This window comes from Lissotriton vulgaris, chromosome 11 (genome assembly GCF_964263255.1).
Source record: "Lissotriton vulgaris chromosome 11, aLisVul1.2, whole genome shotgun sequence".
Lineage (NCBI taxonomy): Eukaryota > Metazoa > Chordata > Amphibia > Caudata > Salamandridae > Lissotriton > Lissotriton vulgaris.
In genome coordinates, this window is record NC_141699.1 from 64,484,200 (window position 1) to 64,556,288 (window position 72,089).

Sequence of the window (72,089 nt, forward strand, 5' to 3'; positions counted from 1 at the left end):
CTTCAAAATGAAATGTCGGACTTCTAGGGCTTTAATGCTACAGAATACTTCAAATGTTTCCAGACACGTAATATTACTAAGGACAAAGCAATGCCAATACAAGGAGTCAATACAACAGCTGGGTATTGGGTCCACGGAACAGGGAAAGTACAAGTAGTGTGGAGAAATTGCAATTATAAGTAAATGATAAGTACAAACAGTAGTCAGCCTTTGCTCCCACCGCATGATATCTATTTTCTCTGTGTGTCTCAAGCTTATGTTTGGATTTCTAAGGGATGGTCAGGTACTTGTTAGCTCTCTTTCCTTCTTCCCCCATCCACTTACCATAGGGATTACCGATTATAACATAGGAGTGCATACATGCACTTCTAGAAGGGTAATAAACACAGAAGATATAGAGCAGACAGATACTACTTTGCAGATGCAATGAAGGGTATCGTACCCATTTGGGGTCCTATGTCTAACAGTCGGAATATCCTTCACCTCACACGAGTGGTAGAGGGGGTCACTAATACCGCAGCTGGTATTTTGATGAATACTACAGCTGAGCGCCAGGCTATGAGACTTGTTGCTTTGCAAACTGGATGGTGTTAGATGTCATCCTTGCTGATCGGGGAGGGGCCTGTCACGTCATTGGCAGTAGTTGCTGCATCTATATACCAGACCGCGCCCCTAATGTATAATCTGCCATTCAGAAGTTGCACAAACTTGCATCCAACATTCACCAAGAGAGATGGTACTTGGTCCCCCTCTGGAAGATTCTGGGGTCTGTTCGCATACTGGGGTTAAAAGATTTTAATTTTCTTAGCTGTAGTTGCTGGTCTACTCTTCACCTTTTGCCTGTGCATACATTGTGTCCCTGCTTGTTGTGCTCATTGTGCCAAGACTCTAATGCCCATACCGAAGGGTTTAATATCTGATCCTAACATAACCTCCGTAATGATGCAAAATATACAAGATATCATGTCAATGAATGAAGGTATTTTTGAATATTGATAATGCATATATTAGCTTGCACTTGGTAGATGTATGGTTCTGTAGGGAGTCGTTTGCTGCAAATAGTAGCAAAATATATTAGCGAATCCTAAAAGGAGGGTCTGTTGAAAATTGCTTTTCCCGAATTTCCCATACACTGTATGACTTAAGTTAGCATTCGCTGCACTATTTTGTATTTAGCCGCCATTTTGAGCCGTGATCGAAAACTAACTTCTGCCTCACTTTGTGTTTGACTCGCCGAAAAGCAGCTGCCAACGCGTCGTCTGTACTTATATTTCTCCAAGGCTGAGTTTGCTGTGCTAATGAGTAGAATGGTTTATTTTGCATACCTTTCTGACTAGATAGGCTTGCTTCCACTGCTCAGAGCAGTGAGGGCAGGCAAAGTGACTTTGAATACAAGATAAAGTGTGCCCGGTCCCAGGATTGTAACTCATCCTTCTGTACCTCCTTTGTTCATTAGCTCCCAACTGGACAAAATCCAGTCCGGGCGGGTATTTAGGGGTGCTGGAAATGTACTTTACACTTACCATGTTATCTGAAGTTTTCTGAAGTCAGTCCCCTCTGCAGCAATCCAAGGAGGCTGGTCAGACTGGACTCCGCTTAAGTGTATGACTAATAAATCACTTTGGTTTGTATTCTCATTTTTGTGCAAGGCTGAGAGGTGGTCACTAGTGACCGGGGTAACCCTAATCGGGTCACTTCCTTCAAGCCAGAGCATCCTCTCGCAAACGTGAGCCCCCAATGACAGGCCACCTTCCGTGGCACCGTAGTTACAACTCAGTGGGTAAATGCAATCAGCACAGCCAGAACACCCCCTACTGCCTGTGCTTTAAGTAGGATGAAAAAGGTGGAGATTCTCAAGAAGGGCGTGGCTAAGGCAGCGTAACTAGTGATCCTTTCCAGGAGGAGTGGCGTATTTAATGATGGGTGTGGCTTTAAATATTTTATCTAAAATCCTGTGCTTCACACACTGTGGCATCCGACCAGTATTTTGGTGCCCCTCTGTGAAGTTTCTGTTATTGCGTCCAGATGTATCACAAAACTATGAACATACGCCGGACCAATTGGCTTTGCCAGTGCTTGTAAGCAGTATCAGATAAATGAGTAACTATGATTTTGTTGTGAATACATATGAACTAAAATGTTTCAATTTTGAAAATATGAAAGTGTGAGTCAAACAATACTTTGGTCTGTGCAATGAGTGCTGACCTCAGTCACTGCGGCCCTCCCTCCCACACTAGTCTCCTCTCCATCAGTTAGACACTCTGTGACAGAATCGGCCTCCCAGGCGGCCAGGTGTTGCTCAGGCCTATGAGCCATTTTCATCACGGCCCCCCTGGGGCCCACGCAGAAACAGTGTTTGCATTAGTCCTTGCCCACAGCCCTTCTCATTCAGGGCATAGTGGGAGAGAAAGAATGGGTCTCACTATAGGGGCCAGGTGAAGTGGGAAACTCGCCACATCTTCACCTTAGCCCCCCCCACCCCCATGGATGGCCCAGAAGCTGTGTTTTTGCTTTAGACCCTCTCCTGCCACGCCATTGCCATGGGGAACTGAAGGGCTGGGGAGGGCGGAGTAATTTACAAATAGATGGGCCTGCGCTGGAGGGCCGGGGAATAATTTTTTAATAGAAAGGGGCCTCGCTGTTTTCAGGTGCTCCTGAGCTCAAGGGATGGGGAATAATGTTTTATTAGAAAGGGGCCTTGCTGGTTTGAGGTGCTCCTGCGCTGGAGGGCTGGGAATAATTTGGTAATGGAAAGGGGCCTGGCTGTTTTTCAGGTGCTCAGCTTTTAGGACTTTGTCACCTAGGCCCATTTGTCCTTCCCAAGAACAATATCCTTCCACTTACATTCCTTGTGTGTTTCATGAAAAGGCACGCTTGTGAATGTGGGCCACGCTCGTGAATGTGGGCCATGCCCCCCGAATGTGGGCCACGCCTCGCGAATGTGGGCCACGCCCCGGAAATATGGGCCGCTTTTTTCGTCAGTGACAGGGCCAAATAGTGATCCCAATCCGACTCTGCTCACAATACCCACTGTGGACGAATCACATATTGCATGACCAAAGCTACAGAAACAGGACAGTTTGAAAAAGTAAATAGCCTTAGGCAGTGCAGGATGAAATAAAATATGTGAGGTGTAAACTGGGACTGCGTTGGTAACGGATTCCCCAGGTGGTTTTCAAGGTCCTTGTTGAAAAATGGTTCAGTGTTTTTGCCTATAAGGTTAAGGATGTGAACATAGGGCCCGGTAGGAACCCTTATCACTACCGGATCCGAGACCCAGCAGGACTTGGTCCAATTAAAGCCCTGTCCACTACCCCCAACCGAGAACCACCTCCCCTCTCAAGGATAGACCCCTGCAGAGGCCCTGTAGCCCCAGCCCAGCGACTGGCAGTGTTCCCTGCAGTCAGAGCTCCGCCCCAAAAGCAGGTGTCTGCTGATGCACCGTTGTCACACAGACAGCTCAGCGGGTTAATGTGCTCGATGCAGTCACAGCAAGTGGCCCAAAGGCAGATTGAAGTACCTGCAGGACAGACATGAGCAGTGCGCTACTACAGTCACTTTGGCCAGCACAACCTCCCTTCTGACATGTTTTAATCGAAGCTAGAGAAACATCAGAGGGTTAATGAGCCTGCTGCAGAGTCCTGTGTGCTGCATTAAAGTCTCAATCCAAGTTAGAAACAACGCCACCACACCCCGACTCGCTGGGTTAATGTACCCACGGCTTCGACCATTGTGCTCCATGAAGTTCCCTCGTTCCAGTCACAGTATAAAGTATATAACTTTTCATTTAAATTTTTGTAATGCAGCCCATTTTCGTTTATTTAAAAAGCAATCACAGACATGGACGTCTGCTGACCCCCCCCCCAGGCCACCACCCCTGTGATTGTAGCCATTTGGGTCGCAAATTGAGACCTGCCTCATGAATATTGATGTGGCAGGTCAATTTACCACCCTTTGGAAAATGGCAAGTGTCTGAGACACGGTTATGCATAGCCGTTTGTGATTTCCTAATTGCGAATCGCAAAAATCGCAATTAGGAAATCGCAAATTGACTTTTTATATACATCTGGCCCCAGCTCTTCGGGAACAGATAAGTCTTTACAGCTATTCCTAAATCAAGGCGGTCAAAGGGTGAGTATCTCTTGATGGGAGAGTGTTCCGGAACATGCCGCGTGTGACATAGAAGTTGTACTGCTCCTTATAGGACAAGGCCAAGTCTGATTTGCACGTGGTGAACCCCTTTCTGGGCAGTGAATGTTTCGTCAACCCAGCGCAGAGATACTCTGAACGCAACTGACTCCAGGTCCAGGAAGACAATAATCACTGAACCAATGTCTTGTCAGTCACAATCTTCATGGCGCTCTGTTCCTTCACTGGGCGGCAGATTCATCAAACTTTCACACAGTGCAACGCAGCAAGCCACCTTTCTGGGTAAAAGGAAAAGGGCAAGAATGTGCCGTATTTAACATTATACAAAGCATTTCTCCTCATTACACCTCTCCTGGGGGTGGGTAGCATTTTGACAAATTCCCAGTTCTTCCTATACTGGTCAGTCTGGGAATACACCCAAATCTATGGATGGATGCATGGGGCCACCCAAGGTCCACCCATGGAACACGTCCTTGGGGCAGCATAATGCAACGCTGTGATTTAGCTGTGTTGCGTTACTCTAGATTTATCAAGCCCTGAGGTTCTGTGAAATCCTGTCTGGTCTTGTGAGGTCATGGTTCCGTCATGATTTTGGTGATGCCGAACCGTATTTAGTGAGTGCGGCTAATATGGAGTGAATTCGTCACGTTAACTAGCAAGTTCATTACGTATTCAGAGACTTCGTTTTTGAACATGGGTTCCATTTTGTTTGTGACTCCATTTTGTGTTGCCATCATGTAGGCCCGTGGGCCCGTGGAGGTGACCGAACGAACGAAGTTGCATGAGCTTCGCTGTTCATACACTTATTAACTAGGCCTTTTCTTGACTTTAAGGTGCATTGTAAGAAATTGCCCCCTCCATTAGAAACTGACCTCGCTGAGCCAATTTCCTTGGTTGATTGTTGTCTGAGATTGCGAACCAAGGTTCAGGACATCGTTAACTTTTAGGTTCCTAACACATGCTTTATCTTGCTAGTTATCTGTCATTGTTTCCTTTTCTATGTTCTTTATTACATGCATTGTGCTTTCAATTATGGGTTTGTCCGGCTTGTGAAGATTGGATTTGGGACATTCCTAATAATTAACTTGTGGGTTGGGGCAATGTAAACTGAGAGTTTTTGCTATGTGATACTTTGTTTGAGAATGTACCTTATTGGTTAGAATTTTGCGCAATGGGTGTGTACTCGTATTGTGAATTTTGGGATAAAAAGGGATGTCTTGCCTTACACAAATTGAACAGTTTCTTGAGTTGTACACCGTGTTGTATTGCTGAGATTACTGTTACTAGCTACAGCTAATAAATTTGGCCTCTGACGCCATCCATTAGTATTCTGTGTCTCTGTATACCAAGACAGGGGAATCCGAAGTCTTTGGGCGTGTCCCTGGCGTCGCTGGGTTTAGAAACCCGGTTCTTCAGCCCCTCATGGCCATGCAAAGTGGCATTGTGTGTCCTGATATATCTTACTGAGTAATTGCGTCACCCGTGCTCCCCCAGGCAAGGTGTAAGGGCAACCAACTCAATCATAAATACGCCCCTCGCTGTCCTCCCCTCTGATCTGTTATGTTATGTTATGTTAGTATGAATTTGTAGAGCGCACGTTCACCCCAGGGTTTCTTGGCACTGTGTACCGCTGGGAAACCCGTCCTGGCTTTCCCTGTGAGATGGTCCCTATTGGGCATCCCCAAGGTGAAACCAGGCATCCCCGGCAGCGAGGGGGCCGTTGTGGAGATTAAGCAAGCTATTGCCCAGAGTTGCAGCGTGGGACCCATGGTTAGAGAGGAACCGAGGCGAGATTTATCGAGCCCGCTGACATTGGTTCCGTACCCTGCTGCGTCGGGAATTGAACCCTGGTCCCGGGCCGACCTCTGCTTCTGGGTCTGCCGCCTCTAACCGGTGAGCCACACTTCTCCATCAATGAAGCAACAGCATCCATGTGAGATCGCTTCCAAATCTTCTGCTCCGAATGGCAATCTAGGGACCTGACTAAAAATGCGATTGTTTTTCATTGGTGCTCTGGAAAGAGAACTACAGTTCACAAAATGCATTATACTGGCAAAGGACAGCTTATTTATAGATATGGAGCCATCTGATGATCTTAACCTCAATTCAAATGGAGACTGAGATCTTGGGACTGACAGTCAGTGCTAACTCCCTGGATAGCCACCCTGGCTGATAGGGGTGGGTCTCGGCCTGTGCCTAAATTGCTAAATAAATAATCCAATTAAAATTTTAGGTGTCAGGCCTAAAGTTTTGGTCCGAAGCCTGAGGCCTGCGCCACCGAATGTTAGGATGCCAATACCAAGGCTGTGTTGTCTCAATTACACCTCATGCCTCTTTCATCCACCAGCAGACCCTCTCTTTCCCTTTTTTCTCACTCTTTCAGGTCCTTTTTTTTGCCCACGCTTCCTCCCTTTGCCAGTGTTTTACTGGTTTTCCCTTCCTTCTTCTCGACCTTTTTTGTGTTTTTCTCTTCCTTTTCTATGGGCAAAATACTGATGAGGAAAAATAAGTGCCAGCCCCCAAAATGTGAGTGCTGTCATTCGCAGCCACCGGCTCAAATTAAGCACTGGTGATGGCCAGATAAAAGCCCAGTCTGTGGGGTTGAAACCCGACCTGGTGGCTGCATGAACAGACACCTCACCACACAGGGTAAGCTCTTCTATGTGAGTCCCAGAACTGTCGTAGTGTATCTCATGGCCACGCGTGAACCCCGACAAGAAAGTACTGTGTCCACATTTAGGACCAGACATCTGGTTGGCACTGGTAACTGATTATAGAATCACAAAAGGCCAGATAAGCTGTAAAAAAAACTCAGGTGCCCCATAACTCAACAGGGAATTAGCCAATCCTTTCTGACCAGATTTTAAGAAGGACTTGATGGTCAACAGTTGGCAGGGGGCTGAGTGACCAGAGGGATTCTCCAGTGAGGGATTTCAAGATGGCCGCCAAGACTGTCTTGTCGCCAAAGGTGGTTGTATTGATAGCAAAAAGTTGGGCTGCTTGGGCATGTCTCACTGTGCAACTGGTGGTGGCTTGGTGTTGCAGTGATATCTGGTCTTGTTAATCTTCCTACAAAGAACTTGTTGATAGTGCAGCATTCAGAATATTGAATGGGGTATTGGTGAATCTGTCAGCCCAGCATGGTCATAACATAAGAGGCCTTTGCTTCTACACAAGACTTCTTTGATTGTAGATATTTAATTGAAGGTTGTGTTCAGTTCTGGATTACCAAATAGGCAAAGTAGGCACCAGCCTGTGGGTCCCACTCCTTTTAGGGCACCAGCGACAACGGATCAAAATAACATGGAATTGATCTTGGAGGAAATTACATTTTTGTTTAATAATATTAATAATTGTCAACGTTTAGTTGTCTGTCATAAAATTAGTTTATTAACATTTTTGGTTAGTAAAATTAAAAACGTATTAGGAGATAATTTGCAAGGGGGGCCCGAAACTTCGACTGCCTATGGGCCTCCATAGGGTTTAATGCGGCACTGGTTGTGTTTGCCATGATGGGGGTCCACTGTGTTGAGTTGAGTTTTTCATTTCTTTTAGACCATCCCAGTATTTTGCTTTTCATCATTTATTTTCTTTATGTGGATGGTTCATTTGTGGTTGGTGAGATCTTGCATGTTATAAACAGTGGTGGGTTAGATTATGTGCATCACATTTTCATTGGGGCACAGAATTTGATGTCCTGTTTCATGGTGTTCTTGAGCATACCCAGGAGTAGATTGACAATGGCTGTGGGTTGAGCAGATTTGCAGACATATCACTGCGGGGCAGACAGTACTCACTCTGAATGCCTGTGTATGCCCAGAGGTGATTGATGTTTTTTAATTTTATTTTTACCAGGAATGCCCCCCCGTTTCCCTGCTCACCTTCCCAGCTTGCCTACAGGGTAAGGATGACGCGTCCCAAAGTCTGCATACTGGTTGAGAAGCGGTTGGCAGGTTGAGTAGCTATTGCTTGTGTCGATGGACAGATCTTTGCTGGTTGCTTGGCTGGGTGAAATGGACCATGGTTGCTGGTCAGTTTGTGGTGGATGGCAAATAGTAAAGTGGAGTGGTCAGTGAAGTCCATTCAGGTTGGAAGGTGGTCTTCAAGGGATAGCCCTGGAGATGATGATGAAGTTGTGATAGTTGCCGAGGATGGCTTTTGGTTCCTTGGTGTGCTGTCTTGTGGTGAGGGTGTTATGAGAATTAAGAATTGCAGTGTTCATTTTCTTGACAGATGCCATCTCTTGGCAGGCTAGCGTCTGCCTGGTTTATATTCTTGAAGTGATTTATGGAAGTGCTAGTGATGGGATTGGTAATTTCCTGGTGGTCTTCAGATCAGGGGATAAAGGTGATCATCGGTGAGCTGGACAATAGGAAGTGCATTTGAGGAGTGCAATGGATGTGAGAAGTTTGGGGGGTGCCAGGTAAAAGGTTTCCGGAGAGTGCAAGACCATGAAGGACAAGCAAATGTCAGAAAGTCCTTCCCTATGTTGGTCTCTTCCATTGGTGTGTTGCATGGTGTTGCATCTGGCGTTGCTATGTCCACGGTGTAAATGGAGCTGTGGCTTTGTCATGGTTCATTGATGAAAGTGTGTGACTAGGTTAGCTATGGTCAAGGTATCTGCTTTTTTAGCTGTATTTCAGAGAGTAATTTTCTGTTGGAGTGTGTAATATATTAATCTCTGGGTGCAGTCGTAAGCCGGAGATCCTGAGATGAGGGGTGGAAGTGTGAGAGGTCAGTGGTCATCAGTGGGACGCATATGAACAATAGAGTGAGTAAGAAGTAAAGGAGGAGTAAGAAAGGAAAAAGGCCTGGACCAGATCATGTTTTTGTGGGTGTGTTCTGCTGCACTGAAGCATCCAATCAGCTGACCCGGCACACTAGGCACCTAGGTAGGACTTGAAATCTGTGGACTTGTAGCAGAGTCCACAGACTTTTCAATGGATGGAAGTAATTATATCCTTCCACCACATTCAAAAAGGCCTGTTCCTTAGCAAGAGTGGGCACAGCCACCATTTTGTGAAGAGGAGCACACCTGTAGAGATCACAAATTGAGTCACTGCGGCTATGAAACTTCAAGAATGACTGACGCAGCTGACTAGGAACTTCCTGGAGCATCATCTGAAGCTGAGGAATGGGAAGCTTCCTGCACAGGAGGGAGAATATAAAAAAAAATACATTGTGTGGGAGCTTTTCACTCCGCTACCTGGTGAGAAAACACCTAAAGCTAGGGTACAAGCAGGAGGCAGAGAAGTTTCCACTCTTTCGGCACTTCTGCAATGACTTTGCCGTCTCAAGTGAAAGCATTAAAGATAGTATCAGGAAGACCCGTAGAGAATAAAGGAAAAAACACAGCAAGCCAGGATACAGAGAGAGACCCCAAAATAGACGGGAAAAGGTGCTGCGGGAAGTATGTAAAACAATCCTCACCTAATAATCTTTGTTCTCTATTCTCTATTGCACTGGGTGCAAACAATGTTAAAGTGTTATAAGTGGCAATTTGCCATGACTGTTGGAAAAAAAAACAGTAAAAACACACAAAAAATGCCCAAAAACAAAAACTCACAAACTAAAAAAAATAGTTGTTTTCAGAACCACCAACAAAACTGATTGCATACTGAGCTTGGCAGAAGACTTGACTCATTGGCCAGCCCCACGGAACACAGACAAAGACCAGGCATAAGATCCGCCACCGCATAGGGCTAAAGGGCGTGTGTATGGGGTGTTGGTGAGCAGAGGCGGGTTGGGTGCAGGGCTGACCAGAAGCTAGACTGGCCAAAGAACTGCTGCTGTGCACAGCCGAAGGCCATGAACCTCCAAGGTGGCCTGCCAGCAGTGGGTTGGGGGAAAGGGCCTGACAAAAGTCCAGCCCCAGCAATCAACTACCGCTGCACACCGCCAAAGACCATGCTCAGAAGGTTTTTGTTGCCCACAGTAAGCTGTCTGCAGAGGATGGGCACAGGGCCTGGCCAAAGTCTAGAACGCCAATGTAACTCTTTTTTGGGACAGATAGACAGATGGATATATCGACCGACAGACAGACAGACAGACAGACAGACAGACAGACAGACAGACAGACAGACAGACAGACAGACAGACAGACAGACAGACAGACAGACAGACAGACAGACAGACAGACAGACAGACAGACAGACAGACAGACAGACAGACAGACAGACAGAGTGAGTCCAGGCTTACAGAATTATGTCTGATACCAAGGGCCATATTAACAATGAAGTATAGCTGGTCGGGTGCCACAAGCCATTTTGCTGCGCCACGCTGCGTTACTTCAGAAGCAAAGGGATGCGCCATATCTACAACGATATGACGTATCCCTGAGCTCTCCCCTGCAATGGAGCACATTTGGCTGCCATGCACCAACATAGGCACCCTTGCACCATGGTGCGAGGGTGCCTGCATTGCAGGGATGATTGTTTTTGTGCAGGAAGGGACATCTTCCTGCACAAAAACAATCACGAGAGGTGTTTTCCTCTTTCTATGTGTGCTGCAGAATGGAGCATGCATAGAAAGAGGAAAAAACGAGGAGAAATGGAAGTATTTCTAAAAGTATTTCTCCTTGTTGCGCCTCATTACGCCTCCCGTGAGGATACGTAGGGTTCTAACACATTCCCAAGTTCATGAAATGTTGTAAATCTGGGAATTCAGCAGAATCCATGGTGGTTACGTGGGAACACCCACAGGAACACCCATGGAACGCCCGTTTCACACAAAGTGCTGCGTGAAAAGGGGCAGTATTTACAGGGACAGGAAAAGCCATTCAGGGTGGCTTTACGTGTCCTTGGAAATATGGGGCAGCAAATTCTGCCACCGATGCATCATGATGCACCGGCGGCGCGAGGGGCATGTAAATATGCCCCCAAGAGTTTTTCTTTAGTTTTTGAATCTCCCTTCAATGTCATTATCACTGGCCCAGGGGTAGTCGTGCTGTTCATGACGCATGCTTGAACCACTAACCCCACCAGGCCGTCTCCAGCGAAGGGGCCCACTCATTAATTCCAGGGACCCCACCCAGCAGGCAGTGTCTCCTTCCAGAGAATAGTCCCTTTGCACCTCGATGTCTCATGCAGAGCTGCCGCTGGTATCCGAAATGAAACCTGAGCTCCCTGCCGGTGAATTAAAACCTCAGTGAACACAGCCACCTGCGGTTGAAGTTGAATTCTTTAGTCCTCGAGACTAAAATATTATGGGCTAGATGTAGGTAAACTACATTTACCGAATCTAAAATACCGAATTTTACCTATTCTGTATTTTAGAATCGGTAAATGCTATGTAGGTAATTACTCGGTAAGTATTACCGAATCTGTAGGATTCGGTAATTTCCATTCATTCCTATGGGCCTGTAGGCCAATAGGAATGAATGGGAATTACTGAATCGGTATTTACCGATTTGGTAATAGGGGGGAAACATTCAAGGGTGGCAGGGTGTCACTTTGACACCCTGTTGCACCCCTGAATTGTGCATGGGGGCACATGTGGCACACATAGACGTCCTAAGGGCATGTATGTCTGCCCCATGGCACTGTTATTTAATGCAAAAAATTGCTTTTTTTACGGTTTTCGTAATTTACTTGTAGATGGTGGTAAATAACAAAACCTTACAGATGAAAAGCACTCACGTGAGCGCTTCCTACATTTCAGATTCAGTAATTTACCGCATCGGTATTTAAGAATTCAGTAATTTATCGAATACTTAAATACCGATTCGGTAAATTACCGAATCTGAAATGTAACCTCCTACATCCCAAATGCCTAATACCGGTCGTTAACGGCCAAAATTCAGTAATTTCGGCCGTTACCGACCGGTATAAGGGTTCCTACATCTGGCCCTATGTCAGGTCTCTTGCTCTGACGAGCCTGCTGGGACCTTGCGCTGCACGTCTCTTGGGATTTGAAAACGACATTTGATATAGACAAGGAGAGTGGTCGGATACTGGAACCTGGAGATATCACACACCCTGTATCACTGAGGTAAGCAGCTTTAAAATTAAAAATCTATTTGTGACGACAAATGATGTACCACAGAATCATAGGACTATGGAAGTCCATTAGATTTCTGTGGGTGGTCCTGAAGAAGGCCCACACACCATAATATGACAGACCCCATTTTCCAGGCAGGAATCTCAGGGTATTTTTCATTATTGCGCCTCCCTTACGCCTCCCCTGGGGAGGCGTATGTTTTCGGCACTGTCTCAGAGTTATGATTCCTCATAAATCTGGGACAGAATCAAAAAGACATTGATGTTTCTGGGAACGCCTACAGCAACAACCATTGCACGCCCCTTTAATGCAGAAAATTGCGTTAAATGGAACAATATTTACAAGGCCGCATTAAGCAACGCAAAATGGCTTAGTGCTGGTAAATATGGAGCAAGACCCTGCGCCACAGAGCGTCGCAAACAGTGACTCTCCAGTGGTGCGGCCTCATTGTAAATGAGGCCCTGTGTTTGGAACCCTCCCACTCCTCACACCGTAAGAGGGATTTACACATGGTCTACATTACCCCAACCTGGAGTGCTATTGTGCAAGGCTAAAAGGATTTACTGATGCAAGGACACATTTTATTAATACAGTGCACTCATGAATTGGGTCATTTGTACGGGCTTGTCGGACTTACAAGCCTCAAGGTGGTGACTCAAGAAAAGGTGGGGCTTACATTGAGTGCAACAAGCCATAAGCGACCATGGCCCCACAACTCACATCCTTACATCCACCTCCATGTGTAACCTGCAGATGACTGGTGTGAATCCTGCAAGGGCCCACTCAGTCTTTCATCCTTCCGAGATTGAGAAAATCAGCATCATTGGAGAGCTGTGGCACAGTGGCCAGAGCGGCTGACTCTGGAGTGCAGGGGGTCATAGTTCCTTCGCTGGCAGCAGCTCAGCTCAGACACATGTGACTCTAGGTAATAGCTCACGTAATCTCGCTGACGGGCCCTAGCGCCTTGAAACCCTTAATGCTGATATGTTCGCCCTGTACAAATAGGAATTATTATTATTATCACTGAGCTGATTGAAAGCGCTGCCAAGCTGCGGGACTCTTGTACCACGTGATGCGTAAATAAATAAGTTACCTGCATTCATTCTAGATCAAAGAGGGGGGGGGGTCACAGAGAGCATTGATTCCTGCACAGGGCTGGGGCTGCTGGGCCTGTCCCAAAACCAAGATTCCACAATCACTAGCCTTGCTGCCCTCTGCTGGCGGACAGCAGAATAGCAGGCGTTGTCCATGGTGCTGTAACAAGGGCTGAAGCACGCATTTTAGAGGCGGGGGCACAATGAAGGGTTGCGTGAGGTGGGGCCCCCCAGAACGGGCGGGGCCTGTACACGATAAGTAGCGATGTGCTGCTCTGGGCGGGGTGCACACCACCTGCAGATGAGACGCTGCCTCATTCCAGGTAAAGACACAGACGTCTGCATGCGGTGCGAAGCCACGGGCGCCTTTCCCATGCGCATAGTGAAGCAGTATCCATGGAAGGGGTCCCACCCTGTTCTGTGATTTCGAGAAATGTAATTACCGGTCTGAAAAGACCACTCGGAAATACTACGTGTGTCCAGAAATGCAATTGCCAATATGAAAATATCACTGCAATACTAACCTTTCCAGACTGGCAATCACCAATTTGAAAATCCCAAATCCAGGTTTTACTAGCTGCTGGTTCACATGCAGTGGGCCGCGGCTGGAAAGGGGCTAACTCTTGTGGCAGAGAATACTTTGGGGGAAAATGCGGATTTTCACCCGGCGCTCCTGGCTCCGCGGAGTTAATCCTCATTTTGGGGACTACGAGTCACAATGGCATTGTTAGGCGCAGGGATACAGGCTGGATTCGGGGAGACCTGACCCCGACACCTCTGCACCCAAACCAGTGATGTATGCCAGAGAGCTGTGTGTGCCAAGCTCTCCTGAGCAGTGTGGAGTACATATCCGGCGCCGAGCTCTGCGCCCACACTACAGAAGGTATACTGAACGCCTCTGAGTCCAGCAAATCCCAGCTCCCACGCTTAACCAAACTGCGTGCCCGTGTGCAAGACAAATCACTTTATTTCACAGGGGATGAGACGCTTCGTCTCCACCATCAAACATCACATAAAACGTACGAGGTCCCGGGAAGGGTGTCAAAAAAGCAGTCTTGACATTATATTCTAGCGACTATGAGTATATGGCTCAATGTTAAAGAACCACGACAAGTCCTTGAGGGGTCCCTCGTTGAACGGTGCGAGGTTTTCCAGGTTAAAACCCATTCAGCAGCGCAGTTTGTCACATAAAGCTGCAGTCAACAGACATTGGCCGCTGAGTGGGCCCCGGAGCCTGATAAACCCGAGTTGCTGCATGCTGGTGTGAGGGATGGGCGAATTTTACACATTTTCTAGAAAAGCAATACCAAATGGACTAGACACAACACCGTATCATTGAGTTTTACACATTTTCTTGAAAAGTAATCCCAAGTGGACTAGACACAGCACCGTATCATTAAGTTTTACACATTTTCTTGAAAAGTAATCCCAAGTGGGCTAGACACAACACCGCATCATTGAGTTTTACACATTTTCTAGAAAAGTAATCCCAAGTGGGCTAGACACAACACCGTATCATTGAGTTTTACACATTTTCTAGAAAAGTAATCCCAAGTGTGCTAGAAACAACACCGTATCATTGAGTTTTACACATTTTCTAGAAAAGTAATCCCAAGTGTGCTAGAAACAACACCGTATCATTGAGTTTTACACATTTTCTAGAAAAGTAATCACAAGTGGGCTAGACACAACACCGTATCATTGAGTTTTACGCATTTTCTTGAAAAGTAATCCCAAGTGGACTAGACACAACACCGTATCAATAAGTTTTACACATTTTCTTGAAAAGTAATCCCAAGTGGGCTAGACACAACACCGCATCATTGAGTTTTACACATTTTCTAGAAAAGTAATCCCAAGTGGGCTAGACACAACACCGTATCATTGAGTTTTACACATTTTCTAGAAAAGTAATCACAAGTGTGCTAGAAACAACACCGTATCATTGAGTTTTACACATTTTCTAGAAAAGTAATCCCAAGTGTGCTAGAAACAACACCGTATCATTGAGTTTTACACATTTTCTAGAAAAGTAATCACAAGTGTGCTAGACACAACACCGTATCATTGAGTTTTACACATTTTCTTGAAAAGTAATCCCAAGTGGACTAGACAAAACACCGTATCATTAGGTTTTACACATTTTCTTGAAAAGTAATCCCAAGTGGGCTAGACACAACACCGCATCATTGAGTTTTACACATTTTCATCATTGAGTTTTACATATTTTCTAGAAAAGTAATCCCAAGTGGGCTAGACACAACACCGTATCATTGAGTTTTACACATTTTCTAGAAAAGTAATCACAAGTGTGCTAGAAACAACACCGTATCATAGAGTTTTACACATTTTCTAGAAAAGTAATCACAAGTGTGCTAGAAACAAAACCGTATCATTGAGTTTTACACATTTTCTAGAAAAGTAATCACAAGTGGGCTAGACACAACACCGTATCATTGAGTGTTACACATTTTCTTGAAACGTAATCCCAAGTGGACTAGACACAACACCGTATCATTAAGTTTTACACATTTTCTTGAAAAGTAATCCCAAGTGGGCTAGACATAACACCGCATCATTGAGTTTTACACATTTTCTAGAAAAGTAATCCCAAGTGGGCTAGACACAACACCGTATCATTGAGTTTTACACATTTTCTAGAAAAGTAATCACAAGTGTGCTAGAAACAACACCGTATCATTGAGTTTTACACATTTTCTAGAAAAGTAATCCCAAGTGTGCTAGAAACAACACCGTATCATTGAGTTTTACACATTTTCTAGAAAAGTAATCACAAGTGTGCTAGAAACAACACTGTATCATTGAGTTTTACACATTTTCTAGAAAAGTAATCCCAAGTGTGCTAGAAACAACACCGTATCATTGAGTTTTACACATTTTCTAGAAAAGTAATCCCAAGTGGGCTAGACACAACACCGCATCATTGAGTTTTACACATTTTCTAGAAAAGTAATCCCAAGTGGGCTAGCCACAACACCGCATCATTGAGTTTTACACATTTTCTAGAAAAGTAATCCCAAGTTGGCTAGACAACACCGTATCATTGAGTTTTACACATTTTCTAGAAAAGTAATCACAAGTGTGCTAGACACAACACCGTATTATTGAGTTTTACACATTTTCTAGAAAAGTAATCACAAGTGGGCTAGACACAACACCGTATCATTGAGTTTTACATATTTTCATCATGAACAGTTACTGTTTCAATACTCGTATATAGAGATTACAATAAACAATGGGGCATATTATCAAGAACCGAGTTTAGATTATCGCCGCTTTAGCGGCAGGAAACTGCAGCTAAAGCGGCGATAATGGGCTTGATAATATGCCCTGTGAATTCCCATAGAAGCCCAGGTTCTAGTGTTAACCTGGGCTTCTATGGGAATTCACAAGAGCATATTATCAAGCCCATTATCGCCGCTTTCCTGGCGATAATTTAAACTCCGTTTCTTGATAATATGCCCCAATGTTCGTCGACACAATGTGTGGATTTTGACATATTCAAAGATTAATGACCATTGTAACTCATGAGCAATACTCTGAGAACTCCTGAAAACAGTAAAGCACTCAGGAGGACAAATCCAGGAAGGTGTAAAAGTGCAGCAGAGGCCAAGGGAGCTTGTGAGAAGAGGGCGGCAGAGCCCAGGCGCACTTTGCTGCGTCAGTTGTCTCTACGTTGGATACAGTGTTGAACGGATACCTTGTTGCATACTTGTGATGGAAGGAATGAACCTGGGATCACAGGAAATTCTTTGGCACTGTAAGTATCAGTACATCAGACACTTTTTATCTTCCCTTGTCTGGTTCAGTTCAGTCTAAAGTTGCTTTCCCCCCCGGCTCCTGTCAGGGGGTGCAGTAGACTAACCCACAGCACGGATATCTGGGGAGGGGCAGGAAAGCAAGTTCTATCATGTAGCTACCCCAAGAATACAGGAAAGGCAGAACAGAGGTCGTTCTTCCTCATTCCTAGCTTCAAACCTCTGTACCGAGATGCACTCTCCCTGAAAATGGCCTCAGATGAGTTAGCGTTCAGAAAAAGGACTTAAAATATGGCTTTTTTGTTGAATCTCTTGACAGTATTTTGGAGCTTTTTGGGTTCAATGTTTCTTTGTGGTTGGTCATGAGCTTTATTAACCTGCCAAATAGACATAGAAAGCAGACTGCAAGACTGCAGGAAACCAGTTAAGACACACTTTAGATAAATATAAACATACATTGAATCCCACGCCAGATTTTAATCCAATAGAAGCTAAATTGACTTTGGTGAAAAATCATCAGGGATAAGGTCATAGCCGACCTGTATTGGGTTTAGTAGTGAATACATCTGATCTTTTAATGGTTCTCAGATACAAATGGACGAAAGATCTCAGCCAGATCGATGATCGCGAAGATAGCTGCTAGAGAAACAAATCTCAGCGAAGCAGAGATTAATTTATTTAAAATAGTTTCATTGGGTCTACTAACCCGCGGAGAGATTCCACCGTATGAAGAGGATCCTGTCACCTGAACGTACTCAGTTTGTTGGGGCAGCAGGTATTCCTATACAGAGGAAACAAACGGAGACAGGCAGGTAAGGATGAAGATGATTTATTCTTAACATAACATGTGTATTTGTAAAGCGCTCGTTCACCCGGGGGTATCTTGATACTGAATAACAGATGTTTATTGTTATCCAACTCAATGGTACTCATTTTATCGACCTCAGGTGGCTGAAAGGCTGAGTGAACCTGTGACCATGAGGTCAAACACAGGCCCCTGGAGTGGATGCATTAGGCCACTGAGCCACCAGACCTGGCTTGTGCTGGCTTGTGCTGGGCAGAGTTGGTACATGACTTGCGTCCTGCCCTCATTCATCCCTGCATATCCCCATCCCCTAGAGCGTCCTCTCTACATCCTGCCTCGTCTCTGCTGTCTAGAAGCGGCGTCTGGTGGTGATGGAATGAGTGCAGGAGCTTGCCAGCCCCAGGAATGACATCTTGCGCAGTGTTTTGGACTTGGCTCGGATCCAGCTGCATTCCTTTCTGGGAACAAATGTGGCCAAAGAAGATGGGCTCCTCGTTCTGCAGCTCACATTTGTCTTCTTTCAGTGTCAGTCCAGCTTTTTCCAGCTGACTGCGCTCTTCTTTTGTGCGGTTGAATACCAGAATGTAATCACTGTAATTCAGAGAGTACTTTATGACCACCTCCTGAAATATTTCAGCTGTGGATAACACACCAAAGCTTAGATGTTTGTTGCAAACCAGTCCCAGGTGTGTTGAGAACGTGGTGATGCAGCATGTCTTAGGATCAAATTCCAACTGGTGGGAGCCTTTGAAGAGGTCTAATTTGGAAAGCACACAAGCTCTGTTTAGGCAGCTGATCATCTTGTTCAAGTGGGGACCTGGGTGTCTTTCCCTTTCTATAGCAGTGTTTGGTAGATGTTTGTCTACCCAGATACGTATTTTTTGTGTGTTTGTCTTCGGCACGGTAACAATGAGACATGGGTGCCCATGTGGTTGCAGGACCAGAGACTACAGGATAGGCAGCAGTGCCTGGTGCTGTTGCAGGAGCATGGGCTCATCCCTGAGAAATGTGTGCCCATGTAGTTGCAGGACCAGAGATGAAAGGATGGGCAGCAGTGCCTCGTATTGGTGCAGCAGCCTGGGCCGCAGCCCTGAGACACGGGTGCCCATGCTGTTGCAGGACCAGAGATGAAAGTATGTGCAGCGGTGCCTGGTATGGGTGCAGCAGCCAGGGCCCAGGTCTGAGATACATGGATGCCCATGCGGTTGCAGGGCCAGCGATGAAATGATGGGCAGCGGTGCCTGGTGCTGGGGTGAAAGATTGGGCCCCAACCCTGAAAGACATAGGTGCCCATGCGGTTGCAGGACCAGAGCTGAGAGGATAGGCAGTGGCACCTGGAATGGATGCAGCAGCTTGGGCCCCAGCCCTGAGACATGGGTGCCCATGTGGTTGCAGGGCCAGAGATGAAAGGACGAGCAGCCAGGGGACTGCACGAGGTAATTAAAAGAACCCAAGCAAGGTCCCCGCAGCAAGTGGGACCCAAAATGAGGAAGGCATTCTGAAAACCGCCCAAATAATGTTCTGAGTAAACACAAAGATTTGGCAAGCTCATGGGAAGGGTGACACCTCCCAAGGCAGATGGCTTGTCACCCTGATGGGTGAGAAGTGGAGGGGTCCCCTTCAGGTCCGCCACATAGAAGCAGAAGGACATTGTAAAGTGCTTACATTCTCTGGATGATCTCCAGCCAGGCACAGCCAAGTCACATGTCAGAGAGATCAGCAGAGTGGTAGACTCTAGGCTTCATGTGTAGCACCTGGGTGTCACATCTGAAAGGTGTGCAAAGGAATGTGTCCCTCCATAATGCACGGATCAGGCTATCCTTCCCAGACAGCAATTGCCCCTCAGGCTAGCAGTAAGAGGTTGGCCTCTCGGCCTCCAGATAATAAATACAACAGCACAGCCCCTCTCTGTACAAATCCATCAAACAGATGTTCAATTCTTTTTAGGAGGGCCCTTGATGGCCTGCTCACAGCAGGATGAGTGACAGTGGTGGCAGCCAATGACTTGTTGGGCAAATTCCTACCAAGCTCATCTAAGGCAGCTCCCGCCCTCTGAGGAAAGTGTTCTGGAAAGTTCTGGTGATATCAGGGGGCATCAGATACCAGGAGCCAATCAAGTCCAGAAACTGTCTCCTTTCTTTATTCATGAATCTTTCAGTCAGCGTAGCCTGGATGTGGCCCTTTTGTGGGTCAGATAGAAGTCAGAGCAGTCCTCGGAGCTACCCAAAGTGGCAACTAGGCCCCTTGCACCAGGGTGGTGGCTGACCCCACAGGCAAAGGAACAGTACAAGTATCTTTTTCTATTTCTTTCAATGGGTTACTTGGCTGTAAAGTGAGCAAGAGAATGTGTCACGAGCCAACACTGCACTTCACCCGCTTGGTGAGTGGCAGCTGTATGTGGAGTAAAGTTGAATGCAGATTCAACTTCACTCCAAATAATCAACTAGATTAACTAAAAATGCCAGTTGAAATTACAGGCTACAGGGGCACAATAAGCTACAAGAGGTCTTGTCTGAACAGTTCAAACTGGACCTACCCAGGACCTGCTTCTGGGCTCTGCTGGAGAGAGTCTTAGCCCACAAGTGTTGTCCCCAAGCTTTGTTGCCCTTGGCTGATGTCAAATTGTACTTCTCCTAACAGGCTAAAAAACCTGAGACTTAGAAATATTTTTCGCTCCAAAGACCTCCAGAGAACCGGGACAAACCTGCCAAGCAGTAGAATTGCTACCGGACGGGGGGTTAGGGGGTGGAGAATTAAGAAAAAAAACATTTACTTCGGAACGGCTGGCCATTGCTTCTCCCCGTCCTCTTCCTCTTCCTTCCCGTCTCCAGTCCCGGCAACAGGAAGCAGCAGGAAACACCCGGGCTCCCAGGAACCGCTAAGCCAATCACTACACTGCAATGCAGCGTTGTGATTGGTCTGAGAGCTGTTGTTTGGCACTCAGATGGGGACAGGGAGCCTGTGCATGTTCCCCACCAGGCTGTGCATTACAGCCTGGTGGGGGACATGCAAAGTGTACATAAACTGTTTAGAGCTCCGGCGAAAAAGTCATGCGCACTTAGGGAGTGCAAACCACTAAGCATGGGCGGAAAATCCATTCCGCTCGCAGATTTTGCAGATTTTCGGTAAATTCGCAATCCGCGAACGCTCGCAAATTTACCGAAAATCCGCAAATTCGCACGCAGCGGATTTTTTTTTCTTGGTGATACAATTTTGCGGCGTGCGGCGTTCACTTACCGTCATTCAGCGTTTGCCGAGTTGTTTTTCTCGATATTTTGCGAGTGCTGCGCCATTTTGGATCTTGCTGTGGGATCCCGCGGGAGTTTGGCGACGCATCGCGAGAGTTCGCAATTGCGAACATGTAGGTGCGGCGGGCAGCAACAATCTCGCACTCGCGAAATTACAAAATTTGCAATTCTGCACAAGAAATCCACTAGCAAGCAGCATAGACCTTCTGAAAATGATGATTTTTATCAGAATAACTCCTCAGGTTGAGATTTGCCTGCACTTTTTTGGATTTGAGGCCTTTTGACTTTCTTTGGATCACTTTTGGATTAGAAATCAACTTTCACAAGTAAGTTTGTTTGGGGCATTACAGTTGCTGTTCTGCAGAAAAACGAGTTTTGCAAAACTGAAAGCACTCAGCAGGTGCAAAAGTTCACTCATCATTAGTAACCATTCCCTGTAGTACTTCCTGAGGGGCCCCTCCAGAGTTCAGTTGCCTATGTTTGTTTGGGGCATTACAGTTGCTGTTCTGCAGAAAAATGAGTTTGGCAAAACTGAAAGCACTCAGCAGGTGCAAAAGTTCAAACTCATCATTAGTAATAGTAACCATTCCCTTTAGTGCTTCCTGACTGGGGCCCCTCCAGAGTTCAGTTGCTAGTTGCAACAATTCTATGACCCTGCTCTGACCCTCACAGCAGGCTCATAGAATAGCTACAAGTAGGCCACAAAGGTACTGGAAAAAAAATTGCACTGCAACAGAAAGCAAATTACAGATAAGGAAGCAGGTGCCAGACTGGAATTTTAAAACAGTGGCACATTAATAAATCAACCCCAAATTAATTCATGTCAGTTGAAGCAGGGCAGGTGTGCTTGCTTTTCTCCCCCATAATCTACAGTGATGATGAACCAGAGGGTGGCATTGATGTACCAGAGGGTGGCATGGGTGAAACAGAGGATGGCAGTGGTGAAACAGAGGGTGCTGGGAACCTGTGATGATGAACCAGACGTAGAAACAACATAGTCGCGACCGTTGCGAGCCGACAAGTAAGTTCGCAAGTGCGAACTGGTACAAAACCCTCGCGAACTGGCAGAAACCCTTGCGAACACAAAAAAAATCCGCAAATTCGCGAGAATTCGCGGTTTTTGCAGATTGCGAGTTTGTAAATACGCAAATTCGCGAACGCCAGATTCGCAAAATTCACCAATGCTTACAAACCACTCCTCCCCTGCTCTTACCAGCCCCACCTGACATTCAACATGGCCACTGACTGCAATAGGAAAAATAAAATGATGATAACAATGGTAATGTTATGTTAATGTTAGTGAGATTTCTAAAGCACGCAAGGACCCTGGGATGTCTTGGCGCTGAACTGGAACGCAAACCCTGAAGAAAGTTGGAAGCGGGTGGGGATTAGTTTAGCAATAACCAGGTTTTTAATTCTTTTCTGAAGGAGAGGAGAGAGTTGGCATCTCTCATGTGTGCAGGGAGTGTTTTCGATAACTTGGCCGCGCAGTAGCCAACACTATGGCCGCCCTAACTCACAGTTCGGATCCTAGGTACGAACATGTATCTGGCATTAGTAGATCTTAACTGTCTACTTGGGTGGTACCATGAGAAGAGGTTTATCAAAGGTACCTGTCCTATCCTATACGCTGCTTTATAGGCAAGGCAGAGTACCTTAAACTTAATACATTGCACCACATGCAACCAATGGAACTTCTGGATCTCCTCTGTGATTGACTGGTACTTAGGTATGTTCAGTAAAAGCCTGGCTGCTGCATTCTGCACCATCTGAAGTTTTTTCAGCTGTTGTTTCTGTAGCGCAAGGTTTAGGCCATTACAATAATCTAATTTTGACAGCCCCAAGGTTGTTACAACTGTTTTCCTGAGTTCATTGCGAATGTAAGGCATTACCTTCTTAAGTTTCCTTAAGAGATAGAATGAGGCTAAGACTGTGGCATTAGTTTGTTCGGAGTAGGTGAGTTTGCTGTCTATCAGCACTCCGAGATTGTTGGCTTTCTCTACTGGATGTGGGGCTGTCCAATTTCGGCTGGCCACTATAGTCCATCCCATTTCGGTTGAAGATTACCAAAGATCACCACTTCGGTTTAGTCCGAGTTCAGCTTTAGACAATGTCTTCCCGTCCAGTAGCTGATTTCCCTAATGCATTTTTTAAACTGTATTGCCGGGGATAATGTGTTTTTTGTATGCCGCAACCACAATCTGGGTGTCGTCGGCGTATGAAGTCAAATTGAAACCGAGCTGTTGTATTAAGGGTGCTAGTTCTGCTACGTAAACATTAAACAAAGATGGACTTAGCGAAGAGCCCTGAGGGACCCCGCATGGCAATACATATGGAGTTGCCTGAAACCGATCGAGGGACACTGTCTGTTTTCTGTTCTTCAAGAACGATGATATCAAGGAAAGAGCATGGTCCATAGTGCGGGTGTAGGGCAGATCGAGACAGCAGGCAGGGCACACAGAGGCAACGTGCAGCTAGTAGAGGAACAGAGCAGACAGGGCATATGCCCATAGCATGCAGGGCAGGTGCAGTGCTGCCCCTAGAGGCACAGACCAGACAGAGCAGGCACAGCCTTGGCAGCAGTGCTTAATTTGTGCCGGTGCTTAGCACCGGCACTTATTTCTCGGGGCCAGGTCTACACGCTGGTTGAGTCTACATGCAGTATGAAAAATAGTTTTATTGGCTGCGCGCATGCGCGATGCTCAGAGTAAGTGCCTCTGACTGTTCCAGTCCCCCCCACCCCCATCCCCATGAAGAGGTGCTATTGCACATTAATGCGGGCACCTAAAACATTTCAAATTGGATGCAGCGGCTCCGCCGCCCACCTAAATATGAGGCACACGCATCACTTTACCGCCAGAAATTGAAGCTGCGTGGGTCCCTGCCTCGGCGTAGGTCATCAACACCTTCTCTCCCCATTTCCATTTTGGGAGGGAGGGGTGGGGGGGGAGAAGACCACAGACAACTTCTATGTGTGAAAAAGGCTGCTTTATTAGAACAGGTGCACATTACAATACAAAATCTTCGGCTAAGCCTTACAAAACTAAACCTCTCTAAATATGACGTCTAACTCACCCCGCATCCCCTCCCCACCCCTAACAGATCTTTGAGACCCGCCCCACCCCAGCATTACAACATTGCATCAACAATATCATAATTCAAAAACAACACATATGCTTATACAATTAACATCTAATAAACCACAAATCCCCTGCCTGCCCTTTCACCATTTACGAACACCCAAACACTGTAAATGCCCCAACAATAAACCTGCTCAAACAATCCCGGTCGAAGACCCCACGCTAACAATCCAATCCAAGAACTGAGCCAACCCTGGCAAAACTTCCACCAATCCCCGCATATTCCAACAAACATAGAACCTGTTCCCAGCGACAAAACATAAACTACCCTGCGCACCAGAACCAACAAAACGGCCCTAAAAATGCAATTGAACCCAAAGAAGCCAAAATGAAAGGACCCCGAAAAAGGACAAAAAAAAACCCTAAAAAGATATACCAGCTAACTAAAGAATGGCAGGGAGGGAGGGTGGGGACAAAAATGCCCTACGCTACACTCCCAGCCACCAGGTCACCAATGACAAAATGGTTGCTGGGAGAGGCAGCCCAACGCATTTATACGTTGGGCTGCCTTTGGGCTATAAAAAACAAGCCCAATAACTAAAATGGATGCTGTTGGTCAAAATGCACCCCCCCGCCCCTCCCAAACAGCCCGGGGGGGAGGGAGCCTCCCAGTGGTCGGACGCCCCCCCCCAAGCTCCCCTTGGGAGGGAGGGGTGGGGGCGAGAAGACCACAGACAACTTCTAAGTGTGAAAAAGGCCGCTTTATTAGAACAGGTGCACATTACAATACAAAATCCTCGGCTAAGCATTACAAATCTAACCTCACTAAATATGATGACTAACTCACCCCGCATCCCTTCCCCCACCCCTAACAGATCTTTGAGCCCCGCCCCCACCCCAGCATTACAACATTACATCAACAATATCATAATTCAAAAACAACACATATGCTTATACAATTAACATCTATTAAAACAAAAATCCCCTGCCTGCCCTTTCACCATTTACGAACACCCAAACACTGTAAATGCCCCCAACAATAAACCTGCTCAAACAATCCCTGTCGAAGACCCCACGCTAACAATCCAATCCAAGAACTAAGCCGACCCTGGCAAAACTTCCACCAATCCCCGCCACCCAGAAAACCGAGGGGGGGAGGAAACTACCCTCCCCCTTACTACCCTCCCCCTTTCTGCCCCCCCCCACAACCCGACCCAGAACACGCCTGCAATAACTGACCGACCCAACAACTGGACAGAACGAATCAGCCCACCCTGGAATGTTCCTGAACAGTGAGACACCTGAAAAGAACCTCTCTCAACTCCAGTAAGTACAAATCCATCCCCAACCTGGATAGATGGACCCCGTCACCCCTGAAAAACTCCACCGTCTCAAACTTAATGTCCCTGTGACAAACTCTACCAAAACACAATGACCTATGGGACAGGCACTCTGCTAAGTTGGGGGGGCAGGCGGTTTTATGTCTGTATAGCAGGGGGGGCAGGGGGGGGGTTGTTCAGGATATGGGGGGGTTTCTGGTTTTTTGTTTTGTTTGACTCAAGGAAATAATGTGCAGCACGACGAATTGAATACTCAGATGGGTATATACCGAACACTATGGCAAGCAGATATTGAAATGTACAAGCTAGACCTGATAGATATGCAATGGCACACAACACACAATCAGCTACTCTAAATGAGAACACATGCATGGGTCCGGTTACAATTGATGTCCCTGAATGTGAGGGGCCTAGGAGACAAGATAAAGAGGGGGTTGGTCTTGCAGGGTATTAAAAGACTAAATCCGGATCTAATTCTTCTTCAGGAGACACATCTAGTGGGGACGGCGAGCAAAGCACTGGACAGACGTGGATATAGTATGATAGTGCACTCGGACTTTACCTCCGGGTCTCGTGGAATGGGGCGTCCCGCTTTATACTGCATTCCACAAGAGCCGATGAGTATGGCCGTTTTGGAGTGGCGATTGGGCAATGGCAAGGCAAACCACTCAACGTTGTCTCTGTATATATTCCTCCAGCACTGCACGCGACCACTCTACCCGAGTTGGGGAAATTACTGTTAGATCTTCCGAAAGGTGACCTAGTAGTGGGAGGAGATTTCAACGCAGTGGCACACAACACACAGGATAGGTTCCCGACCCGAACGCACACACTTGGTCTGTCCCATTTTCAAGACTTTATCGAGGTGCAAGGGCTGTTGGATGTCTGGCGGCACCTCAATCCCGAGAGCCGACAATACACTTACTACTCTGCAACACATATTAGTCTGTCCCGCATAGATTACTTTCTCACACTAGGAACGGTCACCTTACAATTAGCGATGTGCAGATTAGACCCAGGTGTATCTCGGACCATTCCCCCCTAACACTAGAGAGAGAGAGAGAGAGAAACTTGTTTATTTAGACCATAGTCTTTTAAACAATACAAACAAAATGCAAACAGAATCGGACAAAGTACGAGCAGACAAAATATTCCTATGTCATAAATAGTTAAAATTCATATTTGTTAAAAAAAAAAACTAAATATCTCCTGTTCGGGAAGAGTTCGCAAAAGGTTATATCCAATTTATCCGGGTTATATTAAGGTACCATATGTCCGGAAGGAATTAAAAAAGGCGACCCGGCATTACTTTGCGGAGAAAACTGGCTCGGTGTCATCCCCCACTACTCTATGGGAAGCATATAAAACAGTTTTGAAAGGTCATGCTATTACAACAATAACAGGGCATAAGCGCACACAGCAACGGGAGTTGAGGGATCTGGAACTGAGCCTTGAAGCAGCAAACACGGTGCACATGGAGCACCCAACAGAGGACACACTACACACACTTAATCTATGCCAACAAGCACATAATGATCATATACAACAACAAACGATTGAGAATATAACAGCAACGGCGAATAGAGTATACGATATTGGAGACAAGGCCAGTAAACTACTGGCGTGGTTAGATAAAAGAAAAGAGGGTAGCAGGACCATACTGCAATTGGCAGACCCGAGTGGGAAGCTGCACTCGCACCCATCAGAAATAATTGATATCCTCGCGGACCATTTTCAGGGAGTATATACTCCGGAAAAGGAAGTCACGGCGAGTGCTGCGACGCTGGCCCTCCAAACGGTGCACACCCCAACTTTACCCCAAGACGCGGTGGATGAACTGGAGGCGGACCTGACGGTACAAGAGATTCAGGCAGCAATCAATACACTACACACAGGGAAAGCGGTAGGCCCCAACTGTATCCCGAATGAATGGTACCAAACGATGACAGACACACTAAGTGAGCCGTTGTTGGCTATGCTCAAGGATAGCTTGGATCAACGGATGGCCACTGTTGTTGCCATCCCGAAAATGGGTAGGCCTCCCGCCGAGTGTACATCATACCGGCCAATCTCGCTACTCAGTGCGGAAGCCAAGATATTGGCGAAAACATTGGCTACCAGATTGATGCCTCACCTATCCCTCCTGATCCATCCAGATCAATCCGGTTTTATGCCCCAGAGGAGCACGGCACTGAACCTCCGACAAGTACATGGCGCACTGGCGCGGGCCCCCTTATTGACGGAACCAGCAGTCATTCTCTCGTTAGACGCCAGGATGGCGTTCGACTTAGTGGAGTGGCCATACCTTTTCGCATTCCTGGCACACATGGGCTTAGGCCCTAAATTTATTGCATGGATAAAACTCTTATACACAGAACCTGTCGCGTATGTGACGGCCAATGGACACATTTCACGAGAAATACCGTTGGCTAGAGGAACAAGACAGGGCTGCCCGCTCTCCCCCTTGCTGTTTGCGTTAGTCCTGGAACCACTGGCAACTGTCATTAGAGACACTCCATTACTGAAAGGGGTGAGTTGGGGGGAGGACTGGGAGGATAGAGTCTCCCTCTACGCTGATGACATGTTAATATACCTGTCCGACCCAGCCGCTGGCTTCCCTATATTGCTAGAATTATGCAATACACATGGTATCCACTCTGGTTACATCAGAAATTGGTCGAAATCGATCATTTATGAACTGAAGGGTCCTCTGCCACATCTACCCAGTGAATGCCAATTGACTATTGCAGACTCCTCGTTTAAATATTTAGGAATCTACGTGACGCCTCGATCCATTTTACTCAGAACCTGTTACCTCCACTCACTCGCTTAAAGGCAGATGCAAGATACTGGACAAATTTACCATTGACACTTCTAGGTAGAGCGGCTTTATTTAAAATTAAAGCACTTCCACGTTTTTTGTACGTACTGGAAAATACACCAACCCTAGTCCCACCCTCGTATTTTAAAAAGGTGACAGCAGTGCTTTCAGGTTTGCTATGGGGAGAACGCCCGGCTCGGGTGGCACACATAAAACTCAACCGTGGATGGAATGACGGTGGGATAGCGCTGCCAAATATACCGTTTTATTACTGGGCGATCCAAATCAAGGTGATAAACCAGTGGATCCACGCACCTCAAGAAGACTCAGCTTATTTGGCCGACAGAACGCAGCTAGGCACACACAGTCTACTGGCGCCATTATATAACAAAAGTCTAATGGCAAAACTGGTAGGCCCGACAAAGCATACGATAATACTTTGGCACAAGGCGCAGACTAGACTGAAATGGGGGGACGTAATAACTAAACTTACACCTTTGTGGGACACTAAATCACTGGGGTGTCTGAGATATAGCAAGGGATTCACCCAATGGGACAATATAGGAATTTCTACAGTGGGAGACTTATGGACGAGTACTGGTATGATCCCATTCTCACTCTTACAACAACAATATGACTTAGGACCTACTGAGACATATAGGTATTTACAGATAAGACATGCATTAATGGCAGCCATAGAGCCGGGGACCAAGGTCCCCGAATCATCACCGTTGGAGGACCGCCTACTCACTGATTATATACAAACCGGGGCTACATAACTCACTTATCGAAAGCTGCTAAACAATCTGCCTGATCCATTAACAAAATTACGGAATAAATGGGAGGAGGAGTTGGGGGAAATGGATGAAACGGACTGGAATGCCGCATTGGCATCCCCGCGAGAGGCAGGAGTGTCGGCCCGCTTCCGATTGGTACAATTTAAAATACTGCACAGAGTGTATTACACCAGAACTACTCTATACAGAATTCATAGGACTGATCACCCAAACTGTTTGATAGGCTGTGGAGAGGAAGGAACACTTCTACACACACTTTGGGGATGCCCGATCATTAGTGAATACTGGAAGCGAATCATGAGGACCATTTCACAAACACCGGTAGTGTCACTCACACCGGACCCGAGGGTCAGTTTATTGAATATATGGGGGAAGACAGATCTAACACGACAGGGGCAACAGTGGGTAGTGATAGGAGCGATGGCGGCCAAGCGCGATATAGCGCAGAAATGGGGGGCAGCGGACGCACCAACGTCGGCACAATGGTGCAAACACATGGATAGATTGATGGTAACCGAGCGAGCGGTTTATAAGATAAGAGCCAACCCTCGCAAATGGAACAGAATATGGTTACCCTGGAATAAGTATAGGGGTGACCTATGTGAACCTTTACCGGAAGAAGAAGATGACAGCTCTGATGAAGAGGATGAGTTGGGAAACTGATACATACCCGTTGACGGGATACTGGGAGTGGTACGGGTATGGAAGAGGGAGATATTTTAAGAAGCTCACAAGAAAAGATACAGAATAGTAAATCGGAAAAACCCACTGATATGAATGATTGACCGTATATAGATGTCCTGATATATTGTTTATTGTTCCTAATGAGTCTATGGTTATGTTCAGAAAAAAAAATTAACAAAAGTAAGACTATTGATTTCTTTATTCATTGAAGGAATGTCTTGAGCACAATGTTCTTAAATGCTGCCGGACCGGAAGGTTGTCAGCTAAATAGCTGTGTATTACAAGCACCGAAATGAATATGACGTGGAAACTGTCATCTACACACGCAAATGATGTAATGTGCAATTGACAACTGCTAACAAAGTCTTACAAAAAAAAAAAAAAAACAATGACCTACAAAAACGGGAAACCTCCAAATTAACTTTCCTATGCGCTCTATCAATCGCTCTGGGATTACGCGCACCCCTCCATGACCTCCGATGCACCAACTCCGTCCACAAAACATGGCAACCCACCCACTGTTCCTTCAACAGGGCCAAATCCTTCTTTATGGCCCGCAACAAAACAACCCCCTTCACTCCACAAAGATCATTCTCCCCCAAGTGCAATAACAAAACATCTGGACATTGCCCCCCAACCAGCCATGAATTCAAAGATGGAACCAACTCCCTCCATAACATACCCCCTTTTCCTTTCCACACCACATTAAAAAAGTGTTCATTAAACCCCAACATCTGTCCAAAGTTGCACTCGCGAGCTTGCACCTGGACCCACTTAACAAACGAATGCCCCACGATCCAAATAGTCAAGGCCGGGGAGAGGGGGCCTGCTACAGAACCTGCAACAAGAAAAAACAATATGAGCATCATGAAAAGGAGGGGGTCGCAAGCGCGTCATCTGAATCGCTCCGCACATAGCGCTGAAAACAATTGGAAGTCCAGCGCCCCAGTCGCATAATATCCCCCCTAGACCATCCGCGATTACTAGCTTCCGTAGCGGCCCGGATCCTGAACGAATGAGTCCCAAACTGAGCCCCATCCAAGCCCAATTCCTGCAACACCTTTTGCATCACCATGGGCAGCTTATAATCAGTCACTCTGCCTCCATCCGCGTGAAGAAACACCCACGCGCCAGCCACTCTGCCACACAACCCTTTCCAACGCCTCGCCCAATGTAACGGGCATGTAGAACCAGACGAAGCTGCTTCCAACCAAACACCTTTACCACGACACCTCTGATCAGTTTTCGCACTGGCTAACCAAATATGTACCCCCTGCTCCGCGAAGAAAACATCCTGCCACAATAACCCAACCTTCAACCTAGAACCCAACAATTCTGAAACTCGAAAAGCCCCAAAAAACATCCAAACCATGAGCATGGAAAACAAACAAACCTCAAAAACATCCCTGCACACCGAAGGGAGAACCGCCAGCAAGCGCACCAACATCTGCCATGATACAGGCCTACGCGACAAGGCCGCCCTGCCCCGTTCCCTGTCGCAACCTTCCAACATCCTCTTTCCCAATTCTCCCGCGGAAGGGGCATAACCCCACAACAGCTTACCCATAAAGGCAATGCCTGCCAACTTCCCAGCAATTGTGACTTTCGAAAGGCTCTTATCCATCAAAATAAGTAAAAACTGAATCACATCCTCAGAGCGTTTCCACAACTCCCTCCTCTTAGAGGCACCTGAAGCTAAGAATTTCTCCCATGCCAAAGCATACGCCTCACGGGTAGAGACAGACAAGGAACCTACCACCAGTTGTACAACCCTACGTTGCCTACATACCGCAGCTGTTCCGGCATTGGCGTTGGTGTCCTGTCCGCCTCCTTGGCCAGCCCACGGAATCTCTCCCACTGCGAACGAGACAAAGCATCCGTAATATCATTGTCCACACCAGGAATATGCAGGGCCCTAAAAGCAATGTCATGCCTCAAGCAACCAAGAACAAACACCCGCAACAGCTTCAACACCTGTTCGTCCCTGGCCGACTGTCTGTTAATGACTTGCACCACTGCCATGTTATCAATCCTGAACAACACTCTCTTATGCGCCAGTTCCTTGCCCCACAAAGTCAAAGCCACCACAACCGGAAAAAGCTCCAAAAAGGCAATGCTCCGTCCCCCATTCTTCCACCGATCCAGGCAGCTCTCCGCACACCACCTTCCCTGCCAATAAACACCAAAACCTTCACTGCCTGCCGCATCTGAGAAGATCTGAACATTCCGTGGAAAATCTTCCTCCCTGACCAGTGGAATACCATTGAAAGAGTGCAAGAACACGCTCCACATCCGCATGTCCTCCTTCACACCTGCCGACAAACGCACATGATGATACGGCAAATGGTGACCTGACAATGCCGGCCCCAGCCTTCTGCAAAAAGTCCACCCAGCTCTCACCACTCTGCAGGCAAAATTGAGATGTCCAAGCAAAACCTGTATGTCCCTCACAGTCACCTTGGCCTTTGCAAGCGTATCTTTCAGCAGAACCAACATGGCCTCTATCTTCTCCGGCGGCAATCGCGCCTGCATTCTGACAGAATCAATTTCAATACCCAAAAAGGACATCGTTGTACACTGCCCCATGGTTTTCTCTGGAGCCAAAGGCACCCCCAACTCCTCCATCAACTCCTGAAATCTGTCCATTGCCCACTGACATTCTGCAGTGCCCGGGGAGCCCACAAAAAAGAAGTTGTCCAAGTAATGTGTAATCAGTCCCAAACCGGTCTTATGTGTAAAATGCCTCTGCAAAAAGGTACTGAAACATTCGAAGAGAGCACAAGACATCGAACAGCCCATCGGTAATGCCTTATCCACGTACCATTGCCCATCAAACTGGATTCCCAAAAGATTCCAATCGTCTGGATGTACGGGAAGCAAACGAAATGTAGATTTTATGTCGCATTTCGCCATCTCTCCAGTTGCGCCCGCGGTCACCACCAGTGACACTGCAACGTCAACTGAGGAATATGACACTGAGGCCGCTTCCCCATTAAGAAAATCATTGACAGAAAGCCCCTCAGGCCACGATAGGTGTTGAATGAGCCTGTACTGCCCGACTTCCTTCTTGGGCACCACCCCAATTGGAGAAACAATCAAGTCTTGCAATGGCCAGTCCTGAAACGGACCCGCCATCCTGCCTTCACGCACTTCTTTGTCTAACTTGTCCTGGACCACTGGCATATGTTCATATGCTGACTTCAAATTTTTTGCCCACCGCCTCTGACGAGGCCCTTCATACCCCAAACGGAAACCCTCTGCAAAACCCTCCAACAGTACCTGCTTTGCTCCTAGATCGACATAGTCACGCAAAGCCACCCTCAGGGACGCCAGTTTAACTGGCGTAGGAGCCCTTGGGACCAGACCCCTGAGGTCCTTTACCTCCTCCATTCCCTTGTGACTGCTGTGACGGCCCTGCTGCATTTCCCCCTGTCTGATGCCACTGCTGGCCTCCCTGCGGCTTGAGTCCCCAACATCTAACCAACGGATGCTTCCTCCCGCACTGAGAGCATTCGTGCCTGAATTTACAATACTCCTGTGTGCACATGCCCTTATTAAACTCCCAGCATTCTCCTGACCCCCCTGAAGTGGCAGCTGCAGACCCCACCCCTCCCCGGGCGGGCTTCCCTGGAAAGGGCCGGTAGACTAGAAGTAAACCACTGGCTGTGAATATCGTTTTCCCACCAGAAGACGCCCCCATTGTGTGCTGCCACAAATCGGCATCCAACTCACCCCACTTCGCCTCCGAGTCCCAAGCCATCCTAGCCCTAAACTCCTCATCATACTGGGCCCAGGCATACCCACTCCCCGTAATCTGAGCTTTCCGAATTATGCCCACATATTTAAAGATGGCCACACAACGCTCAGGAAACCTCTTACAATAGACACTAGCATATCGTTTTCAATCGTAAGCGGAACTTTTGGTCTTTTGGCCAACTCGTACTCTTCCTTCTTATATCCATCTTTAGACCGCACCTCCCTATGCAGGAGCTTCAAAATCTCAACATATTCACCTTTACAGATCCTCTCTTTTGTGGCCAGCATCAGATGAGCCCCCAAAGGCTTAGTCACTCCCATATAAGGTAACTTCTTAAACTTCAATTCTTTACTTGTTACTGGGTCTCAACCTGACACTTCTTGTTCGGTATTCATCCCCGTCTCCACTGTCGAACCGGGCAACACATTCCCCCCCGTCCCCACAGCCTGATCCTTAACATATTTACCCTTGTGGAGCTTACCACCCGGCTCCTCCCCGACAACGTCCCCTCCAGTCCCCACTGACACCATCACTGGTCTGGCCCGGAGCTTACCACCCGGCTCCTCACAAACACTTTCCCTTCCAGTCCCCACCGACACCACCTTTAGCCTGTGGGACAACATGCTCACCTGGCTCAAGCAAAGGCGCTCGTCCCGGCGCTGCTCTCCAAGCCACACGACCAACTGGGTCAACTGTTTGAGGAGCCCCTACTGCGGGGCCGTACTCTCTCCTGGAGCCCAACGACGTTGCCGGCTGCCCAAACTGCTTTGCCTGTAAAACACTAGAAGACATATGAGAAGGCATCCCCCCTCCTCATCATGCCTCAATTCCCCTTCCTCTGGGCTGTCATCATCGTATTCCAAAATCACTACCTCCTCCATCTCTAGAGGCTCATTCACAAAACTTACATTACGGGCCGTGCTCGACCCCACATTCTGGAGTAGCCGTGCGCTATAGAAATACAATTTTAACATAACATAACATAACACATTGCGAAAACCAGCCCTATTGGCATCAGACACTATTCTCAATGAGGGAGCCGGCTGTACCCTCCGATACTCCCCTTTGCGCTGACTGAATTGTATAGGTCCATCCACGTTGCCAGCCAACCGTCGGCCGCTGCTGGTTGTTGGGGCCAGCAAAGACGCGCCAGACTTTCGGGCGCTGGCCGCGTCAGGATCCCCCGCCGGTACGGGACGTGCCGCGCAAGGCTCCACCCTCCCTTCTCCTCAGCGCCGCTGGGCCGTACAACGCCCTACCGAGTCCGCTGACGCACCACGGTCCCTACTCTGTAAAGAAAAACATTGGACTTGAGTGCTGGGAGCACGAACCAAACTCGCCGACCTACTGCCCCTAGCGCCCTTAAACCAGCCCACTCCCAGGCCCCACCCGCCCTCACCTGCCCCCCCAAAGTACTCCTACTCACCTGAACCTGAACCGGAGGGGGAGGGGCCCCTCCCCGCTTGTCCTCACTCCCTTCCTGCTCATCCTGCACCAAGGGAGCAGAATATTGACCCACCTCTGCCACCCACTCCCCCTCTACCACCATCCCCCCTCCTCGTCTCCACAACCATGTGACACGAAACCCCCCCATCCCCTCCCCGTGGGTCCTGACTACAAGGAACCACCACCTGCCCTCCCAGCCCACTCCTGACCGACTCCCGCACCCCCTCCTTCCACGCCTGAAAAACATCCAAGCCCTCCCATGCCTGTCCCCCCACTGCCGGTTCCAGCTCCACGTCAGACAAACCACCCACACCAGCCCCCCCCCCTCCCCGACCCCCAGCACCTGCCCTTGCAACCCGACCGGGGACTGAAATCCCCCCCACCCTCGCCCACTCCCCCTACCCCAGTGAACAGCCCCCCCAAGGAAGGAAACCACCTGCTGTCTGGGCGAAGAAGGGGGGAAGAAAAGAAGCGGGCTAACTGACACCCTCCCTCTCCTGCCTACCCCCCCGCCCACCCACCCCATCATCCCCAGCCACATCCTGACACATCTCCTCCCCAACCAACAATGCCCCATCCTCAGATGCCCACTCACCTCCCCCACTCCGCTCCACTGACCCCTCCACCCGCGATGTCCGCATAACCAGAAGTGGCCCCGAACCCCGGGGCTTCCCCGACGCCACTCTGCCCACCCTCCAAATAGCCTCCAATTCTTCCGCTGTAACTTCTGCCCGAGGGCGCTCCCCCCCCTGCTCTCCCTGCCTCATCACACCAGACACCTCCAGGGCCTCCACCATCAGTGCAGGCCCCCCCTGCTCCACACGCTGACCTCCAAACCCTACTCCAGACGCCGCGGAAGCCGAGCGCTTCCCTCAAAGGGCCCTGCCCCGCTTCTTCGCTTCCCCCGGCTCAGAGAAAGCTCGCCGCTCTGATGGCCACGCGTCCGCCGGCTCCCGCATCCACCCGCCCTCCTCCCCTCCCACGCTCCACACCCGCCTCCCAGCCTCAACCCCGCTGCTCACCTCCATGAACTCTAACGGCAAATGCGCAGAAGTATCAAACACGCTGACCACCACCAACGGCTCAAAAATTACCTAGAACTACAGACAAAAATGCCCTACGCTACACTCCCAGCCACCAGGTCACCAATGACAAAATGGTGGCTGGGAGAGGCAGCCCAACGCATTTATACGTTGGGCTGCCTTTGGGCTATAAAAACAAGCCCAATAACTAAAATGGATGCTGTTGGTCAAAATGCACACCCCCCCCTCCCCTCCCATACAGCCCGGAGGGGGGGAGCCTCCCGGTGGTCGGCCACCCCCCCAAGCCCCCCTTGCAGTCATTCATTAGTAGCGCGCTAGCATAGTGCACTACCAACAAACGTTTGCAAAACATATTAGTAGCCTGGTCCCCGTCCCTCCTTGTCGAATCATCAAGTTTGTGGCCGAATCGGACCAATGAGAAGTGTTTTCAGCCGCGGCCCGCCCAGCTTGCCGCCTTAATCATTATCCGACGTCAATGGCAATCAGCGTGTCTTGCAGCAGGCCTCATCCCTTGCAGATTAATTAAAATGAAAAAGGATGTCCCACAGTGCCAGTAAGTAATGCCTTTCAGCAGCGTTATATTTGCAATGTTATCTTTGAAATGTATGATTATGTTAAATAACGTTTTATAGTGTGGGACCCGTGGCTGCAGCTCTTCCGCCACTGCTGCGGGCTTTTAATTTTTGCAGCAAAATCTTTTTTTATTAAAGTTAAAGCCAGCTGCAGAAGAACAGCAGCTGTAGGCCCCACACGATAAAATTTTATTTTGCAAAATATGCAAGCTGAATGCTTTGTAGACAGATAGGCGTGGGCAAGCAGTCTGTCCGGTGGCCCCGTGTGATGCCAGCGGTGTCTGCAGAGAGGAAGAGGAGCAGCAGGCCGCAGCAGGCCTGGGGGCTTGAGGAGAATCAGAGTTAACATTGGACCCGGAACTGCCTCTCACCTTAAAGCAGCTCTGCGCTGTTCCTGCCTGTGCTGCCCGGATTAAGCGGTGCCCGAGCCATGCTTGCTCTTTCTGTGGTGTGCGGCCTTTGCCTATCTAGCCTGCACTCGGCCATCTGTGTAGGCGCTGTGCCAGGTCTGTCCGTGGTGTCATATCCTGGATGTATGTCAGTACAGCGCGATCTTTTAGATCGCTGTACTGTACAACGCGGTTATTACAACGCAAGTCGTTGGAATGACTTGCGTTGGAGGGCGCTGATTGAGGAATATTATAATTTTATATTCCAACACCAGTCCACGTAACAGTAGGGAAGATGTTGGAATATAAAATTACAATATTCCTTAACCAACTGCGCCATCCAGCGCAAGTCGTAGTAACGACTTGCGTTGTAATGGCAGCGTGGTAAAGGTCGTGCGGTGTAAACACCGAGTTGTAAACGACATTTACCCATATGGTTCTACCTGCACTGTACTTGTCCTGCCAAGCAGTGGTTAGTTTGTAAAATTAGCGTTCGTTTGGTTCCAGAGGCATAGTGATTTTGTGGTTTTTGTTATAGCCACATAATCAGGACCACTAGCCATATTTTGCGCAAACACGGGACCGGAAGCCTTATATTTACTATGGATAGCACTGGTACTCGTGAGCGCTGCACAATGTTGTGCTGCTCCTGCCCGCTTTTTAAAGATCAGTATATCGACACGTTTTGCATTGCTTTTCGCACCGTGACTGCCTGTGCAAAGCCCTAGTAAATACGAGCCCACCCTCAAAGAGCAGTGACTTTGCATACCCTAGAAACACCAGCAGGAGTACTTTAAATTACAGGGCAACATTTGGGGAGATTTTTTATCACCTTTTGAGCAAACTCTGGACGTTGGATTTGTCTTTCCCTGTTAATGGGCTGATTATTTCACTGTTCTGATTGAATGTATCTGTTTTTCAAACCACTACCGGAGGAAAATACAATCCACAACAATAGATTTTGCACGTTGCCTCCGGGTGTCTTGCCTGCCCTCTCAATCTTCTCTACACCTGAACTGTGCCTGCTCACACAGTTTGCCCCACTTACGCTACAACTGTACAGCCTGCTCATTGCAGGTGTTAATGCTGCTGCTGTGCCCGCTTTGACCATGCTATACCAGTCGTGCCTGTCCTGACCCACTCTGCTTTTAATATGCATGCCATGTCTGTGTTGTGTCGCCTCTGTCTGATCCTTGCTCTGGAGGTTCCCCCACAGCCTTTTCAAAGTCCTGAACTTCTAACCAAACACTCTACAACTCCAGAGATTAGCAGGGCCTCTCAATACCCCTTAAGCAAGCACCTCGTCACTGATCTAGAGGAGCCGTTCTGCTCACTAAGGGCCAGATGTAGGAAATTATATTTTACCGACTCATAAATACCGAATTTTACCGATTCGGTATTTATGAATCTGTAAAATAGAAGGAGGGAGATTTAGGTAAATTCGGTAATTGAATTACCGAATCTGTAAAAATCGGTATTTACTGAATTGGTAAATACCGATTCGGTAATGCCCATTGATTCCTATGGGCCTTGAAGCCCATAGGAATCAATGGGCATTACCGAATCGGTATTTACCAATTCGGTAAATACCGAATCCTGCAAGGGTGCAGGGGATGTCACTTTGACACCCTCTAGCACCCCAAATACAGGAATGTGTGCCATGTGGCACACAGACATGCCCTAAGGGAATGTCTGTCTGTCATATGGCATAGGTATGCATGCACACATGTGCATGCATACCTGGATTCAGTATTTTACCACCCAATTGGATTGAGTGGTAAAATACCGAATCTGTAAGGCCTTTGGGACTCAGAAGAGTCCCACCTACATCTGGCAGTTACCGAATCGGTAAAAATACTGATTCTGTATTTTACTGATTCAGTAAATTTACCGAATCGGTAAAATTGGCCCCCTACATCACAAATACCCATTTACCGGTCGGTAACGGCCGAAATCGGCCGTTACCGGACGGTAAATGGCCACCTACATCTAGCCCCTAAGTCTCAGGCTGCCAAGCACGCACTCTACGATGCAATGGAGGAGACACTCCCATTTTAACCAATAACTCTACCCCTGAGTTGCAGGAGCAGCACACGAGAGAACAGTTTACCTTTTCTAGGCTGGTGCTTGATGTTGGGCGAGTGCTTTTGACTCTGCTCTGAAGCGCGGTTCTCGTCGCTATAGGTCCTGTCTTCTTGGTGTGCATCAGTGTTGGCGCGAGCCCTGAGTACTGGCGGCCAAATATTGCCTTGAGTGGCACGTTCAGGTAATCTTGTTTTTTTCTAATCAGTTGTGTGCCAGTGTTCAGTGTTATATTTGTCTACAATTATTATAGGAAACAGGGGTCCTAGGGAGTTACGATGTAACAGGAGATGCTAATATAGACCACAATCAGTACTATATTTTTTATTATCGCACAGCCGGGCGTAGAGTAATTTATTAAGAATAACATAGAATTACATTGACCTAGAGAGGGTCAAAATATGAACAACAAGATAGGGTACAGTCCTGTACCTATCCCGCAAGGTTGGAAAACCAATAGAGTCAAGCAAGGTAGAAGGAAGGAAAGAGGTTTTTCAGGCAAGAAGAAAAGATTTTTAGAGCCAAAGGATGGCTTGCGATTTCAATAGATAGTTTCGCAAAGTACATCCAACAGTGTCAACAGTAGATTATACACATTAGATCATATGTAACACGAATGTCTGACAAAATATCGAAATCAAAAATATCGAAATACAAAAATATCGGAACAAAAATATCGAAGTCAAAAATATAGGAATCCTATCCCTAACAAGGTAAGTACAAAAATATCAAAAAAATAATATCGTAGTACAAAAATATCGAAATTAAAAATATCGTTTTTTTAATGTATTAATAATAATGTAAAAATAATTATAAAATACATATAATGTTACAAATATTAAATAAAAATATTAAAACATAATTAAAAAATTAAAACTAATACCTATACATTTAAAATACATTAAAAACTTAATAATTTAATGTAATTTTATATTTTTTTATTTCATTTAATTGATTTAATTTAAATTTATTTTATTTTTACCCTGTACGACTGTACCCCAAAACCCCAAAACTGACCCTGAACCCTAAAAATACCCTTTTAACCATAAACCCACAACTGACCCTGAACCCTAAAAATATCCCTGTACCCCAAAAACCCAAAACTGACCCTAAACCCTAAAAATACCCCTTTACCCAAAAACTGAAAACTGACCCTGAACCCTAAAAATACCCCTTTACCCAAAAACTGAAAACTGACCCTGAACCCTAAAAATACCCCTTTACCCATGAACTGAAAACTGACCCTGAACCCTAAAAATACCCCTGTACCCATGAACTGAAAACTGACCCTGAACCCTAAAAATACCCCTTTACCCAAAAACTGAAAACTGACCCTGAACCCTAAAAATACCCCTGTACCCATGAACTGAAAACTGACCCTGAACCCTAAAAATACCCCTGTACCCAAAATTAATTAATATTATTTAATTACCAATTAATTATTAATTAACAATAACAATAAAGTAAATATATTAGCACATTTGCTGTAATTAATTTAATTTAATAATTAATATTATTTTGCACAAATAATTAATTAAGAATAACAATAAATTATATATTAAAAAAATTACTATAAATAATGTAAATAAATTATTAATAATAATTAATTACCAACTAATTAATAATTATAAATATGTAAAAAAATATATAATATTTAATTAACTAATTAATAGAAATTAATTACCAATTAATTATTAATTAAAATATGTACAAACATATATAAATTAATTAATTATTATTAAATTACTCCCCACCCTATTCCCCTATAAACCCATAACCCGCTACAGAACATATTTATCAATGAATAAATTAATTAAAAATAATTAAAAATTAATTCTCAATTAATTAATTAATAATTCCTACTAATTAATAATTAATTTAACAGAATTAAATTACTTCCCACCCTATTCCCCTATAAACCCACAACCCGCTACAGTAGTAAAAGACAATATTTAATAAAATAACATTAAAAATAAATAATAAAACATAATAAATACAATATAATATACACTAAATTTATTTAAAAATTGATATTAGTAACATCAAAGTTATTAATTTCGATATTATTAACATCGCTATTTACAACTTCGATATTACTGATATCATACCAATATCGATATTTAGACTGTCGATATTACTTACCTTCGATATTTTTGTATTTCGATATTTAAAATTCGATATTTTTGCATATCGATATTTAAAAACCGATATTTTGTCTGTGTACCATGTAACACTGTTCAGAGCGTCGACGTTTCGATCCCTAGGGGCTCTTAATGAAATGGGATCATCATCAGGACAATTTACAATCATAGCCTGTATTACAATGTGAATGCCTGTAAGGAAAAAAGTAGGGGGAAAAATAGAGACATAAAGTAAGGCATCCGCCTGAATTGATAAGAATTTAAAACCAATCGACAGGGCCCAAGTGCTACTTATAAAGGCCGTTGCTGTGTTACTACTCGCGGACAATTGACTAGTGTGAAGGTGAGTAGTGATATTCATAACGTTTAAAAACAGGGTGAAAAAACGGCGCAGTGACATGGTGATAGATCTATATCAGTGAAGATGGTGGTCTCTTCTTTGTGCGCAATTCCTGCAGCATGTGCAGTGGTTCCGTGTGTCGGATTTGGGAGCATGGTTGGGTTCAGTTGACATGCGGTGGTGGTGAAAGTGGGTGAGGGATACGAGTGGGCAAGCTGACTGTGTGTGGGCAGTCATCAAGCCATGGTCAAGAAAAATACCTTCACAAGTCCAAGATCAAGGTCGTGATGGCATGATTGTTTCTTAGTTGGAGAGGATTTCTCTTTCCGGCTCTAGGAGCGGATTGCTGTATGGTAAAAGAACATTACCATGAGCGGGTTTATGAGGGCAGTGATGCCGAGGTCGAGGGAGTAAGGAATGAGGCTTACCTGGCCGCACTTTGGGCAGCCGTGGGGTGGAAGTGGAACACAATGGTTTCTTCCCGTTTTAAGAGTAGGTTGACTCCTTTGTTTTGATCCGCAGACTCAATACTAAATGACAAGGATTAAAATTACGACAAGCCCTCCAATTGACAGTGGGGTCGAGGTTGAGCTGCGTTTGGGAGTGGGCTTACCTGACTTCTCGGTGGAAGCAGTGGTGGGGTGGTGGGAGAAACTCAATGGTCTTCTCCCCCTTCAATGGCAGCGCGAATCCGCTGTGCAGAGGTGTCTCTGGGGTGTTCTTTTTAAAGCCGGAAATTGATAAAGGAAGGACTAGGTACCACTTCCTGGTACTTGGCGGCCATCTTGGAGTGGCAAGGTCGGGATGGCCAGAGTACAACTTGGTTGTGTTTACAGTGGCCATTTTGGGACGGGCGTGGGTGATGACGAACAATTAGAGTGAGTGAATTGTGCAGTTTTGTGCTCATAACCGCTAGTAGTGAAGGCCGTCTGTGCTCCTCATTCATACACATTGGATTTGACAGAAATTTAAGAACGCATTATTTTAGTCTTCACATTCCAATTTCTCAAAGTCTTTTCAATTTGTAGTGATACAGGAAAATCACTTATGTACATCCAGTTGAGCATTCATAGTAGGGATGTCCAGTCCTCTGTTCGATTCAGTCCATAGCGAATAGAGTCTAGCAATATGATACACTTCAGCTCTTCTTTATTCAGGAGACTGGTCATGCTCCCCCCTCTCTGGGGAAGTTTCAGTGCCTTTAGTACAGTCCAACGGATGTCATCCTCATCATGGTTGGTCTCCAGGAAGTGTTCCACCAAAGGGGCATTTGGCGTGCGGCATCTGATGCGGCTCCTGTGCTGGCAAATCCGGGTCTTGATTTTTTGAGATGTTTGCCCAACATAATTTTTGTTGCACGGACATTGGATCAAATAAATAACATTGCTAGTGTTGCAATTTGTAAGTGTGTTGCATTTAAAGGTGACATTATCAAACACAAAGCTTTTCCCTTCAATTGTTAAGTTACACACTGTACAACTACCAAATTTAACGTGTCCGACAATGGGGGACAGACCCCATGCCGACTCAAGAGTGGAAGAATTGGTAGGACTTGGTAGTGCTGCACGAACCAGATGGTCCTTTAAATTCTTGCTCTTTTAAAATGCAAACAAGGGACGTTCGATCTCTAGAATTTCAGCGTTAATTACTGGCCAATGTCTTAGGATCATTTTTCTCAAATTGTTGGAAATGGGGGAGAATGTTGTCACACAGGCTATCCTGTCCATATTTTTCTTTGGGTTTGGGACAAGGAGCGTTTCACGCGGGCGGTACCAAGCCCTTTTGAGGGCGTTTTTGACTATTTTTCTTGGGTAGCCCCTATTCTTTAGTTTGTTGGCCAGGGTAGAGCTTTCTCGAAAATAATCCTCCTTATGGGAACAATTTCGCCTGATTCGCAAGAATTGGAAAAATGGTAAGGAGTCCCTCAGAGCACTGGGGTGATTACTTGAATACTCTAACAAGGTATTTCTCTCCGTGGGCTTTCTATAAAGCTTTGTCAATAGCTCGCCTTCCTGGTGGAAAATAGTCAAATCCAGGAAATTTATGGAGTTTTTGTCAGATGTTGAGGTGAGTCCCAAACAATTATTGTTCATCCAGTGTAAAAAGTGGCGCAGTACATTGACGTCTAATCTCCATATCATGAAGATGTCATCAATGTATCTGCGCCACATGATGATATCGGAGAAGAAAGGATTGGAGGGTACAAGAATTGCCTGTCTTTCTATTTCGTCCATAAACAATATGGCCAGGTTCGGGGCAAAAATAGCGCCCATGGAGGTCCCCTTGATTTGTTGGTAGAAGTGACCTTGGAATGTGAAAAAATTCTTTGTTAAGCAGAGTTCCAATAACTTGCAAATGAAAGATGTTGGAATAGCATGTGGGCGGGGGCGGCTATCTAGAGTTCTCTGTATAACAAGTAAAGCCGCTGTTTGTGGGATATTCGTATACAGAGACTCCGCGTCCATGGTGCACAGGGTATCGGTCAGGGGATTGAAGGGATGGTGCTCGATCAGGTTGATCATGGACATGGAGTCACGTACATAGCAGAGTGTTGGGGGGACAAATTCTTTTATAAAGAAATCAACAAAGGCCCCTAAGGGTTCTAAAATGGAACCGCAAGCCGAGACAATTGGGCGGCCTGGGGGGGTACTGAGATTTTTATGAATCTTCGGTAGAGTGTAAATTACCGGGGTTCTAGGACTTTTCACGTTTAAGTAATTAAACTCTTTTTTGGTCAGGCCGCCCAATTGTCTCGGCTTGCGGTTCCATTCTAATGTGTATAATCTACTGTTGACACTGTTGGATGTACTTTGCGAAACTATCTATTGAAATCGCAAGCCATCCTTTGGCTCTAAAAATCTTTTCTTCTTGCCTGAAAAACCTCTTTCCTTCCTTCTACCTTGCTTGACTCTATTGGATTTCCAACCTTGCGGGATAGGTACAGGACTGTACCCTATCTTGTTGTTCATATTTTGACCCTCTCTAGGTCAATGTAATTCTATGTTATTCTTAATAAATTACTCTACGCCCGGCTATATATAGTACTGATTGTGGTCTATATTAGCATCTCCTGTTACATCGTAACTCCCTAGGACCCTTGTTTCCTATAATAACTGAATTAACCCATGGTCCGAAGGCCCCTCTACGGGTTTTCTTGTGTTCCAAAATGATATTTGCCTACAAAGCATTCAAGTGGCTGATTATTCTAAATAACATTTTATAGTATGTGGTGCTCACGGCTCCAGCTCTTCCTCCACTGCTGCTGGCTCTTAACTTTTGCGGCGAAAGGCATCTTTTTTTCAAGTTGAAAGCCGGTAGCAGTGGCGGAAGAACTGCAGCTGTGAGCCCCACAAACTATAAAACGTTATTTAGCATACTAAGCCATTTGAATGCTTTGTAGACAGATATGACACTGAACACTGGCACGTTCAGGTAGACTTGGTTTTCTTGTTTTTTTGCCATCAGCTGTGTACTAGTGTTCATGGTTATATTTGTCTGCAAAGCACAGAAATGGCTCAATATGTTAAAGTACTTTTTAAAGGGTGGGCCCACGGATGCAGTTATTCCTCCACTGTTGCTGGCTTTTAAGCAACAACAAAAAAAGATTTATTTTGCCTTGAGTGGCACATTCAAGTAGTCCTGTTTTCTGTCATTAGCACACATTCCTGCAATGTTATAAAGTAAAACTAAAAGTCCTACAACACATTGTGTTGTGCTAGTTATTCAAAGCCTTGTATTGGCTAAAAGTAGCATGCATTATGGGTCCATTGGCCGCCATTCAGAACAGCCCACCAACCTAGCCGTACCATAATGCTGCTACATAGACTACACTGGCAGTCATCACTGGATTTTCACCTTCCTGCAAACCAGGCTCAAATTCATTGGTGTGCTTAACTGAGAGTCGGGGAGTGGTTTTGGGAGTGGTGAGCTGCCAACTGGGAGTGTCTTGTGCAACTGCTTCTTCTGCCAGTCTTTGTTAGCCAATACCACTTTGGATTCAGGGAAATAGGTGGGTGGAGCCAGTGGAGGAAATAGGCGGAGCCAGTAGAGGAAATGGGTGGAGCCAGGGACATGGGTGTGGCCTCCTACAAACATTTGAGCACCAGGACTTAATATTTTACAACTTAAGCACTGCCTTGACCCCTATGTGTTCAAGACATTGAAGCAATGTATCATGGTGCACGGTATCAAAGGCCACTGACAGATCGAGGAGAATCAGCACAGGTGCGCCGCCCTTGTCCATCACTGCTCTGATCTCCTCGGTGGCCTTCATAAGAGCTGTCTCTGTGCTATACCCTGGATGGAAACCAAACTGAGAGTGGTTAAGTAGTCAATTTTCTTGAATGAACTGTGTATGTTGGGTGTTCATTATTTTCTCCACCATTTTAGCGGGAAGGACAGCCTAGCAATCAAGCGATCGTTGTTGGTTATGGATGTATCAAGATTTGGTTTTTTTAGTAAAGGAAGAATGGCTGCATCTTTCCAAACCGCTGGGAAAATGCCTGATAGAAACATATTATTAAATATGTTTGTTAATATTGGACTTACCTCCCCTGCTATGTTATTCAAAACTGCCGGGGTGGGGGTCTAATGGGGATCCTGTTTCAATTTCCTGAATACGTTTTCCCACCAACTCACTGGATACTTGTGGGAAAGATAAAAACTTGTTCTTTTGGGTCTCAGTGATAGGGAGCACTTTGACTGGCTTATTGGGGGTGGCAGAGAAAATGTTATATATGTTGTTGACTTTATTTCTAAATGCACTTGCAATGTCATCACATAAGGATTGACTGCTCACTAATGTTGAACTATTGGGTATGGCCGTGAGCTTTTTTACCACCCGAAATAGCTCTTTTGCTGAATTTTTGGAATGTTCTATCTGTTGAGTAAAGAAGATCCTTTTCTCTGTAGCTAGTAAGGTTTTGTAGTTGGCTAGTGGTTGTTTGTAACTATTTTTTTCTTCTACCTTGTAATTCAGTCTCCAGCGCCTTACCAGTTTGCGGCATTTTGTTTTGCTTGTCGCAGAACTTCCGTAAACCAGGGAGTTGAGGGCTGGTTACGATTCCCAGTGTTTTAACAGATCAGCACTGTCGCCATAAAGGCATTATTGAGCCAGTCTGTGTATTCATCAACAGCCTGATCCACCTGTTTGCTCAAGGTGAGTTGTGTCTGTTCCAGTTGGAGTTCAAGCATGTTGACGTCTATCTTGTTCCATGCTTTGTAGGTTTTTTCCTGTGCTTTAGCAGCCCTTGCTTCTGGTGTGGTTTGGGAAGGATGGTCAAATATGATTAAGGAATGGTCTGGCTCGACGACTGGATGTATATCTTTCACTATCATCCCTGGTACTGAGGAAAAAAATACCGTCAAGGGTATGCCCTGCCTGATGCGTGGGTTTGTCTACCAGCTGTGTGAGTCCCAACGTGCCTAGCGTTTCGGTGAACATTGCTGTGTCTTTATCTGATGACTGCTCAAGGTGTATGTTAAAATCACCCAAGATAGTAAACCTCTTTGTAGAGAGGTAAGATTCTAAAAGAGAGTCTAATTTAGTGATTAAATTTGTTCTAGACCCAGTAGGGCGGTTAACTAGAGTGCCCTTAAAGGTGTTTTTTGTGTTTGATTCTATTGAGAAGTTCAACCCTTTGTAGTGAGGATTATACGCTGTGGAGAAAGTGGCTCTCTGATGTTCACGCCCCCTCGCTTACTGGGTCTGTCAAGTCTAGATGAGACAAAACCCTGAGGGACTGCGAGCCCAAAGTCAGGGTCAGATGCTGGGTCTGCCCATGTTTCTTTGAGGAATAACACATCCAAATTATATTGCAGGATGATATCTGGAATTTCGACTTTATGCTTTGCAAGGGATCTTACATTAATTAGACCACAGTGTATCTCTGTCCATTTGTGAGTCTGTATCGGTTTGAACAATATGTTGTCATTTTATTTTTGCTTTTCAGCAGTGGGGTGATGCCACTGCTGCTAAATCCATCCAACAAAGGTGCCATAGATTAATTTGCTGCTCGGATTTTGCCTAGCAGCAAATACTTTTCAGGTGGACATCACAGAGAAGGCCTTGTTGAGCCCTGTTCAGCTACAGCTTGCTGCCCTGTCCTGCTGGAGGAATCCAAGCCCCAAAAAAGTGACTGAGTCTGAGAGAAGAAATGTTCTCCTTGCGAAGGCACCAAAAGCACCTGGCCAGCAAGGGGCCTTCCTTTGGCACAAATGTTGGATTTCACCCACTCTGCGCTCCTCCCCTCCCCCAAAAGTCAAAGGCTTTACCAGGACCTTGTCTGATAGCTATCCAGCCTCGTGGAGTCCTTCTCAGCCACCACTTGCTGCCTTGTCCCACTCAGGATTTTTGACTTTCATTTCAGGGATTAAGTCAGACGTTTCTGCACCTGTCCGGCACTCCATTGTAGAATACTGCAATTGACACTTAACGCCTTTTTGCTGCTATTTTCATTTAACATTTTTACAATTTATATCTCTGGTTCCCCTTCTTAGATTTTGTCAGATTGGTATTTTTTGTTCAATAAATATTTTCAATTTTTATAAACTGGAGCTGGATTTGCCATGTGTTGTGTTTTTGACTTTTTCATTCTTTTGGTAGGTTTATGGGTTGAGCTCAGGTTTAAAGTACTTTGTGGCAGATTTACAATAACTGGCGCATCCCTGCATATCAGCAGGGATGCGCCAGTTATTGTGCATCACGGCTCCACCACCATGGATGCGTCGCATTTACAATGCATCGCACCATGGGGCAAAAACGGACAGATGCGTGACGCATCTGTGCCGTAAAGGCGGTGCATTGCTGGAGTTGCGTCACAAGCCAGCTCCAGCAAGGCTCTGGGGTGCCCTATCTTTACAACGCTGCGTCATTCCTTACGCCTGCTTCAAGCAGGCGCAGGGTTTTGCTGCAGCATGGCCTTTAAAGTGACTGAGTGAAATCTTGTAGACTTCACTCAGCCACTTTTAGGAGGCGTTCCTGTGCCAGAATACCCCCCCCCCCCCCCCCCCTTGCGCTGGAACGCCTACTTCTGGCGCAGGGCTTTACAACGAGACGCATCTCCCAGATGCGTCGCGTTGTAAATACCCCGCAGCATGGTGCTGGTTTTGCGCCTCAGGTGCATCACAAAAGTGATGCAACAGTGAGGTAAATGAGGCGCAAGTGGCTTGTAAATCTGCCCCTGAGAGCTTTGCTGGACCTACAGGAACATCATTATCCTTTGCAAGATAATGCAAAAGCAGCAAAAACGCTCTATCTAACCCAAAGAATAAATAAAGCAGTTCACTCCAGCCAGTAAAGAGCTTTACAAAATACTAAAAGAATTCACTACCCCTCAGGTGGAACAATCAGTATTTAACCCCACCTTGGAGTGGGTCAACTCGCGGTCGTCTTATTTTGAGAATAAAATAAAACTGATCTATTCCACATTTCCTGCGACCAGTCAAGATGCACCACACTATAGTGAGCACCCCCTCTCTATTTCGCTATTACTGAAACCACAGAAATATCGCTTTTTACAGAATATGAGCCCACTACGACTACTGAAGTGCTAGAAGCTCTCAGGAAAATTAAATCGGGCTCCCCCACTGATCTGCTATCTCCACGGAAGTGCAATGAGATACTCCCTCTACTGGCTAGATCTCTCACTAACATCTTTAATACCTCCTTTGAGCAAGCATCTATACCCAGTAGTTGGAAGCAGGCTCAGGTCAAACCAATTCTCAAGAAGCCCACTAGTGACCCCACAATTCTGTCCAACTACAGACCTATCTCTCTACTGCCCTACTTTGGGAAGGTACTGGAACATTTAGTGAACCAACGCATTACCAGCTACATTGAAACACATGCGCTCCAGGACCCCTCTCAGTCGGGTTTCCGTGCTGCCCATGGAACCGAAACAGCAGTAATTCAGATAGTGGACAACATCCGACTTTCTCTAGATAAAGGCGAGTCCCCAGTTCTAATCCTATTGGACCTATCAGCGGCCTTTGACACCATATCCCACAGCATTCTCAAACATCGGCTGTGGGAGACTGGTGTCTGAGGCAAGGCCCTATCTTGGTTTGAGAACTATCTTGCCGACCGACTTACTTATATCACGGTCAACACTCTTGTATCCAATAGTATACCTCTTACCGTGGGAGTTCCACAGGGGTCAATTCTTAGCCCCATGTTATTTAATCTATACCTCACTCCGCTGGCAAATATCATAAAATCATATGGTTTTACAACAGTATCATATGCCGACGACACTCAGGCGCTCATCACCTGCAGCTCTGACTTCCTTGAAACCAGTACCAGATTCAAACAGTGCATGATCAACATCAGCAAATGAATGTGTGAAAATAAACTTCAACTTAATTACAGCAAAACAGAAATCATACTGTTTGGTAAGGCCAAGAAAGTCTGGTCACAGGATTGGTGGCCCTGAGAATTAGGACCTTGCCCAGAACCTAAAGAGGTGGTACGCGACCTGGGAATCATGATTGACAGCGCTCTCTCTATGAAAACATATATCAATCAAGTATCAGGTGTCTGCTACGGGATCCTGCATAAACTGCAAAAAAATGTTAAATGGCTACCCCTTGAAACCAGAAAGCCCCTGGTTCAAAGCATAATCATAAGCCGCTTAGAATACGGTAACGCTCTGTATGTTGCCATCAATGAATGTTTACTTACAAAACTACAAACTCTTCAGAATGTTGCTGCAAGACTGGTGTTGGGACTGTCCCCTAGGTCAGCCACCATACCCAGCCTCAAACAACTGCACTGGCTGCCTATCCGCCAGAGAAGCCAATTTAAAACCTAAGTCTGACTCATAAACTCCTCCATAGCGCTGGGCCCACCTACCTAGCAAAAGAATTGGTCTGGTATCGCCCGTCCAGAGCTTTAAGATCTAGTTCCAAATCCCTCTTAGTTCAGCCAGGGGCCCGGACACCGCGATACGGATGTCAGTCCTTTTCCTACATAGCTCCTTTACTCTGAAACAAACTGCCTCATTATCTTCTGTCCCTTTCCAATCACCAGGTATTTCGTAAAAATCTAAAAACCTGGCTCCTAATTAACATCTCCACCTCAGTCCCTGTACTTCGTCAAGGATGCTGTTATTTTACTGCAAAGCGCCCTGAGACCTTTTTGGTGAATTGCACGCTATACAAAAGCATTTGACTTTGACAAGATGAACAGTCTCTCCCAAGGAGCCCTGCCTACTCTACAAAGTGGAAGAGAGTACCACACAGGCGTGGTGCGTCCATTGGGGCATAGGGGCGTAGCCCCACTAAGCCCTGGACGCACCGTGGCACTGCAGCTGAGCTAAGCTATATAAACAAACACATACCACGAATTCTTCAAATTAGCGCAGCGCAGGAGGGATCAGATGGTCATGTTGATGCCTGTAATTGGGCGGTCCGGAGTGCGCAGTGGGTGGGGGGTGGGGGGGCTGGTCTGCTGCAGCTGCGCATGAGGGTCCCGGGCTGAGACTTGCCCGCGCATGCGCCTTTGCGCGAAAAACACTTTTCCATAGAGAAGGGGCCGGGGGTGCGGCTTCAGCCCGGCCGGGTCTCCAAGGCTGCCCAGGGCGAGTACACAGGGTGCCCCCCTAGCCAATCCTGGTGCTGCATGACCCCTCAAAACAGTGACTACAGCAGGGTATGCCAAAGCGGGCATCTGAGAAATATACTGGGTTTAAATGCTCAAAGTTCAAGCCAACATGGGAAAAAGTAGGAGTTTCTCTAATCTCTCAGAACCTCCATTTTCAGATCTTATATCTTGGGTCTAAGAGTGTGTGGGATCTATTTCAAAGTTCACAAATCTATTAAATCCCCCCCAATTGTCCTACTGGATGGTGGAATCCAGAGCAATAGGCCACGTTTGGCAACGCATCCCTAAAAGGGTCAGAATTTGAGGCAGAGTGCTGGAGAGGGTACCCCCTCAAACATCCTCAGTCATAAACACCACCGCAACCCCAATAATTCAATTAGAAAGATCTAAATTAATGTAACTTAAGGATTGCCCTAGAAAGGCAATAAGGTAGCATTATGAAGGCTATAGCAGGACTACAATGAACCTATAGAGTTCTAAGAGAGAGACACTATTCAACCCATTGAATTCTGAGCCAGTCCTTCTGCAAGAGAACTCTGCATAAACGTCATCACCAGTCCAATGAAAATCTAGGTGGGCCATAACCCTCGAGTTCTATAAAGGAATATTAATGCAACCTATGGATTTCTCTATAAGGGGTATAATGTATCCTGTGGATTTCTTTTTCAGGGTCGGAATGTGCGTGGCATAGACCCAATATAGCATATAGAATTCTGCCTGCCAGAGACAAAAAATTTGATTTTATTTGATGCGCGTAACACAACTGATGAAGACCAGTATGAGTCAAACGATCGATGAGGATTTATATAGCGCGGCTAATCAACCAATAGGGTATCCAGGCACCTGCAGGTCCCGGAAGCTCATTTGAACAGCCATGTCTTGAGGGCCCTTTGGCATTCAGGAGTCATCAGAGCCTATGGAATTTTATGAGGGTCTTCTAGCAAACTACAGAGCCTATGGACTTTTATGAGGGCCTTCTAGCAAACTACAGAGCCTATGGAATTTTATGAGGGTCTTCTAGCAAACTACAGAGCCTATGGAATTTTATGAGCGTCTTCTAGCGAACAACAGAGCCTATTACATTTTATGAGGGTCTTCTAGCAAACTGCAGAGCCTATAGAATTTTATGAGGGCCTTCTAGCAAACTACAGAGCTTATGGAATTTAATGAGGGTCTTCTAGCAAACTACAAAGCCTATGGAATTTTATGAGGGTCTTCTAGCAAACTACAGAGCCTATGGAATTTTATGAGGGTCTTTTAGCAAATTACAGAGCCTATGGAATTTTATGAGGGTCTTCTAGCAAACTACAGAGCCTATTACATTTTATGAGGGTCTTCTAGCAAACTGCAGAGCCTATAGAATTGTATGAGGGCCTTCTAGCAAACTACAGAGCTTATGGAATTTTATGAGGGCCTTCTAGCAAACTACAGAGCCTATGGAATTTTATGAGGGCCTTCTAGCAAACTGCAGAGCTTAGGGAATTTTATGAGGGCCTTCTAGCAAACTACAGAGCCTATGGACTTTTATGAGGGTCTTCTAGCAAACTACAGAGCCTATGGAATTTTATGAGGGCCTTCTAGCAAACTACAGAGCCTATGGAATTGTATGAGGGTCTTCTAGCAAACTGCAGAGCCTATTGAATTTTATGAGGGTCCTTCTAGCAAACTGCAGAGCCTATGGAATTTTTTGAGGGCCTTCTAGCAAACTGCAGAGCCTATGGAATTTTATGAGGGCCTTCTAGCAAACTACAGAGCCTATGGAATTTTATGAGGGCCTTCTAGGAAACTACAGAGCCTTTGAAATTTTATGAAGGCCTTCTAGCAAACTACAGAGTCTATGGAATTGTATGAGGGTCTTCTAGCAAACTACAGAGCCTATTGAATTTTATGAGGGCCTTCTGGCAAACTACAGAGCCTATTGAATTTTATGAGGGCCTTCTAGCAAACTACAGAGCTTATGGAATTTTATGAGGGCCTTCTCGCAAACTACAGAGTCTATGGAATTTTATGAGGGTCTTCTAGCAAACTACAGAGCCTATGGAATTTTTGAGGGCCTTCTAGCAATCTACAGAGCCTATGGAATTGTATGAGGGTCTTCTAGCAAACTGCAGAGCCTTTGGAATTTTATGAGGGCCTGGTAGCAAACTACAGAGCTTATGGAATTTTATGAGGGCCTTCTAGCAAACTACATAGCCTATGGAATTTTATGAGGGCCTTCTAGGAAACTACAGAGCCTTTGAAATTTTATGAGGGCCTTCTAGCAAACTACAGAGTCTATGGAATGTTATGAGGGTCTTCTAGCAAACTACAGAGCCTATGGAATTTTATGAGGGTATTCTAGCAAACTACAGAGTCTATGGAATTTTATGAGGGTCTTCTAGCAAACTACAGAGCCTATGGAATTTTATGAGGGTCTTCTAGCAAACTACAGAGCCTATGGAATTTTATGAGGGCCTTCTAGCAAACTACAGAGCCTATTGAATTTTATGAGGGCCTTCTAGCAAACTGCAGAGCCTATGGAATTTTATGAGGGTCTTCTAGCAAACTACAGAGCCTATGGAATTGTATGAGGGCCTTCTAGCAAACTACAGAGCCTATGGAATTTTATGAGGGTCTTCTAGCAAACTACAGAGCCTATTGAATTTTATGAGGGCCTTCTAGCAAACTACAGAGCCTATTGAATTTTATGAGGGTCCTTCTAGCAAACTGCAGAGCCTATGGAATTTTATGAGGGCCTTCTAGCAAACTACAGAGCCTATTGAATTTTATGAGGGCCTTCTAGCAAACTGCAGAGCCTATGAAATTTTATGAGGGTCTTCTAGCAAACTACAGAGCCTATGGAATTGTATGAGGGCCTTCTAGCAAACTACAGAGCCTATGGAATTTTATGAGGGCCTTCTAGCAAACTACAGAGCCTATTGAATTTTATGAGGGTCCTTCTAGCAAACTGCAGAGCCTATGGAATTGTATGAGGGCCTTGTAGCAAACTACAGAGCTTATGGAATTTTATCAGGGCCTTCTACCAAACTGCTGAGCCTATGGAATTTTATGAGGGCCTTCTAGCAGACTGCAGAGCCTATGGAATTTTATGAGGGCCTTCTCGCAAACTACAGAGTCTATGGAATTTTATGAGGTTCTTCTAGCAAACTACAGAGCCTATGGAATTTTATGAGGGTCTTCAAGCAAACTACAGAGTCTATGGAATTTTATGAGGGTCTTCTAGCAAACTACAGAGTCTATGGAATTTTATGAGGGTCTTCTAGCAAACTACAGAGCCTATGGAATTTTATGAGGGTCTTCTAGCAAACTACAGAGCCTATTGAATTTTATGAGGGCCTTCTAGCAAACTACAGAGCCTATTGAATTTTATGAGGGTCCTTCTAGCAAACTGCAGAGCCTATGGAATTTTATGAGGGTCTTCTAGCAAACTACAGAGCCTATGGAATGTTATGAGGGCCTTCTAGCAAACTACAGAGCCTATTGAATTTTATGAGGGCCTTCTAGCAAACTGCAGAGCCTATGGAAATTTATGAGGGTCTTCTAGCAAACTACAGAGCCTATGGAATTTTATGAGGGCCTTCTAGCAAACTACAGAGCCTATGGAATTTTATGAGGGTCTTCTAGCAAACTACAGAGCCTATTGAATTTTATGAGGGCCTTCTAGCAAACTACAGAGCCTATTGAATTTTATGAGGGTCCTTCTAGCAAACTGCAGAGCCTATGGAATTTCATGAGGGCCTTCCAGAAAACTGCAGAGCCTATGGAATTTTATAAGGGTCTTCTAGCAAACTACAGCGCCTATTACATTTTATGAGGGTCCTTCTAGCAAACTGTAGAGCCTATGGAATTTTATGAGGGCCTTGTAGCAAACTACAGAGCTTATGGAATTTTATGAGTGCCTTCTAGCAAACTGCTGAGCCTATGGAATTTTATGAGGGCCTTCTAGCAAACTGCAGAGCCTATGGAATTTTATGAGGGCCTTCTAGCAAACTACAGAGCCTATTGAATTTTATGAGGGCCTTCTGGCAAACTACAGAGCCTATTGAATTTTATGAGGGCCTTCTAGCAAACTACAGAGCTTATGGAATTTTATGAGGGTCTTCTAGCAAACTACAGAGCCTATGGAATTTTATGAGGGCCTTCTAGCAATCTACAGAGCCTATGGAATTGTATGAGGGTCTTCTAGCAAACTGCAGAGCCTTTGGAATTTTATGAGGGCCTTGTAGCAAACTACAGAGCTTATGGAATTTTATGAGGGCCTTCTAGCAAACTACATAGCCTATGGAATTTTATGAGGGCCTTCTAGGAAACTACAGAGCCTTTGAAATTTTATGAGGGCCGTCTAGCAAACTACAGAGTCTATGGAATGTTATGAGGGTCTTCTAGCAAACTACAGAGCCTATGGAATTTTATGAGGGTCTTCTAGCAAACTGCAGAGTCTATGGAATTTTATGAGGATCTTCTAGCAAACTACAGAGCCTATGGAATTTTATGAGGGTCTTCTAGCAAACTACAGAGCCTATTGAATTTTATGAGGGCCTTCTAGCAAACTACAGAGCCTATTGAATTTTATGAGGGTCCTTCTAGCAAGCTGCAGAGCCTATGGAATTTTATGAGGGTCTTCTAGCAAACTACAGAGCCTATTACATTTTATGAGGGTCTTCTAGCAAACTACAGAGCCTATTGAATTTTATGAGGGCCTTCTAGCAAACTGCAGAGCCTATGGAATTTTATGAGGGTCTTCTAGCAAACTACAGAGCCTATGGAATTGTATGAGGGCCTTCTAGCAAACTACAGAGCCTATGGAATTTTATGAGGGTCTTCTAGCAAACTACAGAGCCTATTGAATTTTATGAGGGCCTTCTAGCAAACTACAGAGCCTATTGAATTTTATGAGGGTCCTTCTAGCAAACTGCAGAGCCTATGGAATTTTATGAGGGCCTTCCAGCAAACTGCAGAGCCTATGGAATTTTATAAGGGTCTTCTAGCAAACTACAGAGCCTATTTTATGAGGGCCTTCTAGCAAACTGCAGAGCCTATTGAATTTTATGAGGGCCTTCTAGCAAACTACAGATTGCTTTTTGAAGGTCATAACATATGAGATTCAATCGGCTCTTGTAACTTCTGTTATATTATATGAGACAACTATGTGCTGAGGCAGGGAATTCACTGCAGTGGGTCTGGGAATCTCTTGGAGACATTCGACAAACAGTTGGATTAGCAAACTCGGTGTTAGGTTCACATTGCTGGGAGTAACACAAATAGTTCACAACATCTAACTAGGAAATGTAGTAAAAAAAAAAGTGCCAAGAGAAAAGGTGGATTTGAAGCAGGGTTTAGAGAAAGCCAAAACAGACGCTCTTGTGTACTTTATACGAGCAATTTCTAAAAATAGAAGCGTGCGACAGAGTAATTGTAAATAATTAGGTGGCACTCGAACATGTATCTTTAATGGGTAAACGCCCCGTGCTCAGTGGGAATGAACACACAGAAATAATAAATGGATAACATTAGGCACTGCATTCATATACGTCACAAGGAGGCCAGATGTTTTAAAACGGAGGATGCAATTAGACATAGATAGGTGTCAGATCACAGAACTGGTAAAGTGTGAGTTTAACTGAAAACTAAATTGTTCTCACAGAACTGAACTATAAACAAAGATTGCATGGCCCGGGATCATAACAGGTAGATTGTTAACTTTAAGCTATCCACACACTTTTATAGGTATCCACAAGCTATCCACACAGCCGTTCAAACCTGCAGCAAAATCATTTGGAGGATAATGCACACTTTCAGAGTTAAAAGTCGCCAGGTTACTACAGGTCATATGCAGATGGCTAACAGCGCCATGCTGCAAGCAGAAGACCATATGTGTTTTCTGATGCAAAAAGAGTTCCAGCAGCAGACATTTCATCCAATATGACCAGGCAGTACATTTATGGGTAGTTTATGCTAGGGTGAATACCTTCAGCAGAAAGGACCAACTCTCTCATCTCAAAAGAAGCTTATGTGATTGGACTCAAGTTCTTTCGTGACAGCAGAGGCACTGGGATACTGACGGCGTGGGCTAGAAGAAGCGTATCCATATACCGGCTCCACTCCTCGCCGCACCCGCTCCGCGGGTGCCGCATCGGCTTAGTGAACACAGCGGACACCAAGGAGGTTATCTAAGGCGGTTCGGGTAAGGGGCTCGGCGGGGCTGCGAGCGTGCAGGGACTCCAGTGACCAGGAGTCCCTGCGAGACCGGGGAACAGCTGACGGTCCGCTCTCCCTGCTGGCCCGCCCCCCGCCCATCGAAGCTAGTTAAAGGCGTGCTCCACCTTGCACCTGTGGGACTCAAGTTCTTTCGTGACAGCAGAGGCACTGGGATACTGACGGCGTGGGCTAGAAGAAGCGTATCCATATACCGGCTCCACTCCTCGCCGCACCCGCTCCGCGGGTGCCGCATCGGCTTAGTGAACACAGCGGACACCAAGGAGGTTATCTAAGGCGGTTCGGGTAAGAGGCTCGGCGGGGCTGCGAGCGTGCAGGGACTCCAGTGACCAGGAGTCCCTGCGAGACCGGGGAACAGCTGACGGTCCGCTCTCCCTGCTGGCCCGCCCCCCGCCCATCGAAGCTAGTTAAAGGCGTGCTCCACCTTGCACCTGTGGGACTCAAGTTCTTTCGTGACAGCAGAGGCACTGGGATACTGACGGCGTGGGCTAGAAGAAGCGTATCCATATACCGGCTCCACTCCTCGCCGCACCCGCTCCGCGGGTGCCGCATCGGCTTAGTGAACACAGCGGACACCAAGGAGGTTATCTAAGGCGGTTCGGGTAAGAGGCTCGGCGGGGCTGCGAGTGTGCAGGGACTCCAGTGACCAGGAGTCCCTGCGAGACCGGGGAACAGCTGACGGTCCGCTCTCCCTGCTGGCCCGCCCCCCGCCTCACACTCCTCCTACATAAGAGACGCAATCTCCCGCAGCGCGGGACGCAGCTCGGGGCAAAGACCGGGCTAAGAGCGGGCCGTTTGAGGCCGTTAGAGGTCTTAGAGGTCTGGGCTGGGCCACGTCCCTTGACTGCGTTTTCGTCATCCCCTTTGCTGGTGAGCGGGTTTTCTGCTATTTGTGGCTTATCCTCCCTTTGACTAACATGTGCACTCGTGTAACACGCAGCAAAGCTGCTAGGGGGGCTAGTAAATCCAATGGGACTCTGGACGATTTTTTAACAAAGACTAATTTGGCTATAGATGCCGAAATTACAAAAATGCAACATAGGGTCTCCCTGGAGTTGGATGCTGCACGAAAATTGTCCTTAACCATTGCTTCCTCGAAGAAATCTTCACTAGGCAACTTTGCTTTAGCCCTCACCCCAGAGCGCACAGCAGGCCCTCGCCCCCTACTCACATCGGCAGATATACATCACTGCCCATCCCTGTCACCATGTGAGCACGTGGAGGATCTCCCACCACATTTTCCGGAGGAGGTCGCGCTACCCAAATGTGTAGCCGGTGTTAGTCCACAAGTAACAAGTAAGTCGCCTAGGGCGGCTACGAAGGATAACAAAAATGCCAAAAAAATGGCACTGCAGCAAAAGAAAAACTTGGCTAGGTCGGCTTTTGCCCGTAAAAAGGCAAAAATTGCGAGAGCCCAGTTTTTCAATTGCCGCCGCCAATTAGATGCCCCTGCTCCAGAGGCAGTAATTGATAAACCCCACACAGATAACTCCCACATTGATTTGCATGCAAGTGATACTAACCATGTTCTGGCGGGAAATGGGAGGGCTGAACAGGCTGAATGCCTGTCTGGCTTAAGCAATGTTGGCTCAATGGAGGGTAGACTGAGTGAGGACGGGAGGGATAAGAGGGGTGATGAGGAATTCGTTCAAACGGTTTGGGATACTCTTAAGAAGTTACTTATCCCCCTGGAACTCAAACTCTCCAGAATGGAAAATCATCTGCTTGAGATGGATAGGACTATTGTTACACTGGCCAGCCTTAGTCTCAAGCAGATGGATGCAAGACTCCCACAGGGAGAGGTACCCCCACAACCTTCAGTAGTAGAAGCATCTTATGTCACCGCCCCAGGGCCCAAACCTGTACCTATACCTAAACCCCGCACTAAAACCATCCCCATCCCAAAAGCTAGGTCTGGCCCTGCTAAAGACGTTCCAGCGCCAGTCAAACCTAAGCACACAGTTTCTCGTGCTGGTGTCGACTCACATTCCCAGAAGACTACTGCACATCCTAAACCTGCGCCCTTAGCTGACCCGCAACCCAACCTACCTTCCCTTAATACCCAGCCACCTCTCGTTCCAGATCCAAACAGACCCAACTTCCGAGGTGGCTATATCGATTTACCACCGGAAGCCACTCCTTATGTTATAGTTCTGGCCGGTGTACCTACCCTTGACCATCAGTGAAAGAGGACCACTGGTCCCTCAAGAACAAGGTAATACACTGGCTTAACATAAATAGGCAGCTCCCTAGCCACCAAAGAAGTCATGTACTCATGGTACGTAGAGTACCATGGGTTGGACCGAGCCATAAATCGATCATGGGTGACTGCATTGTGGTGACTTTTGCTGATCCTCACACTGCACAGCACCTTTGCTCATGGGCTACTAGCGAAGATGATCATACTGTTGTAGTCAGACCCCTCACTTTTTTTTATCCCCCTAGGAACCAGCATAGGATGGGCGGTGCATGGACAACAATACAAAAGTCTGGGAATAGGGGATTTGGAATTGGGGGACCAAGTCAGAGTGCCTGGTGGCACGGTATTCCGACATCCAATATGTTTGGTTGCCTTGAGGAGGTTGACTGACTCGGGGTGGCGAATCCAACAAAGAAGAAGCTGGTAGGCCCTAACATACACTCCACTAAAGGAACTAGTGTAGCCTGTCCCACGCTACCAGTTGCACAACAGATAACACCTGCTAATGTCTCCATCCCCCCCCTGACTGAGGTCGTGATCTCAGCTCTACCATCAACATGTAACACCAATAATTCTGTAAACAGCAAAACCAATAATCTTGCAAATGTAATCAAAATTGCTTCATGGAATATAGCGGGACTCCGGGGCCGCCTTGAGGACGATGACTGGGCAGATTATATCTCATCCCACGACATAATCCTCTTCCAGGAAACCTGGTCAGTTGCCCCTTTGTTTAGACATGGTTACCTAAACTTCTATAAACCAGCTGTACAGGGAACAAAGGGCAGGGCCTCGGGTGGTCTTACCAAATGGCTAAGGCAAAGTTTGGGATTCACTGTTAGGGAATTAGAAGGGATGAACCCTGATCTTCTTTGTATATCCCTAAGCAAAGAGAACTGTATGGATTTAATCATCATCAACATCTATGCTAGAGGCTGTCAGGGTGGTCGGAAACAACCTATCACTAATGATTTGGAAGATCTTTTAAATAAGCACAAAAGCGATCAGCTCACAATAGTGGCTGGCGACTTGAACTGCTCATTTGAACCGATCTTGAACCTTGCTGAGGATGTCTGCCTAGAAGAAGATCTCACTTGGAACATCCCCCCGCTATCAATCACTAAGGGAGTTAAGGGAACAGAGGCTGCCCTTAACTGGCTTGGGTTCTGTCTAGAATGGGGCCTTCGCGCAGTCAATGGTCGTAGCGCCTCTGACAAGGAGGGAAAGTCAACTTTTGATAATGGATCCTGCTCTAGTCGTATTGATTATATATTAATCAATATCGAAGCTTGGGCTTCTGTAACAGACATGACTATTGACACCAGGCCAGAGAGTGATCACAATCCTCTCTCATTATCTCTTATGGTCCCAGGATTAGGGCCCTCTCAGGCGGAATCAGACTGTCTCACATCTGACCTCACCCTATGTGACAACAGAAGGCGGGTCAAATGGTCCAGAGTGGCAGCTGACCCTGAGCTTGTTAACCAGATTGAAGAACTGGTCCTACACACCAAAGATAAAATGATAGCACCCTCCCCCATTGACATACCTATTTCTCACAATGTTGACCTCCACGAGGCGTGCTTTGCGGCCATCAAGGAACTGCTCACTAGGCCGTGCCGCAAAAAGAAGACTACCCAACCGAAGTGTTGGTATAACAAAAAGTGTAGAGACGCCCATGGCACCCTTATTGCAGCCGTTAAATCTAGAAACACACTCGATATTAGGGCAGCAAGGCAGGTTTACAAATGCACAATATGGGAAGCTAAAAGAGATTGGGACGACTCATATTGGCTAGACCTCCTCCATGCATGCGAGAATTCTAACCAAATCAAGTTCTGGGAGATAGTTAGGCGGGGCAGGGGTATGGACACACTATCACCTGAGAACAATGTCTCTGCGGCAGATTGGGTTAAATTCTTTTCTGCTCAATTTATTAACCTAAATGCCCCTCAGTTGGCAGAAAGTTCCTTATTAGGGTCCATTACAGCCTCACATGGGGATAAACTTACTTTTAGCACATTGGAAACGGAGCACGCTCTAGGTTCAATCCAGTCTGGGAAAGCACCGGGCATTGATGCCGTTCCAGCTGACCTTTTTAAACTGAACTTAGATCTGTGGGTCCCTTACATAACTACTCTAGCAAACTCTATTACAGCCGGGGAAAGGATACCGCAGTCCTGGAAAGGGGCTGAGATCATTCCGGTCTTCAAGAAAGGGGATCGATCCTCACCTAAAAACTATCGTCCCATCAGCTTGATCGATACCATACAGAAAGTGGTCTCACGAATGGCCCTTGCTAGAATCCAGGGGTGGATGGAGTTAAACAACATACTCTCCCCCATGGAGGCAGGGTTCAGATCAGGCACTAGTACCCTTGATCAGGTGTTTCGTCTAACCATGATCTATTGGAAGGTGGTCCTCTTGGGCGGTGGTGTCATCTACGCTGCCTTTGTCGACCTTCGGTCGGCATTTGACCTTGTTCCCAGAGCTAAACTCTGGGATGCCCTGAGAGATATGGGACTCCCATCTGAGTTACTAGATCTGGTCAGGCGCCTTCATGAGGACAACTTTGCACATGTAAGATGGGGTAATCAGGGTCAGGTGACCACTAGCTTCCCTCTCGAACGAGGTGTCCGGCAGGGTTGTGTGTTGGCCCCTACCTTGTTTCTCCTGTTTATTAACCGGGTGGTTGCATTTTTTAAAGACATCAATACTGATGCACCTATCCTGGGGGGGTCAAAGTATCCCATGCTTATATTCGCTGATGACACCCTGCTCCTTTCAAGGACTCGAAGCGGCCTACAGGCCGCTTTGAATAGATTTTCTGAATTCTGTGCCATAAACGACCTCCAGATCAATGCTGATAAGACTAAATTTATGATTTTTAATAAAAATAAACCTATTTCCAGTTCATTTACATTAGAGGGTGTTCCAATAGAACAGGTTAAAGTCATGTCTTTTTTGGGCGTGACCCTGGACCACCAACTAACCTGGAAACCCCAGCTAGAGGTGCTAACTCTTAAATTTGTCCGCCTCACAGGATGTTTGTTAAAGGAGCAGAAAAAAACCTTGACAAAACGCATCACACCGGTGCTAAAAATATATGAGGCCAAGGTGAATGCTGCTACCCTTTATGGTGCGGATATTTGGGGATACAAAGGGATGCCGGCTCTTATCAGTGCGCAGAATAAGTTTCTCAGGAATCTAGTGGGGCTCCCCCAATCCTCCCCCACAACACCATTGCTTTTAGATTTGGGTTGCAGGCCTTTGGATGAGATGGCTAGATACCGCCTTATAGCTCTATGGCGTCGCCTCTGGACGAGCCAAGAGCTTAGTTTGTTTTCCCAAGAACTAGGTGAGGTTAGGGCTCTATGGGGTGCACAAAAGATCCCTTGGCTACAGGAGGTCAAACGAATATTATACTCTATGGGCCTCCCAGAGCTATGGTTGCACCCAGAAAGCTCTATCTTCCCATTGAAAGTGGAACTTAGAGACCTGTATTGGGCTGATAAAAAATCTGCTTTGATTACACTCTCCTCTGGCAACAACCTAACAGGTCAGTTTCTAATGCATAAGATATCCCCATTCCTTGAACCTTATTGGGACTTGATAGGCAAAACACTTGATCGTAAATTGTTCCACCAGTTCCGAGTGGGAACTCTGCCTATCAAATCTTTTACTGCAAAGTGGGCAAAAAACCAAAGTAACAAGTGCCCCTTTTGTCCCGATCAGGTAGAAAGTCTAGGTCATATATTTTTTGCATGTCCTGTGTACAGACTACCCAGACTTAAATGGTTGAAGCCAGTCTGCGAAACACTCAATTGCAGAAGTAGTCAGACAGCTTAAATTAAGAGACTCACGTACTACAAAGTCTGTGATTTGTATTGCAAAATTTTTGGGCTGGCTGTGGCTCATTCGCGTTAAAAAACTGTAAACTGTAAATTGTCCTTTTATTTGTCTTAAATGTTACCAAACTGCTATATTTAAGCCATTTCTCTTTTATCTGCTTAAGTAATGGGGGATTTAATGTACAATTTTATCAAATTTGGGAAATGTTTTAATATACATGTATTGGTTGTCTTTTATGAATTTTATTCGAAATAAAGACTAATTGAACTGAACTGATTGTTAAATGATTTCCCAGATGAACACAATAAGTATTGGAAAGATCTTGCAGTTTCCAGCATATTTAGCAAAACAAAATTCAAGTATAGGTAGGTAGGTAGAAAAATAAGTTTATTTAGACAATTATCCATAAAACATTCTAAAAAACTCAATTGACAATTAAAATCATTAAAAGGGCCCAATCCTAACGACCCAATACCCCCTACCCACTGCAGTTTATTAAAACTGTTTAACAGGCCGTAGAAACCGAGCAATTCCAACTGCCACATCTAAGTAACGCATTTCTGACAACAGCTCCACAGCTTTCGTCCGATGGAGAGCATCGTATTTAAAAACAGAGGTCTTAAAAACGTAATTCAATTTGCAAGATAAAAGACGCAGCCCATAAGTATGTGCAGCAGGGAGCATTTAGCTTTCGGGGGGGGGGCAGAGACCTCTATTATCTTGAACCCTGGGCCAGTATGGGCGGGGTGAATTGATTGGATTACATCCCGCCCTTACCCATAATATTTCATTTCGCAACCCTGGGTCTGGTATCTGTGATAAACAGTGTCCTGGCCCAGAGTAGAGATTGAGAAACTGATGGATGCTTTCTTGCTCAGGTATAATAGGTCATTTGATTCAGACACCAAAGCGACAGATTCTTTCAATGTGTGCTTGCCTGGGAGGGGGAACCAAGACGTGATTGTACCACTATCTGAATGGAGGTTCCTAAGAGCATTTAATCTAGTTCTTACGTCCTTTGCCCACATTCTTTCACTACATTGAATCTCTTCTCTGCACAGTTTTGCAACTTTAGACACCTCGTCATCCTCCAGGTGTTAAAACCTGGTTTGCGATGTCAACATAATCGGCGCCACCTTGTCCCCACTCAGGCCCGTACGCTCCCGTAAGCAGCAGCCATTTTTTTAGCCATGACCCCTCTGCCCCTTGCCGATCACCAGCACGTTCCCCTAGCGCTGCGAACACCTCCCCCTCCCCCCGCACTCTCTGACCACCCCCGCTCTCTCGTGCATGGACCATACACCCCCAGCGCGACCCTACCTCGGAAGCACATTTCACCCCCGACCAACACCGCCCCGTCCCTTGATGAACCCCCTTCCTCTGCCCTGCCCCGCTCCCAAGCCACCACCTGGTCCTACAGCTGCCATTTATTGGCCCCCTTACAGTAAGCAGCTGTCCCGATTCAAAGGATTCCCGACTAATCAAGGTCCCCCACCCCGTGCGATCCGATCAGATACACCCATTCCGGGAATCGACAGGGTATCCTGCTGTGGAATAGCCATCGCCTACTGTGACCGGGGTGGGGACCTCTACTGAAGATATGTGTGGGAACGGGCTCAAAGTGGGGATTCCAAGGATGTCTTTCCGTACATCAAAGCCTTGACAAGAATGTGCCACATGAAATAAAGCTATAAACCTGTGTATAAAAGGCCAGGCCTCAGAGATGCAGTTAGAGCACCTCCCGAAGACATTCTGTGTGCGTGTCCGAAATGACAGGCTCTCCTCATGAGAAATAAACCCTGTTCTTGCGTTCCAGCTCCCAGCGCCTGTCTCTTTATTTGGTAACTATTTGCTATGGGAAATTAGAGGCGTCCTTGCGCCAACAGCCTGGGCATTCGACAGTAACTGGCTGCTTTTCCTCAATTGGCGTCCCAACGCGGGCCCATCAGCGACATGTGGGTTCAGCGAGAGAGGTCCTGACGACGGGGTGAACGTCTAAACGATTGGAGTATACCTGCCAGGAGAAGACCCTCGTCTGGCTGCCGATCGAGTGAACTTCACCGATTCTGAACGGACCTCTCTTGAGTGACCCGCTGTCCTGACTGGGACCCCACAGGAGTGCTGTGGTAAAACTGGAGTAAGAGGACGATCGGGCGCTGGAAGGGGAAGGCGAAGAACTGTCCTCGTGGTCCGGGTAAGGTTAAGTAGGACGTTTTACACGTCTGATTGGCAGGATGGTTTTATCCATCTAAAAGTGACTATTTGATTGATTGTTTGTATCGGAATTGTTTGAAAATACTAGTATTATTCGTTGATTGGTTCATTTAGCCTTGGTCGCTACTTGATACATTGGTTCTCTTTGGAGAATTCTCTGTCTACAAACGGGGAAGAATAAAAGTATTCTATCCTCCTTTGCAGATAGTGAAGGGTAGGTAACGCAGACTTTTGTCTCCCGTTGTAACCCGTCGTGCCTATCCCTTTCTCGCCATTGATTGTTTGATTGTCCGAACATTGGTTGTTCGATATTGGTTCTTTGGAGGTATTCTCTGCTTACAAATACCGTGGAATAGAGATATTCTGTCTAGTCTTTGCAAGCAGCGAAAAGATAGGTACTGCAGACATTTGTCTCCCGTTGTAACCCGTTATGCCTATCTTCTCCCCACTGATTGGTAATTGGTTCTACCCGGACCACTTATTTGAGGTAGCTCGTCCGGTCCCACCGGAGGGCACCCCTAATATAGAGGACATATATATAAAATACGGATTAGCCGCTGTACCTTTCTGGCAAACTATGGCATAAAAATCGCTATAGAAAAACGAAAGAAATCGAACAAAATCAATAGGCCACTGATGAGATCCTTTTTACCCCGCTAAAATAGAAGTACTAAGAATAGCCCCTTACGAGAAGCATGAAACTCCCCCACAGCCCAAACATGTCTGCCCCACCGCCCACCACGCCCAATAACGGCAACATGGTACAGATAAAAGTCAACAGATACCTACCCCCATTCCGGAAACTCCCGAAGTGCAGCAGGTCCGCGGCTACGCCCATCCAGAAGACGAGGCCCCCGGCACGTGTAGGGCAGGGCCTTGCTGGCAGCCATCGGCCGAAGAGGTCGTTGGGTGGATGGCCCGGAGGCACCACGGCCACGAGGTTGTTGTACTGGCCTTCCCATTCGTCCATCATGAGGTGGCATCCAGCGAGCCACGGGTGGGGGGGGGTGAATGCCTTGCTGTTGACCCCCCCACCCCTCTTATTGCCTGATCCGACCATCACATATACCTGCGCCGGGAGACGGCGTGGGGTGCACTGGGAGGGAGAGGCGGCACGAACGAGCCTCCCCCACCTCCCCAGGGGAGGTTCCCTCAGCTGCACCCCAGCGCTTCACTCGGCCAGCTGAGTTGCGCCCGCTCTTGCAGCACAGTGCCTCGCTCGGCCAGCTGAGTTTCGCCCGCTCTTGCGGCACAGTGCCTCGCTCGGCCAGCTGAGTTTTGCCTGCTCTTGCGGCTACAGCCTCTCACCTGCCATCCGGCTGAATTGCGCCCACTCTTGCGGTGCAGCGATAGGCGGCTGCCACGGAGCTCACAAAATGGCGGTCGGCTCCACAGAATTGGGCCTGGCCTGCAAGGATGGCTCTGGGCAACCCTGGAACTCAGACGCTTGCCTGCTAGGGCATGGGCCCCATTCCCGAAAGCGTTCCCTCAGCCTTGAAGATTCTACAAAAGTCATCGGGGCCCCCGACTCCCGCAGGCTTCCGGTGGGGAGCGGCTGCCATGATTGCTTGTGGAATGGCCACGACGTAGCCACGAGATGGTGGTGCTCTCATGCTGACGCCAGCTTCAGTCTGAAACATCCAGAAACACTGTAGACTACCAATTCGATCAGTTCCGGTGGAGCCCCAACGTGACCCGGTAGGGAAGAACTTGCCCTCCCCTCTTTTGACTGATGGTTCTGGTTGCCTATCCCTTCTGTTGTCATTTAACGGAACTTTTTTGGACTGCCGAAAGGGGTTCTGGTCCGACCGCTGGTTGGTGGAGACATTTTGACTATATTATGGACCTGCCCGGCCTCGCCCAAAATGGCGCCGGTATAAATGGGACTCACAACTCCTTGTTGTGTACTGGTTGCCCAGCCTTGATATCACAAGATATGTATGCAGTTTTGAAGCACATGGCGGGCGGGGACGAGTACTGATTGAACATTTGGACATCCCTATTGATATTAAGTTCTGATGTGTTATTGATTACTGTACTATTGAAAGTTCGAATTGACGTTACCCATGGTACTTGCCCGCAAATGTATATCTAGATAATTTTATTGTAACTGGTCCTGTCGTACTTTAATTATAAAATTTACGTCCACCGATTCCGCAACTGTTAGACACCTTAGTTCCTGCAACCTAATGGCCCGCCCGTTACGTTCTTCTACAGTGTAAATGTCCCCTCATCATATACGATTCCAGTTTGCTCCGTGGCCGGCCCACATGGTTATAGGCCCGTATTTGTATACTGATATTTTCACAATAAAGGTTTTAAAACAAAACATGGTAGTAGCACCTAGATTGGTAAAGTTTTGAATAATAGCCACTGTTTTCGAATAAGTAAAAGGCAAGTGAAATAAAGCAGTCCGATTACATGACGGTTAAAAGGTATAGTACGCAGAAATGCTGTAAAGATAAATGGTCAAGGACTGTTGTGTTTTCCACTCCTGCAGCATAAAGCGATCGATAAGAATCCGATATTCAGACCTATCAGCAACTAAGACAGTAGACCGAGCCTCTTTTGCTCAACGACTCCCTCGTGGGACGAAGAAATGCCCTTTTTTTTCTCGAAATAGGAATATTTACTTGCAGGACAGTTGTAAATTTCCCGAGAAAATATATTAGCCTGGAACATTGTTAGTGATAAACTCTAAATGCATCTGGGTCCTCGGAACCCAAAGACTTCGTAGTCTTTGCTTTACATGCCACGTGTATCAGGGAAGTTGTTTCAGATGCCCCTAAACCACTCCAAAGGAATACCATCTAACCCCTCTAGTTTCCATGCCCGGCGAATAGGAACGACCCTGTACTACTGCAGATCATTCCTCTTCTCCGAATGAGAACATGGATCCGTCTCCCCCTCACTTTACACTGACCACCTCTGGTTTTGACCCTTCCCTGCACACGGTCTGTGATACCACACTCGAGAGATCTATGTAATAAACAGCCTAACATTGATTGTCTTTTCCGCACTACCAGTTCCTCTGGGCTTAAACGGCGAGATGCCAGGGACTGCGTCCCGCGGAGATAAGTCGAGTACGTGGTAAGCAATGTTCCCTCTAATATTTTTCCTCTGTGTGCGGCAGTGTAAGGTCTTTGTGCGCTGCAACCAAGGCTATGTGCGCCAGTAACCAGACCGCGCATGTGGGTGCAGCGCCAAATATCACTTCAAACTTGCTTAAAAAAGTGAAAAGACGGTGCATTTTCCGGCAAACAGATCCAAGTGAATGTTGTTAAGGCAGGTTTGAAACCGTCCCACATGTCAATTTGAAACCTTGGCAGCTATGTTGCTGCATTTCTTTTCTTAATAGAGCTGGGCTGTGGGTTGATTGTGTGCATTTGTTTAAGTTTTAATGTTAATTTCAGCTCACGATGGGCGCTGCGATTAGTATGAAAACTTTAACAAATGCAGTTTCAGGGCTGGGTTAGGGTAGGGCTGCATCAGGCTATCGACTAATGCATTTTAATGCTTGTGTCCACATCACAGCATTAAAATGCATTAGTCCCTTATTGTAGCGCCCCTCTGACAATACTGCAATTGAGGTACACTGCCAATGAGGCAGCACCAGTACGCTAAAATTGTCTAACATATATGAGCATGCAACTGCGCCTTCAAATTTAAAATGCTATGCGTCAGAGAAAGAATATTCATGAACAGCGCTGAGCAGGCCTGGCCGCTAGAAGTTTTAGGCAACAATAAAAATGTCTTGATAACTCCGGTGATTAATGTTCTTCCTAGAGATAGATAGAGTTTTGTCAAGTGGAAGTTTTGACTCATGGAAAGGTAGCGTAGAGGGCTAATTTGCCTGCTGCAAATAACATGTACCATCCAGATAACAAAGTGCACATAATGTAAATGGGTCAGTGGGTTACTGCTTTTGTCAGTGAGATCCTTTTGATACTTGCAGTTAATAAGTCAACATCCTAAAATAGAACAGTGAGCTATTAACTTTCATGTTTCCCCCAGTCTGATTACCCTAAGGTTGCAAAAAGGGTTCATTTGAATAGAAATCAATTCTGGTTATTAAAGAGAACACCCAATCATGATATTACATTCTAATTTCAGTGTGTTTCTCCAAACCAATCATTATTAAACTATACTGCGTACTAGTATGGATGTCATGCCCCTCCTACACATTGTAGTCCTTTGTCTTATGTAACATTTCCTATACAAAGATTTACACACATATGAGTAAGTGCTCTGCCATCCTACACTGGTATGAGCGGCGCTGTAAATCAAGTTAAATTCATCTGAGCTAGAGTATGGTTATGGAGACTTGAGGGGCACTGTTAAAGGGTGGTAGTGAGGGAATCAGAGGCAGAGGGAGTCATTGAGGGGGCACCAACAAACATTGTTGCACAGGGCTCCACCAGCGCTCATGCCACCATTGCCCTTGGGGTCAGTCCACCTCACCCATTGGTCCCTCCGTTGGCCTTGTTTCAGAGTGGCTCAGCACATGCCCCCAGGCATGTGCTGAGCCACTCTGCACCTCGTGCCCCTGGCTAACCAAAATTGTGGGAACTACGAAGGGCAAGTTCTCAGCTCTTTGCACTACCATTCCTGTCCAAACTTTCACATTTCTATACTTACTGGGGCAGGCCATGATTGCCCTGACCTTCTATCTCGTGCTTCATAAAATAATGGTTTGGTTGTAGCTTTTTACTAGGCTTAAAAAGAAAGGATAGCAACTATTTCTCTAAAACACTCAAGTTCAAAATAAATGACATGCAATGTGTATGGTTTCTTACAGTAAAGACAGCTGCAGGCCTTGCCCTACAAATTTTGTGATGAACAACAAAAAGTGTTTGCATAAATCATTGAGTATTAAAAGAATAAATATCATTTATTTTAATTTGTTCAGTCTCAGTGGGTGAATCCTCTTCCGGTCCCCAGTACATCAACAGGAGCAATCTGAAGAGAGAATTCATCAACATTTCTCGAACTTTCTATGACTTTCAGTGACTTTCTTACCATTGAGATCAGGGCTGTTTGCAAATGCCAGTTAAAACCGCCATAAGCGCCTACATCATAGGGTATGAAGTGGTATGGTAAATGGGGATCTACTGCGAGTTTCCCTTACCCTAGAATTTCTGATTGCTAAGTGGGAATGTGGGAATTTTTTTACTGGAAAGCTGTTGGGACTGTCTGGGCTCGCAGGGATAATTCTGTGGGTGTAACTTTAGTGGGGACTTACTGGAATGTAGGGGATTAGAATGTATGTTTTCAATAGTGGGCAGTTAGTCGGTTGCTGGATGCCCTGCTTGTTGTACAAGATTTACTTTGATTAAACTCCTTAATTCTACCTTGGCTCCTCTCATCTGTGAAGTGGTACATACCTGCAGTGGCGACGAAGATGCCCAAAGTAAGTATGTATCCAAGGAAAGTGTGCGGAAAGTGAAGGTGAAAGAGGGAGATTGGGTTAGAGTTAGATTGCCTGGTATAACTGCCAAGGGAAATTCGAAGTTTTCTGACCCCAAGAAAGTAGTGTGTGTGTGAAGGAGCATGTGTTTAAGTTAGAGGATGGTAAGTGGTAGAACAAGGAGAAATTAGCGGTAACAAGGGATCTAGGGTGCACACACATTTTGTATGATGTAATGGTAGGAGAGAAACAAACCAGAGGTAATCGGGTGTGTACCAGAACTCCGTGGGAAAGAAAATCATCAAGGTGGTTACAAGATTAAACTCCTCATTTCTACCATGGCTCCTGTCATCTGTGAAGTGGTACACCCCTGCAAAAGTATAAACTGGGTTTGCAGATTATAAACAAACTGGGAGGTTAAATTCCCATTCAATTACATCCTGGCCCCTAGACACCATGCTTTCTGCTGGTTGCAGTGTCCAACTACACACAGCTACAGATGCATAAGCCAGCACTAATAACTTCTGTACATGGCCACGGAAATGGCAGATAGAAACACTGACTAAGAGAACATTATGTTGTGGGTTAAATGGGCTACAGTCTTTTTCCGCTGCATGGACCAAAGACACCATCCTGTGTGTCACAAATAATTATGCAAGCCAAAAGTCTTGGCTTTGTCAATAGTTGCATGGTGCCAGTGCATATTTTGCTCCTGCACAACCTTAAGGGAGTCTTCTGTTATCTGCATGGTGAGTGATTTCATGGAGCAAGTGGACAAACACTGAATCAATTCTTTGTACTCTTTTTCAAAAGATAAATGTTCATGCTCTTCTACAGTGCAAGACTCTCCTGCCAGCCCCATCCGACCTTTAGCTCCGTACAAGAGTTGTGCTGAAAGTCCAGAGATGTTACAAGACAACTTGAAAAACGTGAATATGAATATATACGCGCTATATTCACCAGCAAGGATTGACATCTTTAAGGGACACGGACTCTGACTTGCGCTACACCAAAGACAATCTCCCACTTTGCAA